This window comes from Labeo rohita, chromosome 21 (genome assembly GCF_022985175.1).
Source record: "Labeo rohita strain BAU-BD-2019 chromosome 21, IGBB_LRoh.1.0, whole genome shotgun sequence".
Lineage (NCBI taxonomy): Eukaryota > Metazoa > Chordata > Actinopteri > Cypriniformes > Cyprinidae > Labeo > Labeo rohita.
Genome location: NC_066889.1, coordinates 20,013,221 through 20,085,309, shown reverse-complemented (window position 1 = coordinate 20,085,309; position 72,089 = coordinate 20,013,221). Strand labels below are relative to the sequence as shown.

Here is a 72,089-nt window from a genome sequence, read left to right as displayed (position 1 = left end):
GTCAAATTGAATTGAAGGTGGCACAAATCAGATCGGAGAGGTACCCCTCGGCTGAAATCGCATTCGGGTTAGCTTTTCACGTTTAAAATCGTATTCTGGGGGTGAAGGAGTCGGTCCTTCAGGTCATTGCACCCCTTGATGCCGGGCCTGTATTGGCTACAGTTAGACGGCAAATGCTAAGACTCTTGTCCGATCTTCAAACACAAAACATTAGCCTTTACAGACAGTGTTTCTTGAGTAAAGAAAATGCTCTACTTATTCAAACATCAGATCTTTATTTACCCTTACGAAGAAGTAGACGTCTTATCAAAATGTGCGTCGTGGCACTTCATTCTGAATGGAGGCAGGTGGAGTTATGAGGTTTGACTGACAATTTAAAGATCCAATGGCGTTACAAGGTTTAGTCGCAAGCTCTTTTGAATGTTTTTCATTGGGTAAATATTTGTAAAACCCACAAACAGACATAACAATGACTAATAGCACTGATTTGAAATAATAATAATGAAATACAATAGAGATAAAAAGTTTTTGATAATTTTCCACGTCGTAACTAAAATGGACTAATTTAATGATGTTCTTACTACTTTTCTGGGCCTTGAACACTGTAGTGTCTTTGCTGTCTATGCAGGGTCAGAAAGCTCTCAGATTTCATCAAAAATATCTTAATTTGTGTTCCAAAGATAAACGAAGGTCTTACGGGTTTGGAATTACATGAGGGTGAGTAACTAATGACAGAATTTTCATTTTTGGGTGAACTTAAAGGCCTTTTTATGATGCATACAATGCTACATTCACATCTAAAGCGCTGTGTTAATCCACTACCTGCAGGTTGCTGAAAATTCAGGTAATTTATGCGGAAACTGTCCTAATGACATATGCTTTGAGTTGGAGTTGAATGCATCCGCGTGAGTTGTATCCTGACTGGGTCCCATCTGTCTCTGCTCCTCTCATGCTGTAGATTTGGACTGGCTGCTTCCACCTCCTGTCAGATTAAACACGGAAACATATGAATGACTGACTGCTAACCGCTTCCATTGTCATGTCACGTTAAGTCTCCAGTTCCCACCGTTTTGATTGCTCATTTCGACCATTTCTGGCCCTTGTGTGCAGGGCAGGTTAATCTTGACGTTGTCTGATCTTTGGGAGACATATTTTTAAGCAATCTTCAAAATGAGGGCTTCCTTGTGTCTCTGTGGTGAAAGCCAACATGAAAGGATTCGGGAAAGAGTGGGAGAATCTTCAGAGGGGAAGTGCGCCGCCGAAATGGTGTGAAATGCAAACGCCCAATGGCTTTTCTTTCATGGCTTTTATTCAATAAAACAGAGCTCTTTTTATGTAAGCCTTTTGAGTCTGACATATAACACCCACACTCAGGATCAGAAATGGCTTTGCCATTGGATGATGATTTTTATTATTAGACATTTCTAATTTGATCATTTTTTGGAATGGTTGTTGGATTTGACGCAATCATCTATGTAGATTTGAACTACTGTATTAGTTTCAGTGTCTGCAAGTGCCAAGCGCTAAAACATTTAGTGAAATTAAAGGGTTTTTCTTTGGTATCGTCTGGTTTGAAAGATGCATATTTGTGAGTCATAAGAGTCAATTTTTACATTTTTTTTTTAAATGTATACATCCTCTAAAAGCTGAATAAGCTTTCCATTGATGTATGGTTTGTTTTGATAGGACAATATTTGGCAGAGATACAACTATTTGAAAATCTGGAATCTGAGAGTGCAAAAAATAAATAAATAAATATGAAGAAAATCACCTTTAAAATTGTCCAAATGAAATTCTTAGCAATGCATATTACTAATCAAAAATTAAGTTTTGATATATTTACAGTAAAAAATTTACAAAACACCTTCATGGAACATGATCTTTATGTAATACCCTAATGATTTTTTGGCATAAAAGAAAAAAAAATCGATAATTGTTGGCTATTGCTAAAAATATACCCGTGCTACTTAAGACTGGTTTTGTGGTTTAGAGTCACATTTGCAAATCTGTTTTCCAATATTGCAGCTTTCATCCTTTTATATTTTTTTAATTATCACAATACACACAGGAACATAAATATCCATACGCACACACACACACTCTTCTGACGCTTCCTCTTGTCCATGGTTGTGTGTTCAGTGTGTAGTGAATGACTTTAATTAATGTTGCAGTAAAGCAGAGCTCTGGTCACGGCCTTCGTGTGGTTCTGCATTAGTTCCACCTGAGCTGCTCCTCGCCGCAGAACAAGCAGAAAGACTGACTATTGACATCTCGCACTCCCTCATACACTCATATCAACCAGTCACGGGTCACCGACTCCATCCCAGCGGGTCCATGTACCCGTTAAAGGGCCGTGTTAACAGCCTGATTTCAGAGTCGGCAGGAAAAACCAGGGGTCCCTAGACGGCCCCCAGACAGACTTAATTACTGATGAATTACTGAAGTCTGAGGGAACACTTCTACAAAGCATACTTGAGACGAAATGTATTCAGGCGGGAAAATTGATGTATATACACTACGGAGTGAAACCACATCAGAAAATCTAGTGCTTTAGAAGCTATTTTCTTTTTTCCCAGTGTGTCTCATAATCACGTATACATATACATGTATATGCATATTTTCATGCAGATTATACTGTGAAACTTCTTTTTGGTGTCAGAAAACTAATGAAAGCAATTTATATAAAATTGCTAAGAGGACTACATGAACAAAAATAATTACGGGGCCTCTTCAGACCTAAATAGGCCATTATGCTATATACATTATTTTAAATATATTTAACCCTGTGTGGTACGCATTATGTTAAAACAAAAATAGGGAAACGATGTGGAAATGATCCACTATTTTTTTCTTAAAATTTATTATTAATATTTAAAGCACTTTTTACATGGATTGAATGAAATGTAAAAATTAAATTAAAATTAAATGTAAACTGTAGAAATACAGATCATAAGTGTAATGCATGTATAAATGCAAATACACATTTCTAAATAAATAGTGCTTTTTATGGTAACACTTTACAATAAAGTGTCATTTGTTAACATTAGTTTATGTATTAACTAACATGAACAAACAATGAACAATACACTTATTACACTATTTATTCATCTTTGTTAAGATTAGTTAATAAAAATATTCATTGTTTGTTCATGTTAGTTCTCAGTGCATTAACTAATGTTAACAAACACAACTTGTGATTTTAATAATGGATTAGTAAATGCTGAAATTAATGTTAAATAAGATGTTAACTAATGTTACCTAATGAACCTTATTCTAAAGTGTTACCCTACTTATAAAAGTTACAAATGCAATTCTGTGGTACAGTGTTTTCATATGGCAGCATTCATATTTTCTGTTAAATTTAGTTGAAGTTAATCAGTTAAAAATGTTCAATGATTATTATTCAACATTTATGCTGAAAAAAATGTAGAAAAGCATCCATACAACAAAAAAAGAAACAAGGATTTGTACTGTAAAAATGAAATGAATCCAAAGCCTATTATAATTATGTACATGAACTCTGAAATACTGTACGTTAGACACATGGCGATTTTAGTAACAAATCAAATAAACCTTACACATGCTTTTTTGATTGTAAAATCCAGGATAACTTTTTTTGAGCCAATATAAAATAAAACTGAAAAATTGTAGGACAAAAATAAAAACTTCAGTGCAATACATTGTTAGCGAGAATGACTTTGAGATCGACGCTTAGCATATTGTTTGGGCTCAACAAATTAGGTGTTTAACGGAAGGTGATGTATATCAAAATATGTTAACTAACAAAAGAATATAAGATTAAATAATATAAAAAATCTGTCTGTTATCTGTTTAAAGCACAAAGCCACGAACACAGAAGTTATGAATATTTCATACCAAGAAAAGAACGAAACCTCCTTTTGAAGTCTTGAAAGAGCACACACAAAGAGGAAAGAGGAGGGGGCCGTAATTATTGTCGAAATGTTTTTTGACAGATTGTTATATTAAAGAAGTAGGAGGTTCTGCCAAACAGAGCTAACCTCTTCAACAGGAGAAGTCTCCACCTATCAACAAAGCTAGCACTCAAACCAAAAGGCCAAGATCCATTTGACAATCTAATAGCTAGGAAAGGAAAAGCACGGCAGGGGGAGAAAAAAAGTTGGAATTTCAATCACGTTTGCAGTTATAATCTAATCTGTGACATTTAACACCTGCGACTATTAATATGCACTCTATATTATGTGTACAATTGAATTCCAAATAGCTTTTCATTTTCTTATAATGCGTCATCCTATTACATCGTTTAAAAACAGCTTTCAGATTCATGTTATTAGATGCTTATCGCAATATGTCAGTGAACAAATTTGCTGTGACATGCAGCAGACGGCATTTGAGGTTCTGAGCGCTGCCTTTGTGTTCTAGTCGCTCTTTGATTAATACATAATGCACATTATTACCTCATAATCAAACACCGCTTACATGTTGCATTACCAATTGTAATGATATGGCAACATTTCAGAACGCATCGTAATGAAGGCCCTCTCTATGAATAATAAACCTAAGGAAAAACTAAATAAACACACTGATTACTTTATTTATAAGCACTCCTGTGCTGAATGAGAGATGGGAGCTGAATTGTGTGTAATTATCAGACCATCTTTATCTCGGGATACTATCCGAAACCTAAGACAGGGCTGCCGACTAGCCCTGAGGCGAGCTATCATCTTCAGTGACACTAGAGAGAGCGCAGGGCAAGGCGACAAGATGTACCGGAGATGAAAACGGACATGGAGCAGAGCATTTTGAGGGTCCAACCAGCCTATCTTTGATTACTTTTGACCCCCATGTGTTAGCAACATTGTGTGCTTGTCAGGGTTCACGGCCTGTGTGCGTCTTCCCTGCGACCCACAAAAAAAGGGCTAACTATATTTAACAATATGCACTCAAGCTCGCTATCTTAATTAAAATGGGTATCACATATGCGGCTGGGATCCATTCCTCATTACTGTTGTATCTCATTAGAGTTCGGCCCTTTGGAGGGGCTGGATCAGTTTAAAACAGTTTTCTCTCTGTCTCGCTGTTTTTCATTTCCTGGTACAGTCGTCTTCTTTTCCTTTAGGCCAAGGAAAAGTCATTATTTTGAGATGGGGGAGTTGCTGTTTGCAGATCCATAGAAATGTTCCCAAAGCCAATTAGGAAATGGATTTATTTAAACCAATTAAAATCAGCCACAGGAAGAGCGTGCATTTTTAATGCAAGTTGTGGAAGCATAATATTAACAAATCAAAAATATACAGCGTTAACAAAAGAAAAATTCAATAGAATAATTTATTAACACATACAGTCATATTTTTTTATGATATAAAAATTATACATCACTTTTTAGCTAAAGCTTGGCTTTAAAATAAAGATCTGTTGAGAAGAATGTCTCCCAAATGTCCTATATTACAAAATAATTAGCAAATACTTTATGTTTCTCTTTCAAGTAATAAAAGGCATTTAGTCATTTATCTGGGATGCAACCCATTTAAGTAATCCAGTAGTCAGCCGTGGAGATTTTGCCATCTTTCACCCCGCTGCTTTAGTAGAAAGGGGAGTCACAAAAGATGCAGGGACCTTGGAGTATTTTCTTGATCCAGTCTGAATCTGAAAAGGCGATAAGCTTGTTGTTATTATGTATAATCATTTCAACTCAAGGTCATTTGTCTACATTTGTCCACAATGGCTTGTCTGTCTTTCCCCATTTTGTGCAACATGATGCATTTGGTAAATGTTTTCAGGAATATCATGCTAGCAAAATATCGGTAGTTTATACAAATAACAGTGAAAAAAACTAAATCTCAGTATACAGTTTAAGTCAAAAGTTTACATACACCTTGTAGAATCTGCAAAATGTTAATTATTTTACCAAAATGAGAGGGATCGTACTAAATGCATGTTATTTTCATATAGTACTGACCTGAATAAGATATTTCACATAAAAGATGTTTACATATAGTCCACAAGAGAAAATAATAGTGGAATTTATAAACATGACCCTGTTCAAAAGTTTACATACACTTGATTCTAACTGTATTGTTACCTGAATAATCCACAACTGTTGTTTTTTTTGTGTTTTGTTTTGTTTTGTTTTGTTTTTGTTTAGTGATAGTTGTTCATGAGTCCCTTGTTGGTCCTGAACAGTTAAACTGGCCGCTGTTCTTCAGAAAAATCCTTCAGGTCCTATAAATTCTTTGGTTTTTCAGCATTTTTGTGTATTTGAACCCTTTCCAACAATAATTGTATGATTATGAGATCCATCTATTCACACTGAGGACAACTGAGGGACTCATATGAAACTATTACAGAAGTTTCAAATGCTCACTGATGCTTTAGAAGGAAAAACGATGCATTAACAGCCAGGGGTGAAAACCTGTGAACTGAATGAAGATGTGTACGTTTTTATTATTTTGCCGTTATTTATCTTTTTTTTAGCTTCTTCAGAAGCTACAGAAGATACAAGTCCCTCAGTTGTCCTCAGTGTAAAAAGATAGATCTCAAAATCATACAGTCATTGTTGGTATCATTCTGGTAACAACACTGTATTAAGAATAAAGTGTATGTAAACTTTTGAACTGAGTCATTGCTGTAAATTCAACTATTATTTTCTCTTGTGGACTACATGTACATGACTTTTATGTGAAATATCTTATTCAGGTCAGTATTAAATAAAAAATAACATGCATATTGTATGATCCTTCTTATTTTGGTCAAATAATATTTTGCAGATTCTGCAAGGTGTATGTAAACTTTTGACTTCAAATGTAAATACAGATAAATGAATTAAAACCATGGCATGTTGAATAAGAACAATCTTCCTTGATAATTTTCTTGAATAACAGTATTAACAAAATAATAGACAGTTGCTGTATTTACACTACTAGCCCAAATGCATAATTCAAATATTTTGACCTGTTTACATTCACTTGTTCACATTAATGCGTTGCCAAGATGCGCATTTTTACCAAAAGGTGCACATGAATGTTTAACATCTGTCTGCTAGTCAGAATTGAGTTGGTACAACCAAAAAAAAAAAGACATACTATAATTTTCATATCGACTTGGTACCAGCATATTTGACATCCTAAGCTTGCACTGCTGTGGGGCAGCAGAGTTTTTTGTTTTGTGTGTGTGCAAAGTTCCTGCTGCCTTACAGAAAGTGTAAGTGTGTGGTGCAATGTGGTTCTGAATGGAGATATGATACAGCATTATGGCTCACCCTCGGGCTCTGCTACTGAGGCAATACTGTCCTGCAATAGACAGCGGCGGTATGTCACACCCTGACAGGCCTGATATGACAGCGCACACCTTAGGGAGGAAGAAGGAAAGGGAAAGAAAGAGGGAAAGAGACAGTAAGACACATGAACAGAAACGGCAGGGGAAGGTTTAGATCAGTACTTGGCAGAGATCAGAATGACAGCAATGAAGCAACTATTTCCCTGATACACCATTAGGGGCAGTAATCGCCTTTTAGTCAGGCCGATGGATAAAATGTCACACAAGGGGCTTGAAAGTGGGTCAGATCTACTCAAAACCTAGTCAACACCTACATATACTCCAATGCAGAAAAATGATTGTGTAGATTTGATCATGGAGGGCAATATGAAGACATGATATTGGCACATTAATTTAGACCTGCAGTGCAAGTGTAAAAATTCTAAACAAAAGCCTAACAGACTACATTCTGGTATTCATAAGGATTAAGTGCAGAATATGAATATGGTGTGAATTATATCTAAAATGACACAAAATATCAAAAGTTAATCTGTTCATCAAAGTGAGCAATCTGTGACGGATGTGAGCCAAGAACAGTGTCACTTTACTTGGCACTGCAAAATATAGCCAAAGTGTTATTGAACCAGCTGTGAAATAGTAAAATAAAATTGCATATGTATGTAAAATAGGCAAAATAAGCACATAGTATTTCAGATTATGGTTTTTGTGAGTTACAAAGTTCATTTGACAATTATAGTACTCTGTCCCATAAAGTACATCTTAGTTTTTATCATATTCATATCATAGTAATTTCATACTTTTATATATTTACTTTTAATATATATATACTTGGATTTTATAATGACATGTACCATATTTTGACGTACCTGAGCCATCTGTGCCCATTCTTACACTCTGCCCGTTTGCAGTCCGTGAAAGGCAGAATTTCTTTACAGAGGCTGCAATACTCTGGAAACGTCTGTTTGTTCATCTTATTCATGATATGACCTATCAGCACCTGTGAAGGTCAAACATCAAAAAATTGACATGCAGGGTAATGTACACTTAAGGTATGTTTCTAAAAATGTGAGTTCATCCGTAGCTTGAATCATTTTATTTGCCAGTTAAAACAAGCACAATTTCGACCTTACAATCTTAAAGGGGTCATTAACTCAGAAATCAAAATTCACTTGACCTTTTGACATATAAGAGGTCATACTATAAAATCATCCTGCAAGTGTCAGAACTCAAAACTTTCTCTTTAGTCTAAAAATAGCTTATATAGAAGCCAATCTGCAAAAATGAGTTTGTGAAATGTGCTGCTTTATGATGTAATAGTGTGGCTAAACTCCACCTCCACAGAAAAAAGATCAATGCCTGCTTCTACATCACTGCCTGTTTAGATTGGTTCTTTGTTCACTTCATTTTACCAGGGATTTGTTTGCAAACAAGGCACAATTCGACACAGGTTTTCAGAAAGATAAAAGAAACTAAAAGTCAGTGCTGTGCCAACTATATTGGATCCAACAGTAATGTCACACCACGAAAGTGTGGATTTTTTATTACGTAGTCATTATTTCTTTGACATACTAAGTACAGTTGGGTCAAAAGTTTTCATACACCTTGCAGAACTTTCAAATGTTAGTTATTTTATCAAAATAAGAGGCATCATACAAAATGCATGTTATTTTTTTAGTACTGACCTGAATAAGATATTTCACATAAAAGAAATTACATATAGTCCACAAGAGAAAATAATAATAGTTGAATTTATAAAAATGACCCTGTTCAAAAGTTTACATAATGATTCTTTATACTGTGTTGTTACCTGAATGAATAACAGCTGTTTTTTTTGTTTTGTTTTGTTTAGTGATAGTTGTTCATGAGTCCTTTGTTTGTCTTAAACAGTTAAACTGCCTGCTGTTCTTCAGAAAAATCCTTCAGGTCCCACAAATTCTTTGGTTTTTCAGCATTTTTGTGTATGTAAACCCTTCCAAACAATGACTGTATGATTTTAAGATCCATCTTGTCACACTGAGGACAACTGAGGGACTCATATGCAACTATTACAAAACATTCAAACGCTCACTGATGCTCCAGAAGGAAATACCATGCATTAAGAGCAGGGGGTGAAAACTTTTTGAATTTAAAGATCAGGGTAAATTTAACTTATTTTATCTTCTAGGAAACATGTAAGTATCTTCTGTAGTGTCTGAAGGGCAGTTCTAAATGAAAATATGTGACATTTACAAAATAAGATAAGTGTACACATCTTCATTCTGTTCAAAAGTTTTTACCCCCGGTTCTTAATGCATCGTTTTTCCTTTTGGAGCATCAGTGAGCGTTTGAACCTTCTGTAATAGTTGCATATGAGTCCCTCAGTTGTCCTCAGTATAAAAAGATGAATCTCAAAATCATACAGTCATTATTGGAAAGGGTTCAAATACACAGAAATACTGAAAAACCATATAAACATCTTTTATTTGAAATATCTTATTCAGGTCAGTACTAAATAAAAAATAACATGCATTTTGTACGATCCCTCGTATTTTAGTAAAGTAATTAACATTTTGCAGATTCTGCAAGGTGTATGTAAACTTTTGACCTCAACTGTACTTATGCATTTTTGACCTAAATCACAGCAGCGTCCCTCTGTGAGGAATGTAGGCTGTCAAACATACATAACTGTTTGCCAATCATAGCAGGGGGCGTTTACTTCCGAGTCTACAATTCACCATGCCTATTAAAACAGAGCGTTCTGATGATAAAACACTGAAAAAATAGCCTATTACTTCTAAATTATGTTTTTTTATGTAAAAATCTTAATAACATTATAAGTGGACCTCAGAGAACAGTATAAAATAATAAAACAAGGCAGTTCATGACCCCTCACAGAAATATCCAGTTCAGTAAGCATAAACAATTTGGTGGTTAAGACTTGTAAAGCAATTGAAAACCATAACTAAATGTGTTTTCAGGAGACAGTGAGAAAGGGGTTCACCTTGGCTGCCCTGTCTTCATTTGCAGGGTCATTTGTGAGGAAGTCACACACACCTTTGGTAGGTATACATGTGTTTTGTGTAACACAGGTGTGCAGGTAAACCTCGCCCAGCACCTTCTTCATGTTCTCGCGGATCAGTTGGGACTCCACCTCTTCGATCCTGCTGCTGATTTCCCTCATTTGTTCCTCACTGGACTGCCTTTCGGCGTCGGCTTGCCTGAGCTCCTCTAGAGCGGAGATCTCCGCCATCTCTTCTTCACCTCCACCTGCCTCCTCATCTGCGACTAACTCCCTATGAGTCGGCCTCCACAGGTGCTCTGAAGGGGTTTTCTGCATAGACTTATAGAGCGTCCGGAGAAGGAAAAGCTTGAGGCGCCATAAGTAAGTGGACCCTGAGGTTCGGAGCTTCTCATCTAGATTGTTCTGAAGATCCAAAGGGATGCTTTTGTCCTTCAGTATCCGCCATCGTAGCAGGTCCAGCATGTCGGTCTTGCTGAAGAGACTGTGCATTTGAGACTCAAGCAGCTCAGCAGCCGCTTCATCTGGAGTCTTAAGGGTGACGAACTGCACCTGGTAAGTGCGATTGACAGGATGAAGCCCACTGATCATGCCCTCGTTAGAGATGAGAGCCAAGTAGGCACCGTTTGGACTCATGGATATGCCATGTATACGACGCCCCACAACTCCCTCTGGGAGAACAATCTCCTCCTGTTTAAACTCAACTGCAACGTCTGTGAAAACAGGCATGAGCTTTTTCACCTTACCATCTAGTGAACATGTGAAAATAGTCCCGCTGTTATGACAGACTGTCATTGATATGATAGGCGTGGAATGAAGGCCTGTAACATGGGAGTTGTGAACATTGAGACCAGCTTTGGAGATCAGCAACAAGCACCAGAACACATAAGGACCACGTGCAGCAACCACTAGGCTGCAGTTGCATTTCTGGTGTGGATGGAAGAGCGTAATGCATTTGATGTTGTGTACGGGTATCTGGTCCTTATCCTGCCATAAAACCACAGGCTGCCTGAGGGTGAAGTAACCCTTCACTGCCTTGAGGTTGACTGGAAGGATCTTTACAGGTCCAACTGAGCTTCCCACAATCAGTCCACTCATTTTCCGCCCGCTGTGCTCATATTCCCACCAGGTGAGCACGCTTGGTGACAACACTCCGGATATTATAGTGTTGCAAGACACTACTGAATCCTTTCCCTTTGGGGGCAAGCTGAACTGCCACACTACCACGTCTCCGTTCTCCATTAGTACAGCCAGAAGCACTGTGCTAACATCTTTACAGGCATTATTGGTCTGTACTTGCTGCATACTGCACAGACCCGACCATTCCATGCGGACTGGCGTCTGCATACGGTACCGCCGTTGCAGTTCATCCAAGTCTTTAATGGAGTTTGGTGGTGAGCCGTCGTTCTGAGCAGAGTAGTTTCTGGATTTTAACATTTCCCCATATAGTTCTGTAAGGTCCAGGAGAGTCGTCCATCGCAATCGCGAGTGACTGCTGTGGATTGTAAGACGATTGTCCAGTGTTAAGAAAGCAAGAAGACAGCGGCCATATTTGTCGCAGCCTAATGGTGACCAGCTGGTGTATTTCACGCCATGGAGACGTCCACATTGAGGATGGATGACTCTGTCTATCAGCATCATTTGGCTTATTACTGGATCTTTACTCTTTGCAAAGCTTTCTTTAACAGTTTGGACTTCCTTTTCTGGGCCCACCTGTAACAATATATGAAAAAGCATATTAATGAATTTAAAAAAATAATGTCAAGCTTAATAAGACCTCACCAGTTTGAAAATATATAGAATTTTCTAAAGTCTTACTTATACACTACCAGTCAAAAGTAGATTTTTAATGTTTTTTTAAAGTCTCTTCTGCTCACCAAGCCTGCATTTATTTCATTCAAAATACAGCAAAAGCAGTAATATTGTAAAATAATTTTACTATTTAAAACAATTTCTTTCTATTTTAATATATTTTAAAATTGAATTTATTCCTGTGATCAAAGCTACATTTTCAGCATCACTGCTCCAGTCTTCAGTGTCACTTGATCCTTCAAAAATCATTCTAATATGTTGATTACTGTTCAAAAAACATTTGTATTATTATTAGTATCAACATTTAGAACAGCTGAGCACATTTCAGATTTCAGGATTCTTTGACAAATAGAAAGATACAAAAATCAGCATTTATCTGAAATAAAAAGCTTTTGTAACATTATACACTATACCATTCAAAATACTTGGAGTCAGTACAGTACACATATATATTTTTAATAATAATAATGTTTTATTTTTTGAGCAGCAAATCAGAATATTAGAATGATTTTTGAAGAATCATGTGACTGGAATAATGATGCTGAAAATTCAACATGAAATCATAGGAAAAAATTACATTTTAAAATATATTCAAATAGAAAACAGTTATTTTAAATAGTAAAAATATTTCAAATTCTGACTGTTTTTGCTGTACTTTGGATCAAACAAATGCAGGCTTGGTGAGAAGAAGAGACTTCTTAAAAAAAAAAAAAAAAAAAAAAAAAACATTAAAAATCTTACAGTTCAAAAACTTTTGACTGGAAGTGTATTTAATTATGCACAGTGGCACAGCTTGCAAATCGTGTATACTTGTCACTTTTATTTATAAACAATTTCTTTTATAACCACCCAAACCATAAATATTGAATTTTTTTTTCAATCATCATAGATGTTCTTTTTTGTTTTTTTTTTTTTTACTTTTATGCATTGCATGTTACTGTTTTAACAAACATGCTGCCACTGGTATTTAAACAGTTTTATGCTTTTTTTTTTATCATTTTTTTTTAACAGTAGTAAGGTAATAAAACTGTTCACAGGATTCATACAATTGCTCACCTGCAATTTTCATTATTTGTTTTATTTACATTTATAGTTCAAATTTCAGTGTAAAAGACATACATTTTTCATATGATTTTTTTTTTGTATTGGTGGGATAAAATATGATAACAAAATTACAAAAATAACAAAATGTTTAAATTGATTCATACCATGTCTGGTATAAATAGTAACACAACCAGAGCTGATTCATTCCAGTTTGTCCTCTGAAAGATGATGTCTGTCTCAAAGCTCCATAAAAAGAAGCATTTAAAATACATGTCATAATGCAGATTCAACTACCATACTTGGTACATATAATATTTAAAACATCTATTATTAATTAAGATCGCTCTGTCTCATAAATCATGATCACAGGACACATAAATATGTCAGTGGTCACAATTGCGACCAGTGGGAAAACATAGCGCCCTTTTTTGAAAAAATAACTGATTGACATTATAAACATTTTTCACATTATAAAAAAAAGGCAATTTCCAGAACTGCTATACTGAATTAAAAAGTAGATGTAAAAAGAAATGTGAATTTATTCTTTGATTATCACTCCCCACAACTGACTGAAAAATTATGCTACTGTTAAAATCCATGTTAATATTTGCATATTTCTATTGCATCTAACTGCGCAACAGAGCACCTTCTCATTAGTTTCCCACAGTTTAGCTACAATTATGATTAGAAATAAAATACACTACCAGTCAAAGGTTTTTGCACAGTAAGATTTGTAATGTTTTTTAAAGAAGTCTCTTCTGCTCACCAAGCCTGCATTTATTTAAAATGCAAAAATTCAGCTTTGAAATCACAGGAATAAATTACATTTTAAAATATATTCAAATAGAAAACAGTTATTTTAAATAGTAAAAATATTTCACAATTATACCGCTTTTGCTGTATTTTGGATCAAATAAATGCAGGCTTGGTGAGCAAAAGAGACTTAAAAACATTAAAAATCTTACTGTTCAAAAAATTGACTAGTAGTATACATAGTAAAACAAAAATGTATCATATTAAAAGGCATTCGGTTTGTGTTTGCAAAATTAGGGATTAAACAGGATGATTCCTGGCAGATGATTAACACTTATTTTGCACATCTTGGGGCAGATAAACGTCATGTCACGTCACGTCAAAACATGGCTTAAGCTTGGCAACATAGCTGCAACCGTGCACGTGAGTTGGTCCCATAAAGCAGCGAGCAGGAGCGCGCACAGTAGTTACCTTGAGATCACAAGCGCTGTCCGGCACAGGGATGTGACTGCGATGCAGCACCAGATTTTGACTGAGACTGTGTATGTCAGACACCAGCTCCATGATAGACACGCTGTTAGTGCTGGAGGCCGCCAGTCTGTGATCCTCTGCCCACGACAGGGGCTCTAGACCGCTAACCGGACTCAGCAATTTAATCGCTGGATCCCGCAGAACCACTGGAACCTGTCCCGCACAAAAATCATTATCCGGTCCCGACTGGCCTTCAGACGCGGTGCCTGCTTTCTCCGAGGTAGTATTTGAGCCTAAAGCCGCCATTTTTCTGTATAAAAATAAACCCCGTCTCCAGGAAGTTACGGTGCCGGAGGAGGAGGGATTTCACTAGCGCGGCATGGGATGGGTTGCCAGATTGACAATAGTCACGCTGAAAACAATAGCTGGTGGGTTGTTTGCCTAATGATAATAAAATAATAATAATAATAAAAAGAATAAGAATAAATTAGTATATATGTAATACTATTACAGTGCAGTATATTAATATAATTATTTCTATACAATTTAATTGTTCCTAACTACACTACCAGTCAAAAGTTTGTTTTTAAAATGTTTTTTAAAGAATTCTCTTCTGCTCACCAAACCTGTATTTATTTGATCCAAAATACAGCAAAAACTGTAATATTGTGAAATATTTTTCACTATTCTTTAAAAAATAGAGAGATCCAAAGATCAGCATTTATCTGAAATAAAAAGCTTTTATAATATTATACTTTGAGCTTGGAGTCAGTATTCCCTTTTTTTTTTTGGGGGGGGGGGGGTTGCTTTTTTTGTTGCTTTTCTGCTTTTCTTCTGAACTTTCTATTCATCAAATAAACCGAAAAAATAAATAAATATACCCAGCTGTTTTCAACATAATAACAACAACAACAGATGTTTTTTTTAAGCAGCAAATCAGAATATTAGAATGATTTCTGACTGGAGTAATGATGCTAAATATTCAGCTTTGAAACCACGGGAATAAATTACATTTTAAAATATATTCAAATAGAAAACAGTTATTTTAAATAGTAAAACTATTTTAAAATGGTACTGTTTTTGCTGTACTTTGGGTCAAATAAATGCAGCCTAGGTGAGCGGAAGAGACTTCTTTAAAAAAAAATGTGTAAAGAGGTGTAAATTTAGGATTTTTAATTTTAATGCTCCAGTGAGTGTACTGACTCTGTACCATTAGTTTTAACTCCTAAAGGACAAATAACTATTTTGGGGTAAGAAAGTAAAATTCTAGTTCATAATTTTGATTCAAGATCGAGTTAAGTGTTTGAACTGATGTAATCTGAATCAGCGTCTTCTGTTTAATTTGATCTATCCACCTTTTTTTTTTAACGCGGAAGAGATTTCCAGTTTATTAGCTGCTATAGGGAAATAAAGAGAAGAATAACAATGTGCAGCAAACAGTAAATCTGTTTGCACTACAAACCAGTGTGTTTGTAATTAAGACAATACATTATAATGTATTAATAATATGGTAAGACACACCAATTTGCAATATCAAGCAGCAAAACAGCCTGTTTGGTACAGCTGAAAATAGCTGGACCTGAATGAGACCGGAAAGCAGACCCATAACATTTACGAACGTCTGCGCCCTCTTTTTTTTTGTGACGGCAAACATCAAGCTTTTTGTCTTGATGTTTTATTTGTATATATATATATATACATATATATATATATATATATATATATATATATATATACTTCAGACTCGCTAAATTCCAGCCTCAGCCCAAGCAGAAGTACCAGCACTTACATAGAAACCTATACAAAGTAGCCAGATGGATTTAGAAGCTTTTGCATCTGAACTCTTCATATATATATAAACATCTAATCAGACAGGAAAGTTTAGACTTTTCACAGTGTACCTGTGTGTCTAATTTTAGCTTTATAATCACAATATCGTGTATCTTGCAGTATTGCCACAATATGTGCTATATGTTTACCATTTTTAATTAAAATGAAGTGAGGGAGGGTAGTGGTGATGTGTGATAATGATATGAAATGCTGAAGTGATTATTATAAAATGCAAATAAATATGAAATATTATATTAACATTTCAGGTAAAAAAGCACTAGATGTATAGGAGTTAAAAATGTGTTACACCACCCTCAATATACCGTACTTAATTGTTCGGGGTGATATATTGTATTTGTTTTTTTTTCTTTTTAATATTGGGCAGAGAGCCAGTTTCAGCTGTGCTAAGTGTTTAAATTACAGATGCCATTCTAAATTGTGAAGCATTTGTCATTTGATAAGCTGACATAATCCATCAGCTAAAAACTCAGACGCTATTCATCTGATGTCAGAGGGACAGTAGAAAGATCATTAATTGGTGGGAGCATATGAGAACGGTCAGGAGCCCTAACTGTGTGACCAAGTTGCAGGATATGTGTAATTAACAGCCACATGCTTTGATCTGTCTAGTATCCCCACCTGGAAAGGGTTGAAAAGAAGCGGTGTGTCCTGTTTCCTTTCTGAATGCAGTCTTTGGCAACGACTCCGCTCGCAAGCCGCAAAGTAACTGAGTTGTCAAAAGTATTTAGCAATGCGGAGGTTTCCTCTGTAATAAAACAAATCGCTACAAATCTATGAAACAAACATGTAATTGTGGCACTAATATTTTACTCTTCCCTCCATCTATCTGTCATTTGTTTCAATAATAATTTGAATGCGGGGCCGTTGTGTATTTCAGTCTTAATGAAGCATGTATAGTATGAATATTTCAGTGACCTGCTGTGCATAATTTTCTAGGTTTTGACACAGGGGTTTCGACACCGGTTTGTGGGATTGTTGGATTAAACATTCATTCGTGCTTGTCTCTTAGATCACTTCACGCATTTAAGCAGGTCTAGTCCTACAGGGTTGCTCGACGTATCAGAACGCAATGTGCCTCGTCTTGTTTGTGCCTGGTTGATTGGATGTGCTGTTTTGTTATTGTAAATAGTGTTAGATTTGCTTTTTTTGAAATGCATAGAGGAAATGATAATTATTAATGTTAATTCAATATAATTTAATAATGAAAATATCATTTTCAGATTGTAATTCTCACCTCATTTGATGACCAATGTATTATAACTTAGTGTAAGTATGTACTGCAGCTCTCTGCTTTCATCATCATTTTGTATAACTGCTTGTACTGAATTATTTGCAATCAGAGCTGCATTAGTAGATACTAACCTGTGCATTTTTATTGTTTCAGTTGCAGACCTCTTCTCAACTGAGCCATTTGCACATATCCTGCCCGAACTCTTATGGGAAACTGTGACGGATGGTTCATCATACTTGTTTTAATTATTCAGCTGTGCAGACAGCACCCTGGGGAGACGTGCTGCGGCGCATTACAAAAAACACACATTCAGTGATATAATCATAATGATGATAATGAAATGTATTTAGAGCACATCAGTGCCTCCCTCTCTCTCTTTCGCTCTGCCTCTCGCCGCTCTGGTGGGAGGATGTGAGCGCTGTCTGACGCAGAAGAGGCAAGTTTGCTGCGCTCTGGCCCCCGGTGGCTCCTTGTGGAGGCCTGCGGTGCCCCGCACCATGGCTCACCGGAGATTAGCCGTCAGAGCGGAGGGCTTTGCATACCTCATGTGCCGTCAACTGCGAAGGCTTACCTGACAGGTGTTGCTCTCGCTCAGATCTGTTGTGTCCTCCTGAGCTGAAGCTTCGGTGGGGCGCCTGTAGGTAGGAGAAACCTTCCTTCCTACTGTCAGTCATCACGGGCCACGCAGCCAGACCAAAGCCAAATCTCTCCTCAATGAGAGCCCAATGATGTCTGATCAGTGTGGCACAAAAACACCCCGGGCGCTGCTTGAAGAGTCCTTGCTTAAATATGTCATTGAGCACTGCAAACTTTTGGAGAAAACAAGCATTGGGAGTACTATGTGTGGTCTCTTATCGTTGCAAATGCACGTGTTGTGCAAATGTAAATGTTTTCAAATGTTATATTTGAGTTTATTGGAAGTCTCAAACTCGCTTCCCATACTTCCAACAGCGCTATTCACTCCTTAGCGCATATACAGCATGAGTTGACCTGTTTGTTCTGTTTGTATACACGCTCACTGGAGAATTTGTGAAATAAGAACATCTTTGTATCATGTCCTGTATTAAAGTGTGCTGTCAGGTTAATCTACCTTTAGTTCTCCCCAGAATTGCGGCGTATTAACAGAAACAGGGACTTAAGGGTGCTAAAAACAGCAGAAGAGACAAATGAATGATCACATGTATGCGCAGTGATAATAGATTAATAATTCATAGCGCTTTATGATTAATTAAAACAGGCCTCAGGTCCTGTGGCAGGTACAGGCTGAAACACAGTCTGACATTCCCATGCGATCCTCAGAACATCTGAACATCTGAACTCTCTCCCTTCTTCTGTCCCCAGTCCAGGTGGAAGACCTGTTCAAATATCTCCAGTGGCATGCAATTCCTACTTTGGGGACCATAAGTGCTTGTTTTTTTCCTTTCCAAGGCTTGCCGGTGTGGGGAACTGCTGTATATAGTACAATCAAGAGCCTATTTATAGCGAACAGGACACATTGACTTATGAACAAATTATGTAATTTATTGACCTCACCTTCGCTCTTTTGTGTAGCAGCATCCCTGGCTGCTATGCACAAATAATGTTATTTACGGGTGCTGCTCTATAATGCCATTTATACTGTTTTATATTGTATATTGTTTTACTTCAATGTGAAACACTGTTTTAGCAGATTTTGAACTTTGTACATCAGCACTTCTCATTTCCTCAGGATGAATCACTTATGCTTATAAGCTGCTTTAGATAAAAGTGTGAGCAAATGAATAAATATAAGCGTCTGTAACCTTTAAAGGGATAATTCACCCAAAAATGGAAATTGTGTCATTAATTACTCACCCTCATGTCGTTCCACACCCATGAGACCTTCGTTCATCTTCGAAACACAAATTAAGATATTATTGATGAAATCTGAGAGCTTTCTGACCCTGCATAGACAGCAACTACATCAGTGGCAGTGGAGACTGACCTGTAAAAGAAGAAATCATTGATTGCTGTCGATGCATGGTCTGAAAGCTCTCGGATTTCTTACAGGTTTGGAACGACATGACAGTGTGTAATTAATGACAGAATTTACATTTTTGGGTGAACTATCCCTAGAAATCAATATCTATAATAGTCTTTTCTCCATTCTCATAAATTGCTCAAGTAAATAGCAAAGTTGTAAAGTGTTCCTGACTGTTCCTCTGTCGGAAAGTGAACTGTGGCCGTCCCTTGGCCTGGTCCTGGCAGCTGGTGGTGGGCAGGGCATGCCCTGTGGCAGTGCTAGGGGAGGGCCGGGAGGACCAGGGCCTCGGCCCGCTCTCACCCTTGTCTCGCCCGTGCTAATGGAATAAGGCCGGGCCGCCCATATGGCACTTGTGGGAACAGTGGGACTCTGGAGGCTGGCACAGGGAGCCACCACTCTGCTGTTAGATATTAAACAGGACAGGTCCTCACCGGGCTCTGCCCACAGCCGGACAGTGTAATGGATGGGTTTGGTGATTGGACAGCACTTGGAGCGGCCTGTGTGAACCCGCCAATGAGCAGAGCCAAATAGTTGCAGCTGTGAAATTCAGGCCTGGAGAGTGTCCTTGACAAGTTTTGTTGACACTTGTTCCATTGGCTAAAACATTTAAGTTTAATTATTAGAACTAGATCTAGACTCTAGAATTGGTGGATTCCAACAAATCTTTGTGGACTACTATTCAAAGGTGTTGGCTGATCAACAAGTGACTCTGAAGTTCAATAAACAATCTTCTCCATTCCGAATCAATGTGGTGAGGATGATGATGTATAGTCTGTTGTGGTTTGAAGGTGGTAGTACATGCCCAGCAGGACAACAGAACGTCCTTCAAGGGGAGCTCAAGGAAAAGTTTCCCTGCCAGAATCCATCAATGAGGCTAATGGAGAGAATGTGGATCAGGGCCGGAAAAGAGAGTGGACTGCAGTGGGGCGGATCAGTACACTTGGCACAAACTGTGGCTTGCTGTACGATTTTCTACGTTTTAATGGATAAAACTTGGCTGGGTGGAGCATTGCGAGATGGGGCTTCAGCAAGTTCGCATAACCAGAGCAAATGCTCACGTTCACTTCTTTTATATATGATCCCACACACGCTGTGCGCGAATGGAACTTGTAGCAATTTGTAACGGCCCCTAAAAAAAGAAAGTAGATCATTATGAGAAAGTCAGCAAAAAAATGTTCCTTTTGACATAATGGTGCCTCGTTTTCCTGTATGAATATTCCCGTGCATGCTCATGCCAGACTGCTAAACAGGTCACTCTCCTTCCTCTCCTGCCACCCACCTCCCTGGATCTGGAACAAAAGCCAACCTCCCCCATCTCTCCCCCTCTTCTCTCCCGTCTCTCTGTTTTATTGGTGACAGCTGCCGCGAAACAAACTCGCGGAGTGAGAGAAATGATGTGTCAGTGGAAGGTCCTTTAGCCTGCGCCGCTAATCTGTCACACGCGGTTTGTTGTTTACCGTTCCTCCGGCTCGCTGACCGGCCGTCGTCGAGCGTAGTGCCGTAATGGCGACAGATGCTGACCCGCAGAAGTGTGAATCTTGCCGATTTCCCCCTGCTGCCAACCTGTAAATTACAGCTATCGGGAGTAATTAGACCCGATAAAACCCTTCCAAGCTTCACCCCCCGCGTACCACCCTGACTCACTCGCTCTCTCTCTCGCTCGTACTCTCTCTCTCTTGGCCTGCCAGTGACACGAGATAGGGGGATTTGAGAGGCACAAGGTTGCTGGCATTGACCGATCCCACCGTTAACCTGTCTCTGACACCTTCTCCCCTTATTACTCTGGCACTGCCATCCTCAACAGGCTGTAAGGCACAGACAGTAGACCAGACACAAGAAAAATACAGCTACATCTCTGAAAAACCCTGCAACTGCAAGTCTTTGCAGGTACATTTAAAACAGCAAAAGAAATGCCATTTTGCAATCTTTCATCATGAGCACAATTTTTTTATGAGCACTTGAAGTGTTGCCATTTGGCAAGTCAAGCTGTATCATTTTTGGCATGCTGATCGAGCAGAATACGGTGAATGTCATTGCAGTCATACTGTCTGAGCTAAAAAAATATAGTCCCCCAAAGTGTGCAACGCACTTCAAACCTGTCCCAAATACCTACGCCTTTTCGGTCCTTCTTCAAGCCCTTCTCCAAGTCATCTAGGACTGAATTTCAGAGACTGATGCCAGTTGTTATTGGGTAAACGTCCTGTAGTAATTTGCTGACAAGCTCAGGTAATCAGTTGTTTTTGCTTGCAGGAAAAACCGAAGAACAGAAAAATAATAATGTGATGCCCTGAGAAGATGCCTGGCTGTGGGTTGGCAGTCAGCCTTTGCCCTCTCCATGTCCTCCTCATAAGTCCCAATGCACGTCACTACCTTCTGCTGCCAGACCCAGCCCTAAAGAAAACAGAGTTCATGGCCCTTTAAGTAACTCACCTAGTGCTAAAGGTCACACAGCCAGGTCTTGTCATCCCCACCCTCTCCGTCTCCCTGCTCCCTCTTCCTCCTCCTGCTCTGCCATCCCTCAGTGCCCACTTCCTGACCATCAGAGCCAATCGCCAACCGCCCTTGCCTCCTCCGCCACCAATGCGGAGCAGCAATCTGTCACCCAGGCACTGGAGGACGCCACCCTGCTGGCCCCCTTCCGCACACCGCCGTAATGGCTTCTGGCATCCCACGAAAGAAAAGTAATGGACAAAAAAGAAGAGAGAGTTGTGGGGATAGAAACAGACAGAGAAGTCCAAAGAGGTTTAGGAGTTTAGAATTACTCTTCAATTTCAAACTGCCCCTAGCCGCACTCCCTGTGCACCTCCTCTTCGTAAAGCTCTTGCTCATCCACTCCACGCCACCCTGCTTTGGCCCCGTCGCTTTGCACGATACTTCAGTGAATAAATGAGTCGTTTTAATCCGACTGACAAGCTGGCATTACCCAACCCTGCCCTCCATCTGTACTGGCCGCCAGCTCAGCGGCAGGCCCTGGGCAGCTCCATGTGCCAATCCAACACACACACAGCTTATCCTGGCGGCCGCTTCAGGGACAGACGGGATAGAGCTCCATGCGGCTACTACCCATCCACACCAAAGAGCTATTTATATAAGAAAAGGATTAACTGTCACAATCTTTGATGGACAGCAACATGGATTGAAAAGGGGCTTGTTAATTATTCATTGATTTCTGGTGGTTCGGGCATGTGGAATCTTTCTTGCTTCCTGCGTAGTCGCATTGTGTTGAGTTTAAGCAGTCAAATTTCAAGAAACTTGTTTAAGGACAGGCCAGCCTATGGCATTCATAGAGGGTTCATAGGGTAGGTGTTTGACACATTAGATAAGGTTTTAGAGGCTTTTACCATAGCGTTCTTGTTGCACAGTTGGTGAAACATGACGCTAGCAACACCTAGATTGTAGGTTTGACTCCCAGGGAACACAAACTAATTAATTGTATTTTTCAAATGGTATAGTAAACCTAAAACACTATTTTGTAATTGGATACAGCTGTTGGGGCAAATGTGTGGCATGTTACTTAGGATAGCGAATTTATATAGTACTTTAATCTGTAGATAAACTTTGATATATTACTGGAATAGTTCACCCAAAAATTACGCATCCTCATGTTGTTCCAAACCTTAAGACCCCCGTTCATCTTCAAAACACAAATTAAGATATTTTTGATGAAATCCGAGAGTTTTCTGACCCAAAGCAAACTGACACGTTCAAGGCCCAGAAAGGCATTAAGGACATAGTTAAAATAGTCCATGTGACATCAGTGGTTCAACCGTAATTTTATGAAGCTACTGAAATACTTTTTGTGCTCAAAGATGACAACTAATAATGCCTTTATTAAACAATTGCTTCTCTGGCGTGTCAGTCTTTGCCGTGCATTCAGGAGAGTACAATGATGCATGCAACATTTGTCGACATTTGTTATTCAATTAGAATCAAGTTTTTAACAATGCTCACATGCTTATCATGCATACCTAGTTATGTGTAACATACTTGAGGTGGGCAAGTGACCATGCTTCTTCTTTAAGTCTTGAAAGGATAATTAAGCATTTCAAGGTTCAGATATTATACAGAATAGATTATGATCCTTAAGTTATGCAGCATTTATCAGTCCAAGCTTGATCCAAGTAAAAAAGAGTCTAACCCAGATTTTAGAGAATCACACATTCTCTTGCCTCCACTCAGGGGTTAATTCTGCTCTGTTGTCCTTGGCACACTGTGGGCATACTGCAGCATGGCATAGTTCTCTCGCTCTCTCTCTGCCTCTATCCTCTCTATCCTCTCCCAGCAGTGGGGGGTGGACAGAAACACTGGCAAATGAAGGCACTGAAACCCTCTGCTCCATTTCCTCTCTGCTCTCCACTTGTCTCTCTGTTTGCTTTGCTCCCTCTTCTCTCTTGGCCAGGTGGCACCTCTTAAACATGGCCCAGGAACGTTTGAGTGGCCGATTAAGCATGGGGCTTTACTCCTGTGTAGCTGTAATGAGTCAGGTGAGAAAGGGTGTACTCAGTGTCAACCATCACGTCATCAAATTTCTGTTTTCACGCTGATCTAGGACCAGCGGTGAAGATGAACTTGAAACCTCTGTGATCATTTACTCACTCTCATGCTGGCTCCCAACCTGTGATTTACTTCCTTCCATTTGAATAGGAAAAGTTTTACTTTATCTTAAAGGGTTAGTTCACCCTAAAATGAAAGGCATCCTAGGTGTATATGACTTCCTTCTTTCAGATGAATCCAATCAGAGTTATATTAAAAATTATCCTGGCACTTCCAAGCTTTAGAATGGCATAGGTGTGTGTTTCTTTTCAACAGTCCAAAACAAGTCCAATAAAGTGCATCCATCTTTAATAAAAAATGCCTTACATGGCCCCAGGGGGGGTGAATAAAGGCCTCCTGTAGCAAATCAATGCATTTTTGTAAGAAAAATATCCATATTTAAAACGTAAGAATCACTTTAATCTAGCTTGCGCTAACTGGTCATACACAGAAGCAGCTCCGGCACACAGAGGCACTTTTTATTATGCATGGATGCACTTTATTGGACTTGTTCTGATGAAGAGAAACACCAGCCTATGCTGTTCTAAAGTTTGGAAGTACCAGGATCACATTTAATATAACTCAAACTGGATTTGTCTGAAAAGGAAGTCACACACCTAGTATAACTGGAGTGTGAGTAAATAATGGGCTAATTTTAATTTTTAGGTGAACTATCCCTTTAAAGTGCCCCTATTATGCCATGTTTTTAAGATTAGAATATTGTTTTCGGAGTCTCCAACAATAGGTTTAGATGCATAAAATAAAATATGCATTTAATATCACCTAATTTTCCAGCGATGCTAGTCCAAATAAACTGGGTACTGAGCCATCTTTCTAGAGCAAGTGTTTTGTTAATTCGCGTTTAACTCCTAAGATGAGGTGTTTGAAGGGCCGGTCAAGTTGTTTGTGGCCAGCCATTGTAGAACATAGATGAGCATTACACAAATGTGTTACACCTCAATATGTAGCCATCACGGAAGTGGAATTTGAATTACTAATGACTTGTTTAGGCTATTCAGAGTCGATTCTTTCTTTTGGGAGACAATAACTTTTTCAGCTTTGCATTCACATGCAGCTACATTACACACTACATAAAAGGCAATATTCAAAATAGCATAATAGGGGCACTTTAAGGTGTTCTTTTCTATACAGTAAAAGCATATAGTGTCAAATATATTAGTGTAATATTCCTTTCCACAGTAGTTCAAATCTCATTCATTTTTCGGGTTACAATTATATGTTGTGGCACTATCAGTTACACTGGAAGGAACCTCGAGCAGTGCATCTTTGCAGATTTTCAACAAAACTTTGTTTTGTTCCTTCCTAAATGACTACAGAATCTTTTTCATTTTTCTGTAAACTGTTTTTTTTCACCGAGGAAGCCCAAAACTGTAGATCAGCGCTGTTTCCAGCATCACCACTCCAATGTGAGACTTCCTGCCGAGCCAATGATGGCTTAGTGTCACAACAGGAGATCACGACTGTTTGAGTAGCCAGTGCTAAACCGCAGCTGGTGACTTTCTGCCTTTTGATGATGGGTGTTCACATCAGAAGGGCTTGTAAACAGAAGGGAGTGTTTAACAGCCTTTTGTTGAAAAGCTGATCTATCCTTATTTGCATGGCTGTAACAGTACTGTGCCGCAAACTGTTCGCTAAACTGTCTGTTGTTTGTTCTTCTGCAAAGCGCTCGTAATAAATCTCAGTAGGGGTTGACGACACTCATATTTAACAGCCATGGCGTGATGAAGCTTTTGGGGCTTTTATTTTTTTGAAGTACAGCTATAGAAGCCTTTTCCTTTATAGTAGCATCCAATCAACTCCCAGAGACCAAAAAATGCATCAATTGATAATTTAGGTTACCACCCGACCATGACAGCTGTGTAGCAGCAGAGCCCAAATAGAAATAAATCATTGACTTTTTTTCTCAATTAAGTAGGTTAATAACTGAAAATGGCGTGTAATGTTTTATTTAACTTTGGGGCAGGGACAGTGAAAAGGGCCAGCACATGTTGTGGAGGGCTGAGGGAGGCGCAGCGAGCTTCATTTGCTCTGGGGTGCGAGCGGAGCTAAGGACTCCGAGAATGATACCCGCCCCTTAGGCCATTCCATATTAAACAAGTGCTTTGTAAGTGTGCCGTCATTACTATTCATCACAAATAAATACTTAAGCACAGAGAGCTTAGTGCCCCGCTGTTATACAGTTCTCCATTATTACTACGGCCCGGCCGTCTGGCTGCCTGCTCGGCTACACGGTGCCCAGACTCTTCCTGTGTCCTTCAGCCTTCTGGAGCGAGAGAGAGAGAGCGCAAGCGAGAGAGAGGGTGACATATATGCCTGTCCAGCCTGCCTGCCAGTGCCCTTTAAGCAGGTAAGCTGCCAAGTTATATGTCTCATGGGCTTTGCTGTCCACAAACTGTGCTCTCATACCCCCTTCTCTCTTTTTCTTTCACTCGCTCTCTGTCTTTCCTGCTTGCTTTCTCTCATGCATACACATCTCAAATCTTCTTTTTCTTTCTCTTTATTCGCCTCCCTGTCATAGCCAGGCAAATACAAACTCTGCAGAAGAAAATGCACAAGCACTGTTGAGGGGAGATATGTCACCTGCAATATTCAGATTATTGGACAATTAATAAAGCGCACTGGGCAAAGAATGTTCTAAAGCTCACTTAAAGGGATAGTTCACCCAAAAAATGAAAATACTGTCATTAATTACTTCCCTCATGTCGTTCCAAACCTGTAAGACCTTGTTCATCTTCAGACCACAAATTAAGATATTTTTGAAATCCGAGAGCTTTCTGACCCTGCATAGACAGCAACACAACTACCATGTCCAAGGCCCAGAATGTTAGTAAGGACATCGATGGTTCAACGATAATTTTATGCAGATTACTTTTTGTGGTCATAAAAGGGAGAAATTTGTTGTTTAACTGGATCTACATTTTGATTAACAATTGCAAGGTTAACATTTTAAATTAAATTAAATATGCATAGATGAATTGTTTACAATAAGAACAATAACATGCATTTAGAAACTAAATATTGATTTTTTTTTAATGCGTACTGTATTAATTATTTGCATGATGTGTTTTTGTATGAAAGTACACTACCAGTCAGAAGTTTTTGAACTGTAAGATATTTAATGTTTTTTAAAGAAGTCTCTGCTGCTCACCAAGCCTACATTTATTTGATCCAGCAAATATTTTAAAATATTTTTACTATTTAAAATAATAAAAAATGTTCTACTTGAATATATTTTAAAATGTAATTTATTCCTGTGATCAAAGCATCATTACTCCAGTCTTCAGTGTCACGTGATCCTTCAGAAATCATTCTAATATGCTGATTTGCTGTTCAAGAAAAAAAAATATTATTATAATCAATATTTAAAACAGTTGAGTACTTTTTTTCAGGGTTCTTTGATGAATAGAAAGATCCAAAGATCTGCATTTATCTGAAATAAAAAGCTTTTATAACATTGTACGCTATACCATTCAAAAGCTTGGGAGTCAGTATAATTTTTTTTTTTTTTGAAAGAAACGATAAAAATGAATATTTTTATTTAGCAAGGATGCTTTAAATTAATCAAAAGTGATGATAAAGATTTCTTACAAAAGATTTTCTTTTTCGTTTTTCTGAACTTTCTATTCAAGGAAACCTGAAAAAATTCAACTCAGCTGTTTTCAACATCATAATAATAAATGTTTTTTGAGCAGCAAATCAGAATACTAGAATGATTTCTGAAGGATCATGTGACTGGTGTAATGATGCTAAAAATTCAGCTTTGAAATCACAGGAATAAAGTACATGTTAAAATATATTCAAATAGAAAACAGTTATTTTAAATAGCAAAAATATTTCACTGTTTTGCTGTGCTTTGGATCAAATAAATGCAGGCTTGGTGAGCAGAAGAGACTTCTTTAAAAAAACATTAAAAATCTTACTGTTCAAAAACTTTTGACTAGTAGTGTACTTTCTAAAAAAAACAGGCTTTCAAGGCACCATAATGCCTAATTATCTTAAAACAAATTCAACTGAGCTTTAGAAATATCCAAGCAAATATTGAGCGAATTCAGTGCTTATTTCCCAGTAGAAATTGAGCCATAAGTTGGAAAAAATGGACATTTATTAATAAATAGATGCAAGCATTTTCATTCTTTCCACCAACTGCTGAACTGCATAGGATTGTGGGATAGTGAGTGAAGGATTTGTGCTGACTTCAAAATCCATCCAGATGAAGACATCTTAGTAGACAAGATGTTATGCAAACATTGCATTGGGATGTGACTTGTTGCCTTCCTACCTCCTTAAACTGCTTCCAAATGCAGTGTTTTTTAGCTTTTGGATAAGTCATAGTTAACCCAGTCGACGGTGTGATTATAGTCAGTTTACAATGACTGAACAGCTCATTCAATCACAACGCATCCGTTTTATAATAATCATAAATTTTACATTTGTTCCCTGCAAATCTTGAACATTTGGTTACATCTTCGACAAGCACGCACACAAAGACTAGGCACAGCGCCGGCGTAGGCCAAACTCCAATCCCTCTTTGCTATGGGTTTTTTGGAAGGTGATCTAGCTCATTTTCTTTGCATCCGTCCCAGGCAGCAGTACGCTGGGCTTGGTTGGCCGTGCTGCCGGCTGGCTGGCAGAGTTTGGCGCGCGGACTGCGCTCTGGATGTGTGCTGATGAATTGCAGGCGCGATGCGGGCCGGCAGCCGGCGAGGAGAACCACCAAGCGGCCGTCAGGCCCCATCAGCGTCTACCTCTGTGAAGGGGAAATTGTGGAGACAGCGCTGACAACTTAATTTAACACCGAGCTAGAGTGAGACTGCGCACTGGATAATTGATAACGCTGCCACAGACACACACACAAACAGACGCAAACACCACAAAGCATCCTGTCAGAGTGACAGTGGAGAGAACCAGTAAATGGTGGTGTTTGTAAAACAGACAAAAAGTGTAATATGAAACCTAGTTACTTTCAGGATGAAAAGTGCATTTATCAGCCCAGTACTTTGTAAACATGACTTTGTTTCATGGCAGAGTAATAAAAAAACCTGCATGCCCTTCTCCCACAAGTTCGTAAGGTCAGCCAATCAGATTGGAACTGCCGATTTTGACCATCTCTTGCCATTTTTGTGTCCAATTTGCATCAGATGGTCAGCGAACAGACTGTGGGAGGTCCATAGCTAGAAAACACAAAGAGTTTATATTTTATATTCGTTTAGCAGTCGATTTTATCCAAAGTTACAGCACATTCAAAGGTAAAAAAGAAAAAAAAACATGCATCAGTTTAATTCTTCAGCTGTAGCGCTTTAAACACACATCGTGTTTACGTCTGTATTCGTCAATGAAATCAAAATTCAGAAGCCTGTATTCACATACCGATGTTTTTTTAAAACAGCGATTTCTTTTCTCTTGTGTGCGATGGATTCGATAAATTTGCAGGTGGAGACGGAGTGCGAGCATTTCCCGTGGGTCTAACACATATATACCGTTCTGAAATATTACATCAGTTTTTGTAGATAAGCAGAGCGGAGTGTGAAGGCTTTGAACAGACCTACTCTGGTCCCTCCTCACACTTTCAGGCAGCGCACAGCACTGAGAACTAAATAAAACCCGGGCCTAGCGAATCCCTTCAGCGAGTCAGGCAGCCGTAATCCCCTTTTAATTTCCTTTTGGAGCCTTCGCCAGGGCTCCGTCTAAAGCCGGCTGTCCGTGATGACACAGTGGCCCTGGTGACAGTGCGGGGCTATGGGGGTCTTTACGGGGATCCAGGCGAGGAATATACAATAACCAAGCGAGGTCTTTTCAGCCTTTATACGGCCTGCTTTCTGTTTGCCCAGCACTCCGAGGGGGATTTTCTGTGTCATACACACATACAAACACACTCTCTCCATTCTACCCCTCTTTCACACACACACACTTCTGTCTGTGCACATGGCCTTGCACACACACACGCTTCTTTGGAAAGCAGACCCTAGGTAAAGTTTCTCTGTATAAAGCTATTTATATCTTAATTTATACAGGTTGGCTGTGATGTATGGGTCACACGGCCCGCTCCGCTCAATCCCTCTCAATCCCACAATGCCCAGTGTAATATTTCCTCTTGAACAGCAATTTATTTTTCTCCTGTAGAGGAGTTATTTAAAAGAAAAGGTCTCATCATTAAAATGTATGCTTTTGCAGCACGGCTGAGCTAAAGGGCAGCCGGTGAACGCGGCACACTCCCCGTTCGCCGACTGAAGCGAGACGGGAAGAGTCCACGTAGACCAGCACACCCTCAAAAAAAGAACGAGAGAAGAGAGAGAGAGCACATCTTTGTAACATATTTGCCCAAAAGGTGGGTTCAGACCAACAAAATGGAGAGGGTTAAAGTTATCCTAGGAGATGAATGGATTTCTCCTGACATTTACTGTTGTATGGGGTACCGTATATCTCCCACATGTAATATTACTGAATGTGAAGTTTTAAAGTGAGCACGTGCTCTCGCATTCTCAGATATACCATCTTTTTTTAAGTGTCTTGTTGCTGTGCTTTATAATAAAGGGAGTTCTTTCCATAAAATGTCATTGGAGGCTCCGTCGTGTGTAACCCTCTCAACACCTGAAGACGTTCTCCTGCTCGAGTCTGGCGTTTTTATCCCATCCACCAGCTGAAGTAATTAAAGGGTTATTAGTAAACAGATACTCATGCTCACTTACCACTGCCAACTGTCTCATACCATCTGCTGCCGGTGTGTGTGTGTGTGTGTGTGTGTGTTTGTGCACTTGACTTTAGGAAGAACTGGAGGAACAGGCGTCTGTGTTCACTGTGTAGGTATCACACCCCTCTATCTATCTATCTATCTATCTATCTATCATTCTGTCTGTCTGTTTGTGTAGTTCTATCATTCTGTGTCAGTTCTATCTATCTATCTATCGTTCTGTCGTTCTATCGTTGTCATTCTTTTCGTTCTATCATTATCGTTCTATATATCGTTCTATCTATCGTTCCATCGTTATATCTATCATTCTATCGTTCTATCATTCTTTAGTTCTATCATTCTATCGTTCTATCTATTGTTCTATCTATCGCTCTATCCATCGTTCTGTCATTCTTTCATTCTATCATTTTTGTTCTATCGTTCTATCTGTCGCTCTATCATTCCATTGTTCTATCGTTCTATCATTCTTTTGTTCTATCATTCTATAGTTCTATCATTCTATCGTTCTATCTATCCCTTCTATCATTTGTTCTATCTATCGTTCTATCGCTCTATCTCGTTCTATCTATCAATCGTTCTATCATTATCGTTCTGTCTATCGTTCTATCGCTCTCTGTCGTTCTATCATTTTTTCATTCTATCAGTCTGTCATCCTATCTATCATTCTATCGCTCTATCATTCTATTGTTCTATCATTCGTTCTATCTGTCATTCTGTCATTCTATCTGTCGCTTTATCGTTCTATCTTTCTTTCGTTATATCTATCATTCTGTCGTTCTATCATTCTATCGTTCTATCTATCCCTTCTATCATTCTTTTGTTCTATCTACCGCTCTATCTTGTTCTATCTATCAGTCGTTCTATCATTATCGGTCTGTCTATCGTTCTATCGCTCTGTCGTTCTATCATTCTTTTACTCTATCGTTCTATTGTTCAATCATTCTTTCGTTCTATCTGTCATTCTGTCGTTCTATCTATCGCTTTATTGTTCTATCATTCTTTTGTTCTATCTGTCATTCTATCTATCATTCTATCAATCTATCATTCTATCGTTCTATCATTCTTTCATCCTATCTGTCGTTCTATCGTTATATCTATCGTTCTATCATTCTGTAGTTCTGTCGTTCTATTTATTGTTCTATCGCTCTATCCATCATTCTATCATTCTTTCGTTCTATCATTATTGTTCTATCGCTCTATAATTCTGTCGTTCTACTGTTCTATCATTCTTTCATTCTATCTATAATTCTATCTTTCTATAATTCTATCGTTATATCTACCGCTCTATCTCGTTCTATCTATCAGTCGTTCTATCATTATCGTTCTGTCTATCGTTCTATCGCTCTGTCGTTCTGTCATTCTTTCATTCTATCAGTCTATCATTCTATCTGTCGTTCTATTGATCTATCATTATATCGTTGTATCATTCTTTCGTTCTATCTGTCATTCTGTCGTTCTATCGCTTTATCGTTCTATCATTCTTTCGTTCTGTCATTCTATCGTTCTATCATTCTGTCGTTCCATCTATCCCTTCTATCATTCTTTCATTTTATCTACCGCTCTATCTCGTTCTATTTATCAGTCATTCTGTCATTATTGTTTTGTCTACTGTTCTATCGCTCTCTGTCGTTCTATCATTCTTTCATTCTATCGGTCTATCATTCTATCTATCGTTTTATTGCTCTATCGTTCTATCTATCATTCTATCGATCGTTCTATCATTCTGTCTGTCTATTGTTTTATCTTTCTATCTGTCTATTGTTCTATCTATCCATCTATCTATCGTTCTATTGTCGTTCTATCATTTGTTCTGTTGTTCAATCTATCATTCTGTCTATCGCAGGGGTGGCGAACGTCGGTCCTGGAGAGACGCAGCCCTGCAGAGTTTTGCTTCAACCCTAATCAAACACACCTGAACAAGCTAATCAAGGTCTGAAGGGTTACTAGAAAGCTACAGGCAGGTGAATTTTATTTAGAGTTGGAGCTGAACTCTGCAGGGCTGTGGCTCTCCAGAATGGGAGGTCGCCACCCCTGATCTATCGTTCTATCTATCATTCTATCTATTGTTCTACCTATCATTCTATAGTTCTATCTGTCTGTGTTGTTCTATCATTCATCCATCCATCTATCTGTTCATTCATTCGATAGTTCCATCCATTCATTCGTCCGTCCATCCATCTATCTGTTGTTTATTCAGTCATTAGTTCTGTCCATCCATCCGTTCATTCGTCCATCCATCCATCCATCCATCCATCTATCTATCTATCTATCTATCTATCTATCTATCTATCTATCTATCTATCTATCTATCTATCTATCTATCTATCTATCTATCTGTCTGTCTGTCTGTCTGTCTGTCTATCATTTATATGTATTATCTATTTATGTCAGATTCATCCAGCCATCTGTCGTTCATTCATTTATTAGTTCCATCCATCACATCCATCATCTATCCTTCTGCCTGTCTGTCATCTATCTATCTGTCTGTCTGTCTATCTGTCTGTCAGCTGTTATTCATATTTGTGCATTATCTATTTATTATTATTTTCCATCTGTTTTTTATTCATTCCTTAGTTCTATCCATCCACCCATCATTCCTTCCATCCATCCATACATCTCCTGTCATTCATCTATGTATTATCTATCTGTTTATGTCAGATCCAACCATCCATGTTTGTATGTATGTGTGTGTGTTTTTATGTATGTGTGTGTTTGTGTTTATATATATATATATGTGTGTGTGTGTGTTTACTTATGCTTTGGTTCTGGCACTGTGTTGATTCCAAGGCAACCATTACTTTTTTATTGCATTTTCAGGCAACTGCATTTTCTCGCTTTGCCTGTATCCTCCACCTTGCCTCTCCACCCCCTCCCCTCTCCCCTCTCCATCCTCGCTGTTTTTTTTTTCTGTAATATTGAAGGGATTAACCCTGCTGGCCCCTTGGTGGTTACTGTTTCATTTTATTCTTATTAAAATCTTAAGAGCCTTCTTTAATATTCCTGTATGATACTACCTCAATAATCTAGCTCCCTTCCTCTTTCCCTTTGTGTGTTTGTGTGCCTGTGTGTACTTGTCAGTGTGTGTTTCTTTTTCTGCCTGATATATGTGTTCACAATTGCACAGCTGTCGATAACCAGTGAGAAGCGTATAATAGATATGATGATTATGAACATGTGCCTGAATTTGTTCACATTTACTTGCATGGCAGCAATTATATTTTATAGTAATCATAATTATCTTAAGTCACCATCCTTCCCATACACTATGCCTGACAGATTTAGTGTTTTTTGCAAGCATTTAGCACACCTGTTATGCTCTAATACTCCTGCTGAGCAGCAAACAGCTATCTACAGAAAACTGCATTGATTTTGTGACACCTCAGGTTTGAGTAGAGTAGCGAACATGAATACTGTTGTCACAGCAAAGCTTTCTGGATCATTCTCTCATTTCTGCATCAGTTTCCATGACCTGAGGCAGCTTATGTAGCAACTTGTGTTCTTCTAGCACAAATCATAGAGAGTCTGAAGGTGCGCTGAGAGTTTTTTTCATCTAGTAACTGTCATCTGTCAATTACTGATCATTTATCTGCTAAAAAAAATATGCAAAATTTTATTTTATTTTATTTTAAACATGCAGCCTATTCCTTAGCACACCTGTTTTGGTTTGGAGAATAAGGAGTTTTATTTTTTTTAACCTTGTCTTGCATTTATCATACACCTGTAACTGACTTCTCATGCTAATTTTTGTTTCCATGTCAGTATTCATGACTTCTTAGTGTTGTATTTTAAAATTAGAGAAACTCCTTTTATTTAAATTAGTTTAACAGCTCAAAAAGCTTCGCTCAAGAACACAGTAATGTGCAGTCCCCCCACCCTCATGTCTTTTAGTGCTTGTAAAAGACAAGAATATTTCTCCTCTCTATTCACTGGCAAACAGAAACCAATTCCTCCACCCCCCTCCACATCCACCGCACAGAGGTCGAATTGTCAAAATGACTCTTTTTATTACAGTTCATAAACACAGATTCCCCCGGTGGCCTTGGGAAATTTCACATAAACTTTGATCAAACAGACGTCAGCTTTCTTGGTTTTAAGCACCTGTCATAACGTGCGAAAATAGGCCCGCTCAATCACAAGCAAAGAAAACAGTGGGAAAATAGAGCAAATGCCACAGCGTCACCGTTATATCAAGTCATTATTGTCCAGAATACCCAGGGAATGGATCTCATATGATACAATAAGTTTCTCTTTCATTGATTTTTTTTCTCTCTGAATCTCTTGTATGAATTCTTCCTCCCTGGTAAACTTTGCGGCTTAAAGTTAATGAGTCAGAATTCACTGGTGCATTTATGAGCCTTGAAAAATGCCTGAAAATAGACAGTGGAGAGGAGTGTGAGGAAAAAGGTCTCATGTATGTCCCTCAAATCTCTGTGGCTGTATTGCTCATAGTTTTTGTCCCTTCCATTTAAATTTTGTGAGGAGCGACAGCATGAGGACCTTATTGGTCACAGGTTCACGCAGAATATACACAATTATTCTGTGTTTTAGTGCTTCTGGGTCAGGAATGAGGCAGGCTTCTGGGGCAGGAGTGTTCCATTGAGAGTTGTGTGCCATTTAGGATTAAACTGAGAATGTCTTTTAAAATCGAAGTTAAAATTGAAGTAGAAAAGGGAAGGTAGCGTTGCAATTCGAATTTGAGTGTATGAAAATATTTAAGTAAATTAGAATTTTTTTTTTATCATGAACGTCTAATAAAGTTAGTGTAAAGGAATATTAAATATGTGTTCAGAGTGTGTCACTTAACAGAATTTTTTTAACCACCCAGCCATTTAAATGCTAAAAATCGCTAAGTAAATACAATAATTTATCAAAATCTTGAATAAATAAGCCGTAATCTCTGCTCTCAGATGCTGGGGGCGTGTCCGCTACAGACGGCGAAACCACGCCCACTCGTGGGAAAGCTGCTAATGCGCTCTAGTTTTTAATCCACTTTATTTTTCCTGTAAGAGTGGGCATGGCCATTTGTAAATTTTATGGAACACTGGCGTAATTCAAAATAAATTATTATGAATATACTGGTTTGTAGTGCAAACAGTTTTATGTTTACTGCACGTTGTTATTCTTCTTGTTATTTTCTTATAGAGTGTTTTCACGATGCGTCAGTCAGCCATATTGGCCACACAGAACGTAAAAAATGTGACTAAACCAAATAGAACTGGCAAATTTAGCTGATTACTGCTGCTGAAAATGGTCAATTATTATGTTTTTGGCTGTGCTAATTGGTCAGACAGGGAAAAACATTTGGAGTACTGTAGACTGCTAAAAGTTATAACAAACAGAGTTTGTTCTTATCATTTTCAGTCAGGTAGGTGAAATATTAGGCTAATATCTTAATTAACACTGCTTGTATATATATTTACCACTTATTAACTTTAGTTTCTCAAAATATTGCACCCTTTCCTGCTTACTAAGTCGTTCTCTATATGATTTAGTAGCTTCCATATTTTTTCTGTGGTTTATACAGCATCCGAAGATCGTCAATATGGCCACGCAGCCGGATAACTGACCGAATTGTGACATAAGTGCAAACCCTCCATACCGGATAATAAACCAGTGGTCTCACCCATAGGCTTACTTTCGCGTTGAGGTGTTAAGGTCCAGTGTGTTATTGAGATATAATTTCAGACCCATCCAAAAAATCTTGAACACGAAACACACAAAAACTGTTTAATGGTGTAACTCCCCAGTCCAGTAGTACATAGTTCACAGTCTTTGTAACGTGTTTTCAGCAATACATTTCTTACATTTACAGTGTGTTTAGAAACAATTCTCTAAATTGTCTTTACACAGACTTTAAAATTGAAACACATCTTCTCCTAGAATACATTGCCTGCACTGAATTGTGATTCATTTATCTCCTCTTCCTGTCATTCCATTTTTAAATTCCAATTTAACTTCCTGTGGGGTGTGGTCAGTTTCATTCAAATTACAACTTATGAAATTATTCAGTTCTGAATTTTGCACACCCTTGAATTGCAAATGGTCCAATGAATGAAGCTTCCCACCAGGCATACAACGTCTTCATAAGACATAGATATTTGGTTAAATTTGTTGGGTTGGGTGACGTCAATTTAACGCCTAATATCAACGTTCATTTAATGTCCAATACCGTCCTCAGATCAAATACTGATGTCAAGCCGATTTTTATTCTCAAGTTATATTGATGTCGGTGCCGGTGTTTCTTTTGAGTCAAATCTTTTAAAACTTGTTCACAAAACTGAATGATTTTTTCATGAATCAGGAGAGGAAAATGATCAAATGACTTCCTGTTGGTCCAGTCATTGCCAATGCTTATATACTTCCAGAACATTCCTGGTTTTGTTATGTCTTCATTAAAGATGTTTGGGTAAGAATTGGTGAACGAATGACATTTATATGCACATTAATCGCACCTTTTAATGGACTTGACAAGAATTTTTAGGACTGTCCTAGTCTGCATTATACCGACAATGCCCAAAATGACACTGATAACTGCAAACAATGAGTGTGTGTGGGGGTAACCTTAGAGTCATAGAGATAGTGATGTAGCTGGCAGCTGTAGGTAGGGATATCGGAGAGCACCCTGCTCTCCTTTCGGCCTTTTTGTCTGAACGTCGGGCCTATTCTCTAACTCAGAGGCCTCACGGGCATCCTCAGTGGCTCCTTAAGACAGCAACAATTACAGAGGACCCACAGCAGCGCTTTTGCAGCGTATTGTTTAAGTGTTAGTTTGCTTCTTCATATGAGTGAGGGAATAGACGTGGGGTTTTTCCTAACCTATCATACTGCTCAGGCTTGTCTCCCCAGATCTTCTATCTTATGGTCTATCTTACCCCTACTCTCCTTAGGCTGCTCCTCGCTTTCGTGACTCAAGTCTTCCTTTCACTGCTCCTCTGTTGTTTTCACTATCTGTTGCTGCTCCATTCTCTCCATCTTCCTCGCATCAGGTCATCTGCTTCAGGGCTTAACAGTGCCATATCTTGCTCTTATCACTGGCTTCATTTCATTAAAGCAATGCTGAATTTTCAGCATCCCAAACTTTGTGTATATATACAGTTGAAGTATATATACAGTTGAAGTCAAAAGTTTACATACACCTTGCAGAATCTGCATGGATCATACAAAATGCATGTTATTTTTTATTTAGTACTGACCTGAATATTTCACATAAAAGACGTTTACATATAGTCCACAAGAGAAAATAATAGTTGAATTTATAGAAATGACCCTGTTCAAAAGTTTACATACACTTGATTCTTAATACTGTGTTGTTACCTGAATGATCCACAGCTGTGTTTTTTGTTTAGTGATAGTTGTTCATGAGTTCCTTGTTTATCCTGAACAGTTAAACTGCCTGCTGTTCTTCAGAAAAATCCTTTAGGTCCTACAAATTCTTTGTTTTTCAGCATTTTTGTGTATTTGAACCCTTTCCAACAATGACTGTATGATTTTGTGATCCATCTTTTCACACTGAGGACAACTGAGAGACTCATATGCAACTATTACACAAGGTTTAAAAGCTCACTGATGCTTCAGAAGGAAAAACAATGCATTAAAAGCTAGGGATGCAAACTTTTAAATGGAATGAGGATGTGTACATTTTTCTTTATTATATTTTTTCATTTAGTACTGCCCTTCAGAAACTACAGTAGATGCTTATATGTTCCCCAGAAGACTAAATAGGTTAAATTTACCCTAATCTTCAAATTCAAAATGTTTTCACCCAGCTTTTAATGCATTTCGTTTCCTTCTGGAGCATCATTGAGAGTTTGAACCTTCTGTAATAGTTGTGTCTGAGTCTCAAAATCATCTCAGATCATCTCTGGATCTCAAAATCATACAGTCATTGTTGGAAAGGGTTCAAATGCTGAAAAACTAAAGAACTTGTGGGACCTGAAGGATTTTTCTGAAGAACATCAGGCAGTTTAACTGTTCAGAACAAACAAGGGACTCATGAACAACTATCACTAAAAAATAAATAAATAAATAAAACAGCAGTGGATCATTCAGGTAACAGCACAGTATTTAGAATCAAGTGTATGTAAACTTTTGAACAGGATAATTTTTATAAATTCAACTATTATTTTCTCTTGTGGGCTATAAGTAAATGTATTTAGGTGAAATATCTTATTCAGGTCAGTACTAAATAAAAAAATAACACGCATTTTGTATGATCCCTCTTATTTTGGTAAAATGATTAACATTTTGCAGATTTTGCAAGATGCATTTAAGTAACAATGTTTTAAAATATTGTTATTTTTTCATGATCCTTAGTATCTACACTCGAAGGACTTGAGATTGACAGGATGCTCCGAAATGCACGTCACCTCAGGACGACCACTAAACACGGACCAGTCGACTGTGAGCCCAAGATTGATCTTCAGAAATGGTAAAATAGATAAATGCCTTCTACATTTTTATGAATGCAAATTCATGCAAATGAATATAAAATGTTTAGAAAACAGAATAGTGAATACACATAATTCAATATTGCTACAACTGCTTAAAAACCTGCTTAAAAATGCATAAGGGTACAATCAATCGATGATTAAATTAGTAGGCCAGAGGCCAGAAAATACAAGAATGTACCAAATATGTAGAGAATAAAACCCACAGCCATCAATTCAGTTATAAATATGGATATTTGTAAATAAAATCATTTTATTTCAGACAGATGGGGACAATAAAGTGGGCGAAATAGCAGTGCAACGCGTCAAAAATAGAAACGGGGCGTCCGTCAACTGTCGCAATGCACGGCAACGTCCGCATCCAGTGAAGACAGCTTCGAGAGCTGATCTAGTTTTGTAGACACGGTGTAGACAAGGTGTCAGCCAATTAACTATTTCTTCTTGTGTATATTTTATAAAGCTTTCACAGGATTTAAATTCAAGATTGAATGACAATTGTATAAGTGACAGGCTTTTGTGTTGTGTGTGTATGTATGCATTCTAATATGTTTGTATTGTGGTGTTAAAGCATGTGTGTGTGTTTGGTATGTGTCGGCATGAACAGGTGTGTTGGTGTGAATTATAAAGGATGCTCAGCACACCCTCAGTGTTGTGGGAGGTTGAACACTCAGTCTTGGCACACTCAGGTCAGTGGAGATCTGCCTCTGTGCTGGATCAAAGAGAGCTGAGCCTGTGTCACACTCTCCAGCCATGATACTAATGCCACAGTCCTGGCAAACACAATGCTCCTCTCCCATCTCCTACTGTTTCTCTGTTTATTCTTTCTCTTTCTGCCTCAACACCTGACATATAATAAATAGACCAGAGCTTTCCATTGTTACTAGAAGGAAATAATGGTAAGAAAAATTGTAATTCGGTGAACTTCATGCATAATGCAATCATTGATTTTTGTCTAAATATCTAGTTAGTCATTTTTTCTTGCGCTTTTCTGACCAAAACAAACAATCTTGATCACTGACTGACTATTTTTATGACTGATAGAGATTCAGTTTTTTTTATTATTTTCTCTAACAATATGGTGTTTTAAAATTATTGAACTGCTTACAAAAATAGTACACATCATTATTTATCATATTTTTGTTTCATAATAGTAAAAGTAAAATGGTATAACATTATTTTACTTTTACTATTATGAATCAAAAAATAAATATTATATTATAAACAATATTACTTTTTTGTCATTATATGTGTAAAATACAAATTGTAATATATACTTAATATAATGTATTATAAGTGATAATATAATTTATATTAAATAATATATTATAAACACATAATTATATATATATACACTACCGTTCAAAGGTTTGGGGTCAGTACATTTTTATTGTTTCTTTTTTTCTTTTTTCTTTTTTTTTTAAGAAAGTAATACTTTTATTCACCAAGGATGTATTAAGTTAATAATTAAAAGTTTATTAAAAGTTAATAATAAATAATTTACATTGTTATAAAATATTTATATTTTGAATAAACACTGTACTTTTTAAACTTGTTATTCATGAAAGAATCCTGAAAAAAAAAAAATCACAGTTTCCAAAAAATATTTGGCAGCACAACTGTTGATATTATCCAACATTGATCATTCTAATAATAAATCCACATATTAGAATGATTTCTGAAGGATCATGTGACACTTAAGACTGGAGTAACAGCTGATAAAAATTCAGCTTTTCATCACAGGAATAAATTCTATTTTAAAGTATGTTAAAATAAAAAACATTATTTTATATTGTAAAAACATTTTGCAATATTACTGTTTTTTTTCTATATTTTTAATCAAATAAATGCAGCCTTGATGAGCAAAAGAGACTTCTTTAAAGACTATTACAAGTCTTACTGACCCCAAACTTTTGAACGGTAGTGTATATATATATATATATATATATACACACACACATATATAAAATGCATATATATTAGCAAATTATATATTAAAATAGATTTTTATTATTAAAAAGTATACATTATATATATATATATATATATATATATATATATATATATATATATATAGTGTATTATTATATATACTATATATACATATATATACAATTTAATTTATATAACATATTTCTGTTTATATTTTTTGATCAATAGAAAATAAACGGACTATGTGTGTGTTTTTTTTAAAAAACGAATATTGTTATTATTTATAGTTACAATTATTGTATTAATATTATTATTATTATTATTATTAATTATATTATAATTAAAATATAAATTGAATTCTAAACTTGTTTTACTTTAAGCTAATATAGTGTAATTTATATTACACTAAATTACACTTAATTATTATTAGTATTATTTATTTTATAATATAGTGTGTGTGTGTGTGTATGTATATATATATATCTATATATATATATGTATATATGTGTGTATATATATATATATATATATATATATGTACATTTACATTATATATAATACTTAAAATATTAAATACAAAATGTATGTATAATTAGCAAATATTACAAATGTTTTAATTTTGTATGTTAATTGTAAATTGTATGTAAATTGTTTATTTATAAATATAGTGTGTGTATAATTATATACACTTTATTATTATATACAGTTACTTTTTCTTTTTTCTCATTATGTAATACACAGTTCTGTCTTGAGAATGGCTATTTAAAATCTTAAATAATTATCTGAATTATTATTATTATTACATAACTGATTCAATTAAAAGTGTCAATAGACTGTAGCTCAAACTATCTGTATTCTTAACCTATTTCTAAAAAAGATCTCAGTTGTTTTGAATTTCTGTTAGCATAGGTGTGAGTTTCTGAAATTCACAGCTGTGATAAGTTTTTCACCACTCTCAGCATAAAATTGATTAGGAATGTGAAACACATAGGATGCATCAGCCATTGTTCTGTGTTCCTGATGCAGATCAAATCAATAAGAAGTCAGAGAGTCAGTCTCGGCCCCTTTCAAGTGTCTGTTTTTCTTCTTCTGGGGTGTGAGAGGCTCTTGTTTTATGTCATGTCTTGTGCCGAAGTCTGTGGGACTCCAAAGAGACTCTCACCTGTGTGAGGAGAAGCTGTGAACCCATCAAACCGACAGGGAGCTTTGTGAAGACAGGCATGAAGCAGACTGCACCCACAGCACACGTCACGCCCCGTTAGGAGAAGCCGAACGCACTAAAGAGGTTAAACTGCCGCGCCTGGCAGAGGCAATTTTATTGATAACCATTTGAAGCCTTTTTTTCCCGCCCGTTTCCGAGCCTTACGTGCCATCACGCTTTTCCGTCTTTATTCCGTTTGCCACTCTCAACTGACTTCAAATGTGGGAATCCTCTCCCCTCCGACAGAAAAGCAGCCGCCGTTGCCTGTTTCCCGCTGTCTCAGCCGTGAAAATCTGCATTCTGATCTGGCAGACAATCGTCGGCAAATTCCCACATCTCTCTGATGTATGTAAATATTTATAATATCAGGTTCTCTGATGATCAAATGTACGTTGGTTAATAGTGAACTTACGCTAGTGGCTTCCCCCCACTGTCAGACAGAATGTTACTACTGTTTTTTTCTAACCGTGTTTGACTTGTTGGAAAGAGGGAGTCATTGTCAGTGTTAGCTTGGCTAATCTGCTTTCCTTTCCATCTTTTTCTCTCCCAGCTGCTGGGGCACTCCATCATTTCCTCGTTAGCCCCTGGTCCCTGCCCTGGCCTGAAGTCATCGCTCAGTTAGGCAGCTGCCAGGCCGGCCCTGAGGGTCCCCAGTGGTGAGTGAGGAGTCAAGGGTTGGTCACTGAATGTACTGGCCGTTCCTTCTACTCCCCTGTCCAATTAGGAGCTATTTGAAACAAATAAATAACACTCACTGTGGCCTTCTAGTGCAACACTGCTCTTCCTCCATACAGACCAAAGGTCTTTGGGTTGGAAGTCTTTAAGTAATTTGCTTTGAAATACATGCTTTTATTTTGTGTAATCGTTGGTTTATTTTTGTAAAGTAAATGAATGGAAATGGAGTTGAAGAGCAGATGCAGTGTCTGTGAGACTCTTCCCTGTGGGCTTTCCTGCAGACTGCCAGTGGCAGCCTTGCTAAAGTCCCTGAACAAGTATTAAACAACCCCTGACTCAACATCTTCATCACACCTTTCACTGCATTCCTGCATTCCTTTTCTTTCATTTTACATATATGAATATATTAAATAATTTATTATTAATGATCTAATTTTATAAAACATAATAAACTGTAAACAACTAATATATATATATATATATAAAAATGATATAATATATAATAATTTAATTTAATTTCTGACAATACACAGAACAATAACAATATGCATATTACATAATATGTGACAAACAATATGTTTAAATGTACATGTATAATTGTTAATTATAAATGTGTTTACCAATAATATAATTATTCAAAATATAAACATATGTGTGTGTATTTGTGTGTATAAGTTTATATATTATATATCATATATCAGTCAAGATTAATATCAAATAATTTTTAATGAAATAATTTTATAATACATGATATATTGTTTTAATTTAATTTTTAATTTAATTTCCAACAAGCACTATGCATACATATATATGTTGTAATTAATTATAAATGTTTATAATAATATAATTTTACAATTTTATATATATATATATATATATCAAGATTAATATATCAATTCATTTATTTTTAATGATTGAATTTTGTAATGCACAATATACTGTAAATATATTTAATTGTATTATATAATATACTGTATAATAATTGTAAATGTATAAATATATTTGTAATAATTGTTAATTATAAATGTATTATATATATATGTGTGTGTGTGTGTGTGTGTTTTTGTATAAGTTTAGATATGTATTATATATCAATCAAGATTAATATATAAAATAATTTATTTTTATATATCTATATCATATCTAATTGTATTGTATAATATATGATATATAATAATATAATTATATATATGTAAACATATAAATATATTGTAATAATTCTTAATTATAAATGAATATAATAATAATAATAATAATAAAATATTAAACTTAATACTGTATATATACAGTATATTTATAATTATATAATTATATATATATATAATAATTGTATATATACACACACACACACACACACACACACATATTTTATATAATATTGTATATGATATAATGATATATCAAACAAGAGTAAAATATCAAATGATGTATTATTAATTATACATTTTTACAGTACATAATATACTGTGTATCATTTATACCAAATAACAAATAATTTATATATATTAAATTGTATTACATTTTTATTCTATTCTAATATTTTGATATAGTTTATATCTACAGTAAATGTATTTTCTAACAAATATATAATTTATTTATTTACATATAATTATCTATCTATCTATTTATATGTTCACGATATATATTTAACACAAAGACAGTCATTCAAATTTCAGGTTTATCACCCCAAGAAGTGTCTATCTCACACTCCTTATGGCCTTATTCTACACAATAACACGAAAGACAAAAACCAAAACAAATAAAAACACATTGCCCACCCCTCCCTTTGCCCCCTTCCCCCTCACAAACCCAAAATGCATTCTCCTGCCAGGCTTCACACGGAAGGGTGTTAAAAATACATGTATACCCTTCCTCATCCTTTATTCATACCCATTCCTTCCTTTATGTTTATGAGGCTCAGGGGCTCGCCGGGTCCAGCGTTCTGACCCAGGGGTGCGCAGAGGTTCTCCAGAAAGTTCCTCTTTCTCAAACCTAATCCACTTTAAATGAGCCCAAACACAGAAGAACTACTTCATATGTACATACGGTATGTTGGGATTGTGACAGCATTGCAGCAGTCGAAAATCCACCAGGATTTATTAGTAAAGAAGAACAACAATATTCATTACTGTTAGTATTAATATTCTTAACCATAATGGAATTTTTTGACATAATGACTGGGATAAAGTTCTGCTTGTGTGCTTTATGTAGGGTTGTTTTTCTCCCAGCCGTTGGGTGTCAGTATAGAGAGGGATATTGTTAGTGCCCCTCTGCTAGGCCTGGGGGTGGAAGAGGTGGATGTTGTTAGCGCCGTCTACATCCTCCGGGGTAGCGAATGCTCCCACGGGACAGTTCTCTGCTTGTTCACTCATCTGTGTGATGGAACAGCGCGAGCAGGGGGTTACCGACGGCCTCTACGACGGTTCGCCCTTATTGATTAGATAATCAGCCTGTCACCTAATACCAGTGTTCTTTACATTGTCCCCTGCTGGGACGAACATGACTGTTATTGCTGACTGCAGGGGATTCCTGCAACAAGCACCTTTTATGTCCACTATTCTTTTCCACGTGGACTGTTCCCTGCTTCTTCCTCTGCTGGACTGCGGGAAGAGTGTTTTCATTATTTGCCAAGATTGGTATGTCAATCCTTTTGCCCCTGACCCAAGTTTAGAACTGCTTTGGGTTTTATTGGAGGAATGATTATGGAGTTATCTTGCTACCTCACTCTGAGGCCTTTATACCTCCACCCTTCGTATACCTTCAGGCAAGGATTGGATTTGATACCCAGGACACTACCTTGGGAGCCGCTCGCTGTCTACTTTCTGTCTCTTTCTATTGTTTCGCTCTACCCCCCGTTTCCTAAATGTGTCTGTGTGTGTTGCTGATTCAGATTTTTTTACACTTTTTTTATTCCAACAGTGTTTTCCAGCATTTCCCCTCATCTCTCCAGTAAACTAAGTTTATGCAAAGGACAAATGTGAGTAGGGTAACACAGCGACAGCGTCCCAACCACCTTCCCCTGAGGGTCACGGGTGTCGTGACCCTGCAGCAGGTGCCACTGATCTCGTTGCCCAATCGCTGTCCCAGTTTCCCGGATTTCCATCCACACCTGCACTAGGATGAAGATTTCCCATTAAGTGTGACCAGAATTATTATTTATAGGAAACTGATTATTTTGATTAATAGGATTTTAAAAATGTAAAGCAATTAAAATTAAAATTAAAATTATTTTAAAGCTTTAATTGTAAACACCAAGTTAATATTATTCTGGCCATAAATAAGTACCTTTTTCACATTTCTGTACTTACTAGCTACATTTCTAATATTAAATGTCTAATTTATCCACCTTGTTTTTCAATGCAGAAGTAAGCTGTTTTCTGGTAATGAGCGAAACTTTCAAAATCCACCATAGGAAAATAACGAGAAGAATAGAGGGTTTGCACTTACATCACCATTTGGTCAGTTACTCTGATGTTACTTGGATGTAAACAACAGCATGGGGTGCATGGTAAATGTACTACTGAGTATGTTGCTCTGCTAATTTATGCTGTCCAAACCATGGAAAAAACGTGTGGAAGCTGCTAAATCATAGCAGGAAAGGGCACAATATTTTGACAAACAAAAATTAATAGGCGGTAAAGATACATATGAGCAGTATTAATTAAGATATTAGCCTTATATTTCACCTACCTGACTGGAAATGATAAGAATAAACACAAACATTGTCAAAATTCTTGCCCTGGAAATCCTGGTTTAGTTTGGCCACCCGCAAACGCCTTTTGTTCCTCAGACAGTTGTTTGCACTCTTCTTGATTTGTTATAACTTCTGGCAGTCTGTAGTACTCCAAATGTTTTTTTCCTGGTCCAACCGACTAGTACAGCCAAAAACATTAAAATAATTGACCATTTTCAGCAGCAATAATCAGGAAAATATGCGAAGCTCGTTCGGTCCAGTGGCATTGTTTACGTTCAGATACGCCAATATGGCCGATTGATGACACTTCGTTAAAACACTCTATAAGTGCAGTAAAGTGTTTGCACTACAAAACCAAGGTGTTCATAAGTAAGATAATACATTAAAATAATATGGTAAGACACACCAGTTTGCAATATCAAGCAGCAAAAACAGCTAAAACAGCTGGAAGCGGATGACCGGAAGCCAGGCACATTCGGGAAAAATAAGGTGAATACCTTTAGCGAAAAGCTTTAGATCTCTGATCAAATAATATTTATATATGTTTTATATATGTTTAGGTAAATGACTATTTTACCATACCATCTGTTGTTATTGTTACATTTTTGTTTTTTTACTTTTAAATGCATTTAATGAAACGTAAGGCAGGTTTGTTTCAAAGAAACAGAGATAAAAAGAGAAATGCCATAATAAACGTGCAGATGTTTCTGTTCCTTGCGTTGAATTTCATTTAAAGCAACGTGACAAAAAATGGCAATCGTCAGAAAAACATGGGGAAAAGACAGTCGCCCAAATCACGATGCAAATTGCACTTTGATTGACTCTTAATTTCATCTGAAGGCTGTTTTGTTTGGTTTTTATTCTGAGTCAATGAGCTTAATCAGAGTCACTGATCCTGCGGCTCTAAGCTCTCCGTGTTGTGTTTTTGTTTGTCGGGAGATCAGCGCGACTCTATCCGCACTTCATTAACCCTGAGCCGGGGACAATCCTCGGTAAGAGCCGAGGGATTTACCACTATCCTTTCACATGCAAAAATCTCTGCGTCTATTAACAAGACGGGGGAGCTTTTCTTGCAATCAGCTGCGCACTTCGCAAGAATAACCCTTTTCATAAATATTGAGGGGGGTCATCAGCCTCCTTTGGATCATGTGCAGATCCATGTGATAATTTAAATGTTTGATCTGAATTGATACGTCTTTTTTTTTTACGTGCACATGTGTTCAAAACAAAAACGAACATTTCTTTGGTTTTTTTATATTTACTTTTTATTATTATAGTTTCCATTTTTAATGCGCAATAGTGTGTGCAAAACAAGCCAAATGAGTACTTTGAATTTGTACTTTAAAAAATATTTGTTGCGTATTTGCCCCAGCGGCCTTAAATTTGTGAAACGTTCTTAAAAATTTTCCCCCTCTCTTCTTAGTGATTCATGAGCAGGAGCCCGAAGACGAGACGTAGGATGACATGTGCTATGCGAAAGTTTGCAGCAGGAGCCCGACTGATCACACGTTATCGACGTTCAATTAAAAGCTATTAAGGTCTTTTGTCTGCTCGTTAAGATCCCATTCAGTCGCCCTGTCAGAGCGGTCCCTAAACCCTGAGCTTTACGGACCGGTCTCATGGTTGGGTTAAAGTCAGTCTTAGGCTCACGGAGGGGGGAAGAAGGGGGGGTCCCGTCATGCCGCTGACCAGATGTCCCCTTGCTGATCCGAGGCGCAGTCAGCACTGCCCGGTGACCAGCTGTTGGGGCCGTTTGGCAAAGAGCAGCAAACCAACACTCTCAAGAAAGGGTATGGAAACAATCCATTTCCAAATGGGATCATTTAGGGCACTTAAACAATTACACACTTAGGTGACCATTAATATTTCATCCACATATTGTTTATGAAAACTAAACGAAATGACTCCGCTTGCTTAGTGATGCGTGATTGCTAAGAGTGCAAAAAAGTCTGTCACTTTACTCGTGTAGACAAGACACAATGGAGGCTGACAAGTGTTGAGAGTGTGTGCGAGAGAAAGAACGAGATCACCAACATCCACTCTCTCAGTATTTCCCTTTTATCGCGCTGCCAATAAAACGAACATCGTTTTAAATTGTATTGAGACCGGCTCATATGATTCACGATCAAAATGATATTTAAAGTGTGACCTATTAATAAGAGCTAGTCGCGTTAAACTTTAAAATATGAAGGTAGAATTAAGTTCCCTAAATCTCCAGGCGTTTCTGAAAGGTTAGGAAGGTGAATGTTCACTTCCTTGGGCGCGACATTCTTATTAACTTTTTTTTTTCGTAGGTTCGACAAATTAAATCCACGATGCTAACCAAATAGTGTGGGGTTTGAGCAAAGTGTCTGACAGTCATGTTTAAAATTATTCAAACACATTTGCCAGTGATAGAGTCCTCCGAGCTCAAATTGTATGATATTGCTATCACTAGCGTTTGTTTACGTTTATTTTCATAAGCAAACCTTTACTTTTCATTACATTTCTGGATACATTTAAGAGCAATGACTTGACGTAACCAGTGTGACTAATATGCGTATTTTATTGGTTTACTTTTTATGTTCAAACGTAGTCCTTCGTAACTTTTAAAAAGAAACCTTGAGATAATTTAGCCTTTGAACCATAATTTTTATAACGACTCGTTTTTGATCTATTTATTTTCACAAAATAACCAAAACGTGACATGTATCTTTTAAATTGTATAAATTACAAAAATGATTATGTAGTGTTGGCCCGTTTATCGCTTTACCAGAAATGTATAATGTGGATTTTATCGTGAAATTACTTTAAGACGGTTCCTGAAAGTCATCAAATTATTCATTATTATACTATCCATATGCATTTGTAAAAAGAGAAGATTGTCGCAGATAGTAGCACATCATGCATTGGTTGCATGAAGTTCTGGTTCTTGTTTTAAAGTGCTGGCTTGCTAAGTTTTCCAATAGCGATTTTCTAAATTCGTACATTTATATTGTGTCAATGTTCAGGTTTGGCACACGCATTATGCACCTGCATACCTTTTATATTGGCTGTTAGTTTAGTGTAATTGAATTGTCTATGAGAACACGAGTGTGTATTTACCCAGTATTTGTATAGGCTACCTCCACATTCTCAGTCAGTGGTAAATTAATGAAAGATCTTTATTAGCACATTTATAAAAGTAATTCTCCTTGCTCAAAGACCACCCTCCCCCGCACATCCAGCAGTTTTAAGAGTTTCCAAGAAGTTCACACCGCTAAGCACACGGGGGGCACGAACGAAAATCATTTGGAATTACGAGAATCATTACTTCACAAATCATTATTCTCAATATACAGCTTCACCAGAAAGAATGACAAGATATTTCAACGGCTTTATACAGAGTTATTGCACAATGCCTGGGCGAACACTTTGCATGTCATCTCCTTGACGTCTTTACTGATCACACAAGCGATCTGAAACGAGGACTTGGCGGTTTCCCATCAACATCAAAGTGATTCTACTGGCAGTTGTGCAGGAATATAGAAACGAAAAAAGCAGCACGAAAATAATCGATTGATAATCGATTAATAATCCATCTCGTCCAATCCACCTTCAGGCATAGTAGCACTCCGCACCATTCAGCTGTTTGTCAAATAGAAAAGTGACAGTTCTTCATCTAAGTAGCTTTTTCGTTTTGTAAAGACGTGTCGGGTTTTAATGTGCTGCTCACCTGTTAACGTAAGGCTTGGAAATATGATACAAAAAGAGAAAATTGGAGAATTCATGTCTTTGAACATAAAACAAAATATTCTTATTTACACCTCTTTTCCTTTGTACATTTTAGAGGGTCACTACAAAGCCCACGATTTATGACCTGGATTTCATCTCAGGAATATTAAATATGAATCTACCATTTAAATATTCTTTGCGTCAGGGATGCACCAACAATTCACTAGTTAAAATAATAATAATTAATAATAATTTTGAAACGAAGTGTCCCTGTAGTATCATGTCCCGTTATTATTGCGTTCAGTATATAACGGTTTGTCATCTCCAGATTTAACATTTAGGGTAAACAAAACAAATATAAACATATAAGTTAAAAAAAAAAAAAAAAAAAAAAAAAACCGTAAGGAAAATAAATAATTAAATAAAGTTTCAAAATGTCTCTAATCACTTTTTGTGGCTTCGTAAAATTTCTCGAATATTTTGTCACCAGTAAAATAGTTTTTCTGATGGTGGAGTTCAAAGCTGCCATGTATTGCAACGAGTCCGACTCGTGCCGTTCATCGTGGTGGTGTCGGTCTGGGTAACACACCGGAGAGGGGGGGCAGAGGCGGCGGCGGCTCGTTGGCGCCCTGGAGACCGTGCAGAAGAATCCGGGGAACGAGAGGACGCTGCAGCGCCGGCGGGGGCGCCGAAGGTCCCCTGTATAAGTAGAGCGCTGCTCCAGGGTCCAGATTCGACACCAGGCTTTGAGGGTAGAAATACGGCGAGGGGAACATCCTTTGCAGCGCGGAATAATTTCCAGCCTCCGCTAACAATTCCAGTCCGACCGCCGTTTGCCTCTTCCACTTTGTCCTTTTTTCCAAGACGAGAAAGGATAATGTTAGTATATTAAAATAATATTTGAAAATTGACTAGTGTTTTATTTTCTGATCATAGCAAAAAGCAAAAATGTACGTGTATTGTCTTGCACGTCTATTCCCAAGCCAAGCATAAAACCCAAAGAGAAAAACTTACAATGGCCAAATTAAACAATCCTCTGATTTATCTTCTAAGTATCTCTGTAAATATCAGTTTTAACCACACAATTCGATAATAATATGATTTACGTTTAAATATAAAATTGTTAAAGCCTTGTCGTTTACATCTAAAAGATTAATAAAAGTAAAATTAGCCTATATTAATTTTAATTTAAGGGGCACGAGTCTGGGAAAGTTTCTTAAAGCATTTTGATATTTAATTCACATTAACAGTGCAACTAATATAAACGCGATTTAAGGTAAAAAGCAAGCAGGAAATGTCACAAATATTTTAGTAATTAATATAATTTAATCGACAACGCATGCACCGTTCGTGGATAAAATGCTGGATATTAATTTCAAATCTTTGGCACAAAATTAGATACTGCAAATATGGAAATTGGAAAATATGCAAATAAACCACTTGTAGAATATATATTTTTTGATTTTTGTTACTGTGCATTTTCTTTTATTTTACCATTTTTGTTCCATTTTGTAGTTCTTTTTTTAAGATGTTAAAAAATAAGAATTATGTGAATTTTGAGCCCCTTTAAAAAAATGAAAATCCATTTTTGAATTATTTTAGATGTAAAAATGTAAATGTATATATATATATATATATATATATATATATATATATTCTGTAGAATTTACTTTACTTTTAATGATGCAAAACCGATGCAACCACATCACCTGACATTTATTGCCTTTGGCAGGAGACTTATAAATCAAAAGGAAAATAATATGATAGACCTACACCCAAATACATTTTCTCTAATTAATATGTGGAAATAAATAGAATGCAGCAAGAACTGCATGGATATCAGAATAAATACCATTTAATTTCTGCATTTTTTCTTCTTCTTATCTAATGTTTCTGGGATATACTCAAGCATTGTTTCCAGCTGACCACATGCTCACCTCCTGTTCTGGTACCAGGTTTTGACCTGCGTGTCGGTCAGGTTGAGAGAGGCTGCCAGCTCCATCCTGTCCTGCACACTCAGATACTTCTGACGCTCAAAACTGCGCTCCAGCTGGGCGAGCTGATGGTCAGTGAAGGCGGTCCGCGCTTTCCGTGGCTTCTTCAGGCGAACCTGCGGGCTGTCTCTGCTGCTGGAGATCTCCCTGTCGCCCTCCTCTTTCACTGAAACATGACATAGAAGGAAAGGGCTGTGATTAGCATGAGTTAGTTAGCCCAAGCAGTCCCTGCCTTGGCAAGTAACCACATGTTATGGTGTCAAAGGTTTTCACATATTGCTAAACCCTTGATGGTCTCGAACTTGTCATGCATTTTTCAGATTTTATTTTCAGAATGTGAATACACGAGGGTTGTGATATTTAATTCACCCCTCTCTCCCTATCTAAAGCAAACTCTTTTCTCTCTGAACCCAGAAAGAGAGGGACACGACGCGAGAGACCTTGCCAGTCGAGTAGTTGAGTCGTCTCTCAAGGAGCACAATAATCCGGCTAATTGAGCCACAAGGGATGGAAACCTTTCAACCGAGACCGGAGAAACTTCACAGGGCCGGGGATAAGAGCGAAATAAAGAGCGGACCGACCCCGTGCGTTACAAATCTGATTAGCACTGGGACAAATTGCATCAAATCCCTGAAATATAAGCGGCTAGAAAGGCGAAAATCAAAGCGGCGCACACACTCTTTACAAGCGCTCTGGAGATGGAATGGCTTTGATTTGGAGGGCATTAATTTTGATCACCGCGCCTATAGACTTGCCAAGCTAATAATGTCATGATGTGAGAGGAGAAATATATTTGGATTCATAGCTGAAGAAGGTAGGCGAATAGTTGAGACCCATCATGCCCTACTTCCACTAAGAGAGCAAAGATTTTAGCGATAACGCTTTTGCAAAATTATTCGAATCAGCAACGACGACACCAGAATTCAGTAGGCCTAACACATGAACACCAACAACCACAACATCTACATAAACACGTGCATATTATACTACTATTTCTTTGTATTAATAATACAAATAGTTATATTTAATAAGCCTAAATTCCTACATTTATCAATAGTCATTGACCTTTACGTGTTAGCGTCATGAAATCAACCTAATGTTATGTCACAGGAAACGATCTTTAGCTCTTTTCTTTTTCCTCAGATGAAATTTCACCTGGACAAATCGTTAATGAATCTTGCTGATGATGTGTATCGTTTTAACTTCCTTTGCACTTCACCTAACAATAATTTTAAATTAATAAGCACGTTAAAATGTACAATATAGTCAATAATTCAGGTAAAATGTGCAATATTTTTCTTTTTTTTTTTTTTTTTTTTTTATTTCATGCACTGAAGTCACAAAGATTTTACAATTTTTGCACTAATGACAAACGAATTTATTGATTTAAAATACATTTATATGAATTTTACAATATTTTTGGATTTAAAAATTATGCCATGTGCATTATTTCTCTATCTATCTATCTATCTATCTATCTATCTATCTATCTGTGTCAGTAATATCACAGTCTGTTTTCTTATATGTAAACATAAATGAAAATTATATGTAAACCTATAAATGAACGAAATGAACATTTACGACAATTCCGTTTTTGCAGTTTCATCATCATTTTAGTTTACGCTTTTTATTTCTATCTCCAAATTATTTACAATTATAGGACAGCCAACCCGCTTGAACTCTATTCAGTGTCTAGTTCTAGTTCATGTGGAACTGTTTTAAAATATCGCTAAAAGCGAGGTGATTACCTTTGTATTCACTGTCTGACGACGAGTTACTGTGGATCTTTTCAATGAAGTCGTCTGCGATTTTAGATGCCAGTCTCCCCGTCTCCTGAGTCGGCTGGCCGTTGCTGGAGTAAGGAGCACACGCCGCTAAGGGTTTACAGTCAGCCAGAATATCTCTTATTAAGAAGGATGAAGTGACAGTCCGAGGTTGCGATCCAGCGGAGATCGGGCCGTGCTGCAAATGGGACGCGAGTCCGAGCGGATGACCCTGTCTCTGCGCCGCATCCTCACCGCACTCCCGCCGCGGGGACGGAGGAGAAGAACAACCGCTCTCTAAGTCTGACCTGGGGCTGAACTCCAGCGGGGACCGGCATTCTCCTACCAAACTGTCCCCCTTCGCGATAACTGGGCTTCCGGGCCTGTGGGATAGCAGGGAGTCGATTCCAAAACTGGAGCCGTTGGTGGACGCTTCCATCTCCACACTGCTGCTTGCGTGAAGCCTCTGTTCAGATTATCATCTGTATTCAAGCAAGTTCTGCGTGAATGGCGCTCGATTTAATAGCGATCTATCCAGGAGGAAAATCCAAAGCAGAATCGGAAATGAGAAATATTCATCCCCTGTCTGGGAAAAAAAAACTTTCTTCTTCCTTGAGGACTTTTAGTTTAAGTTTAAAAAGGAAAAGGAGGTTTCTTGAGGAGGTTCTGTATGAAGTACACACAGACCCTGCCTCCAAAAAAATGTTTTTTTTTTTTCTTTAGCTCCTCACTCACTCCTAAAAAAATCGATACAGCCTAAATATACTCTCGGCTGGCAAATGTAATTAATTTTTTCTTTTTCAATCCCGGTGTTTCTCGAAGACGCGAGACGCGTCGATGGTAGATTTGAATTATTAATCAAATTATTTCAAAAAAGCTGTTCTGAAGTAACAGTGTTAGTGTAAAAGCACAAGGTAGCCTACTTAGACGGTGCGTGCATTTCAGCACCACGGACAGAAGCAAAGCGGCGTCAACTCGAGCCTCTATTGAGCAGCTGAAATTTTCATCAGTTCAAAGGTAGTTCGCTGTGGCGAGTAGAGTCGAATCCGGATGGAAAAGGCAAGTGCATTCTGTGCCGGCGCAGGTGATGCAATGCGAAAGCGTTGGACGGCAGAGCGCTGAAAAAATGCGGTGAGAAGACAGAAGCGCAAATGAGGTAATGCAGGTTAAATAGACACATTGGGGAACGGAAAGTCAGATAAAGCCTAACAAATGAACTTGTGCACAACTCAGTGGCTAGGTTTTTAAGGGCACCCCTTCCACGTGAGTCCCCAGCGACTCGCTTCCATTGGTTAGGAGGTGTTTTGGGGTGTTGACTGGCTCGCTAAGAGGAAACCGGACCCCCCCACGCCCAATAAACCCCTCCCCACAGGTCGCCCACTTTGATTAAAAGAGACACTGAATTCATTAGGAGACTCGGATCCAACTGTTTACAGGCAATTTTCACACTGTTTGCTTTCATTACATCATTGATGAGCCTTATAATGGGGTTATTATGAGGAGTGGGGAGGTCTTTTCTCTCCTCTCCTCCTAGAGCGCGTTGAGTCACGTCTTGACCACTTTCTCACAATTCGGCCATTTTTCTCATACAAGTCCCTTATAGTTTACACTGAAAGTTGAATTTAAGCATTGATGTTGATATGTTTAATTTTATTTACATTATTTTTTTAATTCGCACACTTACAGTTCTTGGCTTTTGTATTATAAAAAAGGCTTAACGACGTGACGTTTTAGTGAAAATACATTAGAAATGTAATTCATACTCAAAATGACACATATACACTTTTGCTATAATTAGCATACTTTCAGTTGTGTATTTATGTCATTTAATATTTTCTGAGAGGCTTTAAATGTTTGGCTGGTATGTTAAAAAACAAAGTCTAATTTAAAAATTTAAATTCTGAGGAAAAAAGAGAAAATGATGACATACGTAGTTTTGCATTAGTTTTTTTTTTTAAAACAATAAATAAATAAGCAATAGAGCAATACAAATCGTATGTCATAATATACACAATAGTACCAGTTGTTGTTGTTATTATCAATATTTTAAATATTTGTCAGACAAATCAAAGTCAGCTTGGCATAACCAACACACAGGAAGTCATTTTGGTGTTATGTGACGTGAAAATCATTTGGTCCTCATGACTGTCATTAAGTTTTATTAATTTCACAAATTTACCTATACTTTTATAATAAAACGACACGTTTAGTTCTGGCAAAACGGATTAAAATCTTCAAATTTGCACCTCAAAACTACATAATAGACGTAGAAAATATTTTTCTTAGGAAAATAATGATTATGTCGTTTACACTCAAGTGGACTGAAGATCCAAGAAAAGTATTTTTACACACTTATATAACGCCTAAATACTAATCTGAACAGTCTTCCTGTTTAAATTGTAGACAAACAACAGAACAACAGTAAATCTAGGGTTACACTTTATTTTAAGGTGTCCTTGTTACAGTGTAATTATACATTTAAGTACTGAGTAATATTAATTAACTACATGTTAGTAGGGTTTGGCATAGGGTTACTTAGATGTAGTTACGCATAATTAAGTGTTATTATAATAGTAAGTACATGTAACGTGCAACAAGGACACCTTAAAATAAAGTGTTTCCAATCTAGTAATAATAATGATTGATAACGTTAAAAAATTGGTATTTTAAACATTAATTGTCAAGATCAGAATAAAAGTTTTGTTTGTGCTTTATACTCTAAAATACAAGGCAGTTTGTTGCACTGACGCTTGCTAAACTTTAGTGTTCTTTTCTATTTCTAAAGCACAAAACGCGATTATCGAACAACCATGTCGTTTAGTTCATAACAAGTATCTAATGGTAATGTATGCAATGTTAATGAGCAATAATGAGGGCGACTGCTCTTTCTGAAAGCCCAGCGTGACACAAAACTCTAACATGCATGAAAAACTATTGTCCTGCCTTTCACGTCTTTCTCTCAAACAGTTAGCCCCTCGTGTTTTTTCGACAGGTCCCAATAATCGAGCCCCCCATCAGAACAGCAGATTGGAAGCGCTATTCGGCCGCAGACAACGGCAGGTTAGTGAATCCGCTCTCCGCTCCCAAGGGGAGTCAACGCGGCTGCAAGCTGTCACAATGAGGCGGGGTGCAAGCGCACTCACTTTAGTTTAGAGCCTCATATAAGGATGCCCACTGCGTGTGATGGGGATTTTTCTTTTCATTTTTTTAGTCTCTGTGGCAGGCCATGACAGGGGTTATCTATCTATGGCATGTTTTGAGCTTTATTTGTAAGATAAATAAAAGTCACACCTCTTAGTACGCGGTGACAACAGGTGCACTAAAGTTTAATGATATATATATATATATATATACATACATACATATATATATATATATATATATATATATATATATATATATATATATATGTATATATATATATATATATATATATATATACCCTAGACCACAAGTTATAAGGGTGAGAAAATAAGATTTAAACACTTTTTTTATCATGTAAAAGCTGAATAAATAAGCTTTCCATTGATGTATGGTTTGTTAGGATTTATTATCGTTTGGCTGAGATACAACTATTTGAAAATCTGAAATCTGAGGGTGCAAAAAATCAAAATATTGAGAAAATCACCTTTAAAGTTGTCCGGTTGAAGCGCTTAGCAATGCATATTACTAATCAAAAATTAAATTTTGATATATTTACGGTAGGAAATTAACAAAATACCTTCATGGATCATAATTTTTTACTTAATATCCCAATGATTTTTGGCTTAAAAGCAAAATCAAATGTGCTACTCAAGACTGGTTTTGTGGTCCAGAGTCACATATATCAATGTTAAATGAAAATCAATCTTTTATTAAATAACCCATGTAAATAACAAATTACTTTTAAGGCTACTGCATTGCATTGGTTTTCCTTCAATTGTCCAAACAGTTAAAATCCCTGAATGGCTCATGCAATGTTTTAATTTAAAAACACAGCACATGCTGCCTTGGGCATTATGTCCTGGGATTTACATGCAAAATCTAGCTAATTAAATTATCATTTATTTACATTTTACCTTCCATCCTTCCATTTATTTATTTATTTAATAGAAATGACTCCAATGACTTTTTCTCATCGTTTGGGTATAATCATTAAGTAAAACATAAATATTATATGTGACCCTGGAGCTCAAAACCAGTCTTAAGTAGCATGGGTATATAGCCAAAACTACATTGTAGGAGTTACATTTTTTTTTTAATGCCAAAAATCATTAGGATATTAAGTAAAGATCATATTCTATGAAGATATTTCGTAAATTTCACACTGTAAATATATTAAAACTTAATTTTTTATTAGTAATATGCATTGCTAAGAACTTCATTTGAACAATTTTAACAGTGATTTTCTCAGTATTTAGATTTTTTTGCACCCTCAGATTTCAGATTTTCAAATAGTTGTATCTCAGCCAAACATTGTTCTATCATAACAAACCTTACATCAACAGAAAGCTTATTTCTTCAGCTTTCAGCTGTCCCATACATCTCAATTTTAAAAAATTGACCCTTATGACTGGTTTTGTGGTCCAGTGTCACATATACTGTATATATAGTTTATGGGTTTATGGGTTCCACCTTGAAAAAATATATACCGACTTCACTTCACAACTTTCATTACGCTGATAAAGCTTTAGTGACTGATACTGGCCATTCAAAATCCAAGAATGCTTCAACCAAAGTAAAAGCCACAATATTAGACAAGTTGGACAGTGCATAGAATGAACAATTATCACATAGAGGACAGAAAATCAGGAGGTTGACACACCAAATGGAGATGCACAGAAACGCCCTCCAAAAATCTGTCAGTCAAACACTTGTATTTAACGTACATCCTCTGATTGTTTGAAGATTTGAGGAAGAGGCAGAAGCGATGAGTGGCAAGAGGCTTCAAAGACGTTTGATCTCGCCTCACCTCGGGTGAAAACAATGTTTTGAATTTCATTTATTTATTCTGTTCCATGTTTGTTAAATATATATTTGGAGATGTTCAGGAAAATGGTACGACGTTCCTGGATAAACTTTGGCACCGCTGTCATTTTGAAACATTGAGTAAAACATGCCTCGTGATAAAAAAAAGACACGGAGAAGGAAAGAAATGTTGACTTAAGTCAACAAACAAACATTGTTCGGGAAAAAAACGGGCACACCCTGGACCAGTCAGCGATGCAAATGATGCACCTTAAAGCCATCAGGTGCGAGATTTGACAGAAAATAATGAGAACCGCTGAATCTTTTATAAGGTTAACACTCACATTTCCCAGTCAGCTGTCACACAAGAAAGACTTTAGCGCATTCACGCTGGAGAAATATACCTTTATTGGCTCATTAAAGCTGACAGGGGGCTCGGGACCGCCAGCACTCAGGCTCGGGACCGCCGGTGCGCCACCCCGTTTTGTGTCAGTAATTTGCCGAGGAGATATACCTACCTTGAAAAAAGCGGAGGGGAAAATTACGAAGGAAGCAAGAACGAGAGAGCGAAATGGCAGAAGCCGGTGGGGCGAGTGCCGAAAGATGGGGGTGCCACAGGGTGGGGGGGGTTTAAGGAAGGGCCTTGGGGGAGGGTGGAAAGATCGCTAGCACGCCAGGAGTCTGATTCTCCCCTAATTGGAAGCATTGGGCATTGTCAACTGAGGATTTTCAGTCGCTCACTGACAGGTAGAGTCGTCAGGATGATAGCCCACTTGTCAGCGCAAAACACCAATAAAAACAAACCACTTTTGATTTAATTGGAGGCCTAGCCGTAGTGGGCTAGGACTGAACGGGTTGGGGGTTGTGGATCGCTTCAGGGAAAAACCGCTGTGTGTGTGTGAGTGTGTGTATGGAAGGGATGTTTGACAAAGAAATCATCACTTTGTGTAAAACCACCCGGAGCAGTGGCTCACATCGTCGGACAGAGGAGAGCAGGTCGTCGTTATTCTGTGTGTGCGCGGGAGCGCGGGTGGTCACTTCCCATGGTGCTGAGGTTACAGGAAACACAGAGTTTGATTTGGTCTCTGGAGGCCCACAGGCTGTTCAGCACTCATCACTTCGAGTGTTTCTTCTCAAAAATGCACGCTCAGAGAGATATTGATATGGTGATTCCTCAGAGAACCAAGCAGAAGAAGAGCTGACCCTACCTGACTTCTGCTACAACCACCTCACCGAGTACAAAAAAACCCTTTCTCTCTCTCTCATCTCTGCAGGTGGAATCACATTCTACACCACCAACCTGAAATCACGCTATTCAGCAATCTGATAGATTTTTTAATGTGAAAACGTTGTAAACAAACAAATGGATATTTCCAGTGCTGTTACTTTTGAATGGAGTGGATACTGTGTAGCTATTTAATCCATTTCGAAACAGATGAGATAATATGGGAAAAGATCAACTTTGTTGGCGAGTAACTTTAAAGCCATCACATTAAAATATACGATATCTACAAAACGCAGAAGGGAAAGAACTACTTACCCTTGACCTTTGACTTCTTTCACTCACCATCCTTCCTCCATGTTCAAGTTCATCAGCAGCCCAGTGGTTTGACCCTTGACAGAGTTCAAGGAAGACATCTGCCAAGACGGAGAGAGAAATTGTGGTGAAGAGCAAACAAAGAGGGATATAGATGCAAAAAATCAAAATCTCCTTTTTCACAAATCTTAAAGAGTCGCAAACTCTTCAGCTATCAAATTTGTATTTTATTTTATTTTATTTTTTCCAGGAAAATCTTTTAAAAAGGTGCAGATAACCTTGCGGGCATGCAAAAAGTGCCGACATACAGCGCCATTGCACTCTGGGCGTCCAGGCTTGTCGACCTTTCCCAACCCCGCCCCTATCTCTCTCGCCCACTTCGCTTCCTGTCATTACTCTACACTGTAAAAACTTTTTTAAATTTTACAGTAAAAAACTGGCAGCTGCCAGAATTCTACAGTCAAAAATTTGGTTTACAGATTTAACGTAAATTTACACTTAAATACTGTAATTTCATTAACTGATTATATTGTTAATATACCAAACTATCGAATAAGTGAAATGTTTTGTACCTTTGTTACCACCAATGCAGGAGGTGATGAGAAAGTCAAATGATGAACCAAAGCCCATCACAAGCAGCTTTTAAATACTTATATATAAAGTGCACAATGTCATTCACACAAACACTAAACACTATCATGGTAACACGCATGAAAATGAAATAATGCAATAAACATTAACAACATTAGATGTAACATATAACCCTAATATACACAACTGAAATAAATAAGAAGAAACAGTTATTTAAATGAAAAAACATCAAATGTGAAATGTAACACAGGGAATTTCGGTAATGTCAATTTATGGTTATTCACTGCAAATTATACATTTTTTTTCTCCCACTTACAAAAACAGTATACTACCATAAAATTACAGGTAATGCCCAGTACAGTTTTTCACCGTATAAAGGGGAACTTGCTGTTAACCAATTAATAGGTTTGTACTGTAGCTTTTTTTTTTTACAGTGTTTTACCGTTAAAATCACTGTCATTTTTTTACAGTGTACTATCCTATCAAAATAAAAAGCCAAAAATACAAAAAATTGCATAAGCATTATTAATAGGCTACAATAATAAATAAAGAAAATAAATATATAAATAAATAAAAACGTACAGCTCAAAAGTTTGTCATCAGTAAGATTTTTAATGTTATTATTATTTTTATTATTTTTAATAAAATTTATTCTTGTAATGGCAAAGCTGAGTTTTCAGCATAATTAAATCCAGTCTTCAGTGTCACATGATCATTCTAATATGCTGATCTGTTGCTCAAGATATATTTCTTCTTATTATTAATGTTGAAAACAGTTGTGCTGTTTGTTAAACAAAAGTGATACTTTTAACAGGATTTTTGATTAATAGAAAGTTTAAAAGAGCAGCATTTATTTGAAATTGAATTTTCGGTATCAATATCAAAGTTTATATCAATTCAATGGAGGCCCATTTCCACCACTGAATAAAAAATAAAAAAGGTTATTGCAACTTTTCATCTCACAATTCTCACAATTCTCAGAATTGTGATACAAACTCGCAATTCTGAGAAAAAAAAATCAGAATTGTGTGATACAAACTCGCAGTTCTGACTTTTTTTTCTCAGAATGGCATCAAACAAACTTACAATTCTGACTTTTTTCTCAGAACTGTGTAATATAAACACAATTGTGAGAAATAGTCAGAACTGTGAAAACTTTTGTTTGCATCTTGCAATTCTGACTTTTTTCCTCACAATTGCGTTTATATCTAACAGAAAAAAATTCTGACAATTCTAACTTTTTCTCAGAATTGTGTGATATAAACTTACAATTCTGACAATTTTTCCTCAGAATTGCGAGACTGAAAACTCACAATTTTGACTTCTCAGAACTATGTGATATAAACTCACAGTTGCGAGAAATAAAGTCAGAATTGCAAGACAATCTTTGTTTGGATCTCGCAATTCAGATTTTTTTTCTTACAATTGTGAGTTTATATCTCACAATTCTGAGCAAAAATTCGGACAATTCTAACTTTTTCTCAGAACTGCATGATGTAAGAATTGTGAGAAATAAATTTTGAATTGTGAGATAAAAAAAGCTTTTTTTTGTATCTCGCAATTCAGAATTTTTCCTCACATTTGGGAGTTTATATCTCATTATTCTGAGAAAAAAGTAAGAATTTCAAGATATAAACACGCAATTGCAAAAAAATCCAAGTTTGAGGGGGAAAAAAGACTGATATTTTCTCAGAATTGTGAGATAAAAATTTGCAATTACCTTTTAAAAAAAAACTGTATTAAGTGGTTGAAACTGGGCTTCTATAATTTAAGGCATTCTTGCTAAAAAAAAAAAAAAAAAAAAAAAAAAAAAATTGAATTGTAGTGTATATGTTAGTCATTTTAAGCATTAAAACTGTCCCCAAATGAGTCATAATCATTCATAATCGCTATTTGCCAATGTGGGCAGTTCTTTTTTTAAGGCCAAGTAAATGTAGAGTAGGGACAGAGCCAAGGTGGTTTTTCATTAAGGGTTCAGAGTTCAATGTTAGCCCATTGCACAGCCATTACAGAATAATGGGGTGGGTGGGCATTGCTGTGGCTGGTGGTCCCATCCAGCTGCCACTGGGAGACACACACAAGCTGTTGGACAGCGGTAAAGATGCCCCACATACCCCGGCCTCCAGGGGGTGTCAGAGTGCACTGCCCCTCATCCTTATCCCCTCTGTCAGGGCATTTGGGAGGGTTTTCACAAGCCGATAAATCATTGTTAAATGTTACCACGAAGCCATTGGGGAAACTGAAAGGAAACAGGAGTGACATAGGGAATGTAGGCATTCATGAAGGTGGTCTGGTCAGTCTGCCAAAGACACAGGGAAGTGGTCGGAGTTAGAGCATACTTATTTAACATTTATATGGAGCTCGTTTCCAGTCAGCATTGGGTTTGCATGTAATTGTGGCTTTGACAATCTCTTGGTCATTGAACATGACATGATGGTTGTACGAATGGCCTGTCTTGTTATCATAATGATGTATTTCGGGACTAATGCACACGCGTACATGCGCAGTGCATCATTCACATGCCAAAGTCCTCAAATTTAATCCGGTTTATATCTTAACCGATGTGCAGGTAATATGCGAGGTCAGAACATCATAATTATCACACCTGTCATTGTTAGGACTGGTTCCCAGAGCCCCCCTCACAAGTACACCCACCCCCAGCCGTGACTTTTATTGCTTCATTAGTGCACGCCACATGTTTTAGAGCACACTCGCCTTTCACTCACCAAGCGGAGATGATCACTGTGATCTAGAGGGTGGGAACAGAGACCATAAAGAAGCATCCCGAGTTTCTCCTCAGCAGCGTCCAAGAACCACTTCTTTACCCTGCAATAAACAAAAGCACTTCATTAAAATTACATTGCTGATTAGCATATAAAAACAAGACAGTGTTAAAGATCAGCTGAATGTGGATAATGTTTAAGGACTTCCATCTTATTCCTGGTTATTGCATGCAAACGTATGAAACAGGAAAATCAGAATGCCAGCATTTATTAGTATATATTACATTAAATTATACTATATTACTACACTATATTACTATATATACACTATATATGCTATATTATATATTAAGTAAAACAAGTTTAATTTATTATTACAATTTTATGCTAAAAATGTATTAATTATAAAATATATAATTTTATTACAATTAATTTAATAAAATTATAATTAATATCATTTTGTTTTAAATATAATTAATAATAATAATAATAAAGTGTAATTTAGAGTAATATAAATCACACTTAATTACACTATATTAACTTTAAGTAAGACAAGTTTATAATTTAGTTTATATTATTATTAATAATAATAATAATTATTATTAAATGTAATTTAGTGTAATATAAATAACAATAAATTTGACTATATTAACTTAAAGTAAAAAGTTTATAAATTAATTTATATTTTAATTATAATTAATAATAATATAATAATAATAATAAAGTGTAATTTAGTGTAATAAGGTTCACTAAATTACGCTATATTAACTTAAAGTAAAACAAGTTTAAAATTTAATTTTAATTATAATTAATGATGATAATAATAATAATAATAATCAAGTCTTTAGTGTACACTACATTAACTTGGAAGTAAAACAAGTTTATAATTTAATTAATAATATTTTAATTATAATTAATAATTAAGTGTCATTTAGTGTAATATAAATTACAATAAACTGCACTGTATTAACTTAAAACAAGTTTATAAATTAATTTATATTTTAATTATAATAATAATACAGTTTATTTAATGTAATATAAATTATAATAAATTACACTACATTAACTTAGAAGTAAAACAAGTTTATAATTGAATTAATAATATTTTAATTATAATTAATAATAATAATAAAGTGTAATTTAGTGTAATATAAATTTCACTGAATTACACTATATTAACTTAAAGTAAAACAAGTTTATAATTTAAATTAAATTTTAATTATAATTCATAATAATATTATTTAATAACAATAATAATAATAAAGTGCAATTTAGTGTAATATAAATTACACTATAATAACAAAGTAAAACAAGTTTATAATTTAATGTATAATATTTTAATTATAAATAATAATAATAATAATAATAATAATTTCAACTATAATTAATAATAATTTTAGATTTTATTAAAAATACACTACTGCCCAAAAGTGCTCATCTTTAAAAAATTCTATTTATTTTCTATTTATCAAAAATATTAAGCAGCTGTTTTAGGTGCAACTGTGATTTAAAAAAAATATATATATATATATATATATATATATATATATATATATGTTTTTTTTTTTTTTTTTAAAATTCTGAATAAAATTAAATAAAACATCTGCTTATTAGAATAATTTCTACATTTCTTACTAATTTATTTTTGCTCAAATCAATAATTAATTTGAAAAAAGAATGGATCCATAATCATAGCTGCTAAAAATATTTCTAATTTACACCATAACTGAGCCTGCCCTACACAATCACATTCCACATACATATCCAAAAAAAGGATTTATATCAGCATTTCATGCATAATGCACAAGATAGTAACTGAAACAATTTATTTAGGCACCCACCTATTGTTTTCTCACCTTTGTATTTGTTTACGCAAGAATTTAAAGCAAGGGACCATTGACGGGGTAAAATGTGACTGCTTTTCTGAACGGTACAGGTATTTGTGGATGTTCACACACTCTATATGTGTGTGTGCATACATGTGAAAGGAAGAGCGCGAGACAGAGGTAGAGGGGTGTGGGGTGCCGAGAATAAGACCCCAGCAAATGCTCATTAGAGTTGACCTTGGCACCAGGAGCATGCGTTTGATGGATCGGGTACAGGGCCAAACAAGCCCCCGGGGAGCCATGATCTTATCTCTTATTGTACACACACCTCCCTCCTACTGACCCTATCCCTGAGCACTCACACTGCTCTCCTCTCCACGCATCACAGGCAGAATAAATCTGTGCTTGACAGAGAGAGAGCGAAAGAGAGAAACAGTGTCAAGGCATGGAGGGGAAAAGAAGATGGAGGCGAGAGAGAAAAACACACAGAGGCCCTGAAAAACCAATAGCTCGCTGAGGTGTCATTAACCACACAAGTCAGCTGTACTTCTTCAGCCGAGACGAGGAGACGGTAGGCCGCGAGACGGGGATTGGGAAGAGGGCGGAGGAGAATTGAGGAACAGAGCAAAATATGGAGATCAGTCTAGTGGAGAAAGAGCTGATGAGTCTTCACTGCAATGAGTCTTTAGTCCTGTGGGACATGAAGGGGAGTTTGTTCCCAGAGCTTCAGCCATCCCTCTGTTCTTCCTCTCCTGTCGCAGCGCTCGAAATCTTCCTCTGCAACTTGTAGGCAGGGGACAGGCATGAGGCAATCAATACCTGCAGGAAGGAAAAATCTAGCAAGCACTATTCACATGGGCTTCTCCCACAGCCCCTCACAGAGATCTTTTATTCCTTTTTACTGTACCTGAAAGAGATGGAGCTCCTATGGGTTTCTGATGGAACAGGAGAGGAAAACGACTCTTTTAAGCATTTCATCTCAGATGAGCCACAACCCGAGAGTGGGAGCTTCAAAAAAACGAGTAATGGTCCGCGGTGGACTGTTGAGACCAGAATGGAAACGGAGGCTTATGACGGCTATAAGCATTCAGAATGTGATGTTATGGAGCACACACAAAGTGCTTTCAGTGCTTCTTTGTTGAAAGAGGATTCTCCTGAAAAACAAAGTTTGATACGATTATCTTCAACAAGCATTGTGAAGTGATTTAAAAGTTTTTGAAAAGAAAATACCTTTTATTCACTAAAAAGGCCTTAAATTTATCCAAAAAATATTTAAAATACATGCTGTTCTTTTAGTTTATCAACAAATCCTGAGAAAAAGGTATCATGCTTTTCACCACAATTGTTTTCAGCATTGATGATAATAAGAAATGTCTCTCAAACACCAAATCAGCATATTAGAATGATTTCTGAAGGATTATGTGACAGACTAGAGTAACGGCAGCTGAACATTCAGCTTTAAATCACAGGAATAAATTACATTTTAAAATATATCAAAATAGAAATTAGTTATTTTGAACTGTAATAATATCTCTGTTTTACTGTATTTTTTAACAAATAAATGCAAACCCCACAATTATAAACAACATCGATAGTAAACATTAAAAACTAAACAATTGCTCTGGTGAAGGTTTAGTCTAGATTTGATACTACAGTTGTATTTGTATTACACAACTGTATTATTGTAAATTTAATTGAGGAGCAAAACTGCTTGAAAGACAATATTTCCATCTTAAAAATAATATTTTTTTCTTATTTTAGGCATAAACCTCATACATTTATGTATATACACCGCAAGATTTTTAATGTTTTTAAAGAAGTCTCTTCTGTTCACCAAGCCTGCATTTATTTGATCCAAAGTACAGAAAAAAACGTAACATTTTTACTATTTTAAATAAATGTTATACTTATATCTATTTTAAAATGTAATTTATTCCTGTGATTTCAAAGCTGAATTTTTAGCATCATTACTCCAGTCACATGATCCTTCAGAAATGATTCTAATATTCTGATTTGCTGCCCAAAAACATTTATTATTATTATTGTTGTTGAGTAGAATTTTTTTAGGTTTCTTTGATGAATGGAAAGTTCAGAAGAACAGCATTTATCTGAAACAAAAAATCTTTCGTAACATTATAAATGTCTTTATCATCACTTTTGATCAATTTAAAGCATCCTTGCTAAATAAAACTATTAATTTCTAAAATTTCTTTCCCAATAAATGCATAAATAAATAAAATTATACTGACTCCAACCTTTTGAATGGTATAGTGCATAATGTTATTTCAGATAAATGCTGATCTATGGATCTTTCTATTCATTAAAGAATCCTGAAAAAAATGCACTCAACTGTTTTAAATATTGATAATAAAAATAATAATAATAATAAATGTTTCTTGAACAGCAAATTGTCATATTAGAATGATTCTGAAGGATCATGTGACACTGAAGACCGGAGTAATGATGCTTAATATTTAGCTTTAATCACAAAAATAAATTACATTTTAAAATATATTTAAATAGAAAGCAGTTGTTTTAAATAGTTAAAATATTTCACAATATTTCTGCTTTTGCTATATTTTGGATCAATCAAAAACATTAAAAATCTTACTGTTCAAAAACTTTTGACTGGTAGTGTATGTATATTTGTATGTGTGTATATATAAATATATATATAATAATAATCATGATGACTAAATGATTTATTGTGTACATCATGAGCAGCCGCTCCATTGAGCATGTATGCACTGAACGTAGATCATGGATCTGGATTTGATGGATTTATTTATTATAATAGGGTAATTATATGTCAACCTTACCACGAAAAAAAGTTTTTTACCAAAGGTTTTTACTATACTGATAGCACAGATGTCAACATTTGGTGGTTCAAATACCCATGTGATGTCTCTCTTAAAGTTTTTTAAAGCTTTTTTTTAGTGCAGTTTTTTTTAGTTTCCACAGTCTGGTAAATGATATTTTCAGGCTTGTCACATCCATAACAGTATATATTCCTCATAAATAGGCACATCAAAATAATGTAATAAATTAAGTAACAATTACATGTTATGTAGAAGAGCCATCGCTTCTCTATTTGTTGGGTATTATTGCGTCTGGTTTGTGCATTTCAATTTGCAGAAATCCTACAAAGTAGGAAACATAGAAACATAGAAACATTTTTAACATAGAAAACTTGTGCATAGACTGATATTTTTCTGATGCTTAGACTCTGTCAACAAGGGTTTATTAAAATATAAACAGATGGTTCGGTATATTGGCATTTATATGTCACATCCATAACGCAAAATGTCACATCCATAATGCTGGATTTGCCCAATAATTATAAACTTTGCAAGTGATGCACTGACTCGTTACTGCCAGATCAATGTGTTGCCGTACATTTTTATGTCTTGATGGATGTTTATTATAAATATGTGTCTGAGGATGTTATTTTAGAGCTATTTATCTAACATACCGAATGCTTTTTAGTTCAGGGCAGGTTGGATGGGTGAGCTGGACCATTAAAGCAGTTCTCTGAGCAGACGGAGAGAGACACACAGATGCCAAGCCCAGGTTATCACGCTGATGGAGTGAGCCAGCTGCTGGCCTGAGGTCAGTGACTCCTCTGAGAGCTGTGTGAGAGTCATTGAGAAATGTATTTTCTTTGTTAATGTGGCACTGACCATTTTACACATTGGCTATATCACCGTTTAGTCTTAAATGCCTTTTCAAGTCAAGCAAATAAACGAAAATACACATATATTTCCGTGAACGTTTGACACATGGCGTGAAAAGGACAAAATTGGCTTCCCAGAGGAAAGATGAATCCACCCCCCTGTCCAAAGTCGCTGTCTCTCAGTCTTCTCCTGTCTGCTTCTTAACAACTGGGTGGGCTTGATGTCTTATCTCTGATATTTCTCCACTCTGGGCTCATTTCTGACAGTTGGGGATGGATACACAGCAAGAATGTTGCTGTAATTGCATCTGGTTGCGTCATGAAAAAGTAATAATGCACTGTCAAGGACGTCAAGGTGTCAGCGTTCAGCGGAACTGATAAGTTGTCGGCGGCCGTGAAAGTAAAGCCCCTTTCCACAGCCAAGCCACCGGTGGGCTGCGGTAAGTTACGGGGAGGGAATTTAGCCTGAAGGACATTTGCCAATTACCCATCTCTTTGTTTAATTGGAGGAGAGGTGGCACGGATGCAGAAATGCTTGTTTAAAAAAAAAGCATTGTGAATCACAATGCCAGAATATCTGCAGGCTGCTATACGAAACTGTATGGTTTCCTTCAGCGGGGCTACACTTAGTCAGAGGCAAAATGCAGAGATGAATTGACTTGAGAAGTGAAATTACACATAAAAACCCATAGATCATTAGAAACAAGTCTAGTGTACCAGTCACAAAAACACTTATCAAGGTGAAGAGATTTGTGAAGACATGAACTTCTTGCAGTACTGATTTGTGTAGACCTTAGTCACAGCCATATTTAATTTTTGAAAGGTTGGAAAATGAGGCTGTGAGGGATAGAAGTACAGTGTGCTCAGTGGATTGTACTGTTGTTTAACAACATGCCAACTGTTCAGCTGAAGAAACACCTTTCTAAAACCTTTCAGTAAGTTTTGAAAATTACATGTGATCTAGAAGAGCACTAACACAGTGTATGTCACTGGAAAGTCTGTAAGTCACACAGACTCACTTTCTTCTGCCCATTATTAAGTTATAGCATTAACCATGACTGAGGTCTGTAGACTACAATTTTTTGTGGTCAACACTGTGTATGTGTCAAAACATCACAAGAATTAGTTGTACATGTTGTTCTTTATACACAAGGTCAAATGGCATTGCTGGAAAAAAAGCTGAAGTGTGTCCAGTTTACCTCAAAATGAAAACTGCCTTCATTTACTCACCATCACGTTGTCCAAAATCCATATTTGCACTGGTTTCTTTCTGTAAAACACAAAAGGAGAAGCTTTTATTAGTCAGTGAGCTGAAATTCGAGAATCAAATCACTTGGTCATGAATGATACATTGCTGCTTCTCTCAAAAACACTCAGAAACACATCAAAAATATTTATTGAATACAGCAAATGTCTTCACACAAAGCTATTGTACAGCATGAGAAGATTAGAATATAGCATGCGAGGCATATGGATCACGCATAATACTTTTACAGTGCGTTTGCATCATTCTGGAGCTTGACAGCTTCAGTCTTATTCACTTTCATAATACTGAAATAAGTAGCCAGTATGTTCTTCACAAACCCATGTGTTGGGCTCTACCAAAGTCCGTCAGTCGTACAAGTTTGGAATAAACAGAATTTACATTTTTGGCTGACTATCCCTTTATGCTGCTAGCCTAGTTCCTGAGGCACTTCATTTGATAAATCTATTCTACAGCACAGAGCTGGATTTAGACTAAAGTAATTTTGCGTGTGTAAGGATTCTATGCGCACTGCTAAAAAGACCAGCTTAGTCTACAACCATGAATTTCCAAGCAGGTTTATACTAGTCTAACGGACTGACCAAATGCGGTTGTAAACGTTCCCACCCGAGGAAGAAGGGTCTTATCTAGCGAAATGATCCGTTATTTTCATAAAAATAATACAATTTATATACTTTTTAATGTCAAACGCTCGTCTTGTCTTGCTCTCCCTGAACTCTGTGTATTCCGGCTCAAGACAGTTAGGCTATGTCGAAAAACTACAACCTATTTTTCTCCCTTAACTTCAAAAATCGTCCTATATCGCTGTTTTTCCTTTTTTGTTAAGGGTGTTTGATCTTCTTTGCATGTTCACTTTGCAAAGACTGGGTCGGAACTTCTGCAGCGATGTAGGATGAATTTGAAATGATTTTTAAAGTTGAGGGAGAAAATATGATCGGAGTTTTTTGACATATCCTAAACAAGAAGTTAGTATTAAGTGACTTACATTTTAGACACAACAGTTCTTGCTTTTGCTGTACTTCGAATTTGACAACGAAAGCAGTTCCAAACAAAGTCACATCAGAACTATTTTGTGTCTCTGAGCAACACACTTGTTACTGAATCAATCAGCCTTTTAAACGAAACGGCTGAATGAATGATTCAATGACTCACTCATGTAGTGATTTGCTGCCACCTAAATAATTTCAAATATCAGTCTTCAACGTTTTGTTTTTAAAACATCAAAACAGGTTAACTGCATTCACATCCTGCATTAAACGGCCTGTGTAAATGCATCTAAATGCCACTTCAGATGCAGATTCTGTGCCACCTCTTCAGTGTGCCATTCCCCTTTGCCATTCTTCAGTTTTACAGCATCTTTTGCATATTTGAACCCTTTCCAGCAGTGACTGTATGATTATAAGATCCCAACTTGTCACATATTGACGCTTGGTCAGGACCCGTTTAGTGTCACTTTTTGACGCCTATGGTACCC

General features: G+C 36.7%; 2 protein-coding genes and 1 long non-coding RNA gene across 4 annotated transcripts; 1 reads left to right on the top strand and 2 right to left on the bottom strand.

Moving 5' to 3' along the window:
- Window positions 1-5,293: 5,293 nt before the first annotated feature.
- Window positions 5,294-14,669, bottom strand: gtf3c4 (general transcription factor IIIC, polypeptide 4). Its single transcript, XM_051094033.1, has 5 exons — window positions 14,333-14,669; window positions 10,235-11,965; window positions 8,121-8,251; window positions 7,238-7,326; window positions 5,294-5,625 (listed from the first exon to the last, which is right to left on the bottom strand). The coding sequence occupies exons 1-5, from the start codon at window positions 14,636-14,638 to the stop codon at window positions 5,561-5,563; spliced, it is 2,322 nt and encodes a 773-aa protein (XP_050949990.1). The 5' UTR covers window positions 14,639-14,669; the 3' UTR covers window positions 5,294-5,560.
- A 24,302-nt stretch (window positions 14,670-38,971) lies between these two features.
- Window positions 38,972-46,540, top strand: LOC127153004 (uncharacterized). The gene is made up of 3 exons (XR_007825161.1): window positions 38,972-39,086; window positions 42,786-42,891; window positions 45,830-46,540. It is a non-coding gene; the product is annotated as an uncharacterized LOC127153004 (long non-coding RNA).
- A 1,404-nt stretch (window positions 46,541-47,944) lies between these two features.
- On the bottom strand, window positions 47,945-55,334 carry barhl1b (BarH-like homeobox 1b). 2 transcript variants are annotated; one of them, XM_051093923.1, is made up of 4 exons: window positions 54,040-55,334; window positions 52,235-52,457; window positions 50,860-51,149; window positions 47,945-48,345 (listed from the first exon to the last, which is right to left on the bottom strand). In XM_051093923.1, the coding sequence occupies exons 1-4, from the start codon at window positions 54,491-54,493 to the stop codon at window positions 48,281-48,283; spliced, it is 1,032 nt and encodes a 343-aa protein (XP_050949880.1). In that variant the 5' UTR covers window positions 54,494-55,334; the 3' UTR covers window positions 47,945-48,280. The 2 variants fall into 2 exon arrangements, with proteins under 2 accessions (XP_050949880.1, XP_050949879.1); XM_051093922.1 differs by lacking the exon at window positions 47,945-48,345 and having other exon boundaries at window positions 49,730-51,149; window positions 54,040-55,331.
- Between the last annotated feature and the right edge of the window lie 16,755 nt (window positions 55,335-72,089).

Coding starts and splice junctions, on each gene's coding strand:
- barhl1b (XM_051093923.1), bottom strand. CDS start 54,493: ATGGAAGCGTCCACCAACGGCTCCAGTTTTGGAATCGACTCCCTGCTA. Junction 52,458..54,039: donor GTCAGACAGTGAATACAAAG/GTAATCACCTCG, acceptor GTCATGTTTCAG/TGAAAGAGGAGGGCGACAGG. Junction 51,150..52,234: donor ACCTGGTACCAGAACAGGAG/GTGAGCATGTGG, acceptor CTTGGAAAAAAG/GACAAAGTGGAAGAGGCAAA.
- gtf3c4 (XM_051094033.1), bottom strand. CDS start 14,638: ATGGCGGCTTTAGGCTCAAATACTACCTCGGAGAAAGCAGGCACCGCG. Junction 7,327..8,120: donor AATGGGCACAGATGGCTCAG/GTACGTCAAAAT, acceptor TTCCTCCCTAAG/GTGTGCGCTGTCATATCAGG. Junction 5,626..7,237: donor CTCAGTAGCAGAGCCCGAGG/GTGAGCCATAAT, acceptor TCGCCTTTTCAG/ATTCAGACTGGATCAAGAAA.